The 68,759-nt window shown below is 52.8% G+C and overlaps 4 protein-coding genes and 1 long non-coding RNA gene across 7 annotated transcripts in view; all 5 read right to left on the bottom strand.

The window, feature by feature from the left end:
- C11H11orf16 (chromosome 11 C11orf16 homolog) overlaps positions 1-4,267 on the bottom strand; it is a 7,069-nt gene extending 2,802 nt beyond the window's left edge. Inside the window, 4 exon segments of the mRNA XM_047753200.1 lie at positions 2,200-2,433; positions 3,474-3,644; positions 3,970-4,107; positions 4,162-4,267. Of these exon segments, the coding sequence (XP_047609156.1) occupies positions 2,200-2,433; positions 3,474-3,644; positions 3,970-4,107; positions 4,162-4,267 (649 nt within the window).
- A 2,228-nt stretch (positions 4,268-6,495) lies between these two features.
- Positions 6,496-7,645, bottom strand: ASCL3 (achaete-scute family bHLH transcription factor 3). Its single transcript, XM_047753067.1, has 2 exons — positions 7,442-7,645; positions 6,496-7,204 (listed from the first exon to the last, which is right to left on the bottom strand). The coding sequence occupies exon 2, from the start codon at positions 7,168-7,170 to the stop codon at positions 6,631-6,633; it is 540 nt and encodes a 179-aa protein (XP_047609023.1). The 5' UTR covers positions 7,171-7,204; positions 7,442-7,645; the 3' UTR covers positions 6,496-6,630.
- Positions 7,646-15,422: 7,777 nt separating this feature from the next.
- TMEM9B (TMEM9 domain family member B) lies at positions 15,423-30,569 on the bottom strand. The gene is made up of 5 exons (XM_047754058.1): positions 30,368-30,569; positions 28,052-28,143; positions 23,902-24,010; positions 21,582-21,716; positions 15,423-16,677 (listed from the first exon to the last, which is right to left on the bottom strand). Exons 1-5 carry the CDS (start codon positions 30,470-30,472, stop codon positions 16,522-16,524), a joined length of 597 nt encoding a protein of 198 aa, XP_047610014.1. The 5' UTR covers positions 30,473-30,569; the 3' UTR covers positions 15,423-16,521.
- Positions 30,570-35,716: 5,147 nt separating this feature from the next.
- On the bottom strand, positions 35,717-64,407 carry NRIP3 (nuclear receptor interacting protein 3). Of its 3 annotated transcripts, none has more exons than XM_047754055.1 (8): positions 64,140-64,407; positions 63,532-63,692; positions 48,361-48,519; positions 47,789-47,871; positions 45,696-45,835; positions 44,995-45,047; positions 44,785-44,879; positions 35,717-36,792 (listed from the first exon to the last, which is right to left on the bottom strand). In XM_047754055.1, exons 1-8 carry the CDS (start codon positions 64,183-64,185, stop codon positions 36,705-36,707), a joined length of 825 nt encoding a protein of 274 aa, XP_047610011.1. In that variant the 5' UTR covers positions 64,186-64,407; the 3' UTR covers positions 35,717-36,704. The 3 variants fall into 3 exon arrangements, with proteins under 3 accessions (XP_047610011.1, XP_047610012.1, XP_047610013.1); XM_047754057.1 differs by lacking the exon at positions 35,717-36,792 and adding an exon at positions 41,639-44,487 and having other exon boundaries at positions 64,140-64,405; XM_047754056.1 differs by lacking the exon at positions 64,140-64,407 and having other exon boundaries at positions 63,532-63,781.
- Positions 64,408-64,890: 483 nt separating this feature from the next.
- LOC125111490 (uncharacterized) lies at positions 64,891-67,534 on the bottom strand. The gene is made up of 2 exons (XR_007130865.1): positions 67,131-67,534; positions 64,891-66,199 (listed from the first exon to the last, which is right to left on the bottom strand). It is a non-coding gene; the product is annotated as an uncharacterized LOC125111490 (long non-coding RNA).
- Between the last annotated feature and the right edge of the window lie 1,225 nt (positions 67,535-68,759).

Raw genomic sequence — 68,759 nt, 5'->3', positions numbered from 1 at the left:
CTGGGCAGGCAGCCCTCGGCACTGCCATCCCCCGTGAGGAGAGGCTGGGCCAGGGCAGCCACCGAGCAGCCCACAGAGGGCAGGGCAAGTAATAAGTGGATTAAAAGAACACACTGGCTTGATGCTCGTGGCTGCTAATTATGAGAGAGATGCCAGTCAGAACTGCAAGGAGGTTCCGCAGCACCCAACCAGGATGGTGTCATCAAAATTCTGCACACAGTAAACGCTGCGGAGGGCGGAGGAGAGGAAGCCCTTCTGCCCAGTCGGCGGGGATGTGAACTTCCATACAGCAGCTCTGGAGAGGGATGCAGGTTCCTGGAAAAACTAAAAACGAAACTACCCTGGGACCCAACACTCCCACTCCTGGGGATACACCAGACAAAACCACAGCTGGAGACGTATACATGCGGCCTTATGTTCACAGAAGCACTGCTCACAAGAGCCAAGACAGGAAACAAGCTCAGTGTCCATCAGCAGAGGAGATGAAGAAAAGGAGCACAGACGCAGGGGAAGACGACTCCTCCATAGGAAAGACGAGATAATGCCACTTGCGGCAAGTGGGTGCAACCAGAGATGATCGTCCAAAGTCCCGCAGGCCAGAAAGAGAAAGACAAGTGCCGTGTGATGTCACCTGTAATGTGGCATCTAAAGTACGGCGCAGGAGTTCCCGTCGCGGCGCAGTGGTTGACGAATCCAACTAGGAACCATGAGGTTGCGGTTCGGTCCCTGCCCTTGCTCAGTGGGTTAACGATCCAGCGTTGCCGTGAGCTGTGGTGTCGGTTGCAGACGCGGCTCGGATCCCGCGTTGCTGTGGCTCTGGCGTAGGCTGGGGGCTACAGCTCTGATTGGACACCTAGCCTGGGAACCTCCACATGCCGCGGGAGCGGCCCAAAGAAATGGCAAAAAGACAAAAAAAATAAAAATAAAGTACGTCGCAAAGGAGCCTGCCTACCAGACAGAGACAGACGTGCAGACATGAGAACAGACTTGTGGTCGCCAAGGGAGACGTGGGAGTGGGAGGGACAGGGACGGGCGGGGAGGTTCGGGTTAGAAGATGCAGACTCCTGCATTTAGAAGGGGTAAGAAGTGGGGGCCCGGGGAGCAGCACCGGGACCTGTGCTGTCCAGGCTCTAGGGACAGACGATGATGGCAGATAGAAAGGGAAAGCGTATGTATACACACACACATGGGTCCCTCTGCTGTACAGCGGAAATTGGCATAACATCGTAAATCAACTGTGGTTAAAGAAATTTTAAGAAAGAACAAGCCCTCTTGAGAATTCAGTATGATTTTGAAGAGAAAGTGTGGTTACAAATTAACTTTTATCACTGGACAGAGCCTGTATTTGAGCAAAAACTCCACTAATATTTCATTTGAAAGCACATAGTAGTTACTTGAAAGTGACAAAATGACTTCTGATCGGAAAGTCCACAGTTAGTGTATTTTTTAGAATTCCTACTAGTTTTCCCCCCATGGATCCACATTCGCCAAGTCTGACTCTGAAGAGAAGGAAAAATCGCAAAGAAGCAGAAGTAGCCGCTGAAGTGAAGCCCAGGCTTGGTCCCAGGACGCAGGAACCGCGCTGCTCCATAGAGGGACACAGGCGTCCCTGGGGTTCACGTTTGCTTCCTCTGCCCTCAGGCTGGGCCCGTAGCTCAGCACGCTGAATTTTCCCGAACAAAGTGCTTTTAGTGTGCACTTTCTTCGGTGTGATGGGTTAAATTGCGTCCCCCCGAAACGCACACGCCCCGGATGGCCTGGCCTGTCACACCTCGGATGTGACCTCATTTGGGGATGGGGTGACTGAAGAGGAGGTAACACCGAGCAGGTGGGCCCCTAATGCAGTGAGCAACGTCCTTATGAAAGGGGAGATTTGGACACAGACGTGCACCCGGCGAGAACAGCGTGTGAAGATGAAGACAGAGACGGGGGCGCGTCCATCAGCCAGAGAGCACCAGGGGTCGCCGGCAAACACCAGAAGGAGCCGCCCCTCCCGCCCAGCCTCAGCCCCGCCAGCCCCGCCAGCCCCTGCACCTGCGGCCTCCGGAACCAACCCGTGCCTGCTGTTGAAGCCACTCGGTTTGCCCCATTTGTTACCTGATGCAGCCCTAGCAAATTCATGAACCTGACGTTGCCTTTTCACTTCCACCCCCTGCCCACGGGAGATGTGTGCTCATCCGGGATGCCGAACTGCTGGGCACCCACCACCGAGGCCTGCCAGGTGTGACAGGGCCACCCAGAGGAGCACGTGGGAGGCGTGGGGAGCAGCCTTTATCCGAGCCCTGTCGTAAAAGCCATCTGGTCCCCTTCTCGCCAGGACCCATGTGTCAGCAGTGTCTCCACCTCTTCCCTGCGAGCCAGGCCCCCGCCGTGCCCGGGCCTCATCGCAGAGACACGGGTGGTAAGGGGCACCTCTGGGACAAAGCAGACGGGATTAGGGAGGAGAGAAGAGCAAGCCCTGAAAGCAGTCACAGCGGAGCAGTGCCGTGGTGCGTGCGTGACAGATTTCTCCTCCAGGCGACGCGGAGGAGAAATCTGTCTGAAAAGTGGCACTCTGCCTTCCGCTGAGATCAGGTGAACTGTCGCACGGGGCCGAGGAGAGGAGGGCAAGGCAGCCATGGTCTGGGGACTGGGATGCGTTTCAAGGTCGTCAGAGTGCGATTAGCCTCGGTATGTTGAGGTTAACAAGCGCTGGTTCTGAGATTAGACGGCAGCCAGAAAGAGCTCCAGGAAAGAAAACCCTAAAGCGGCGTGGGGGACTCCAGGACGAGGCGGCGCTGGGAGCTCAGAGGGAGGAGGAAGCGACCAGCAGCGGAAGCACTCGGGAGCCCACTAAGGGGCTGCGGGACAGAAAAAAGGAGAGGCCAGCTCTGGGAAGTTCTGCGGACAGGACGGAGCTGGACAGAACTGCGGCGTCAGGGGCTGGGTTTCTGAAGAGGCCTGTTTGCTTTGTGGACAGGCCAGGATACAGGGCTTTTGAACCCTGGCTCTGGCGGAGCTGGCCCACCCATGAATCACCAAAGGGGCGGGAGGCGTTGCAGCTGAGCCGCAGTGGGTTAACAACCCGGCCTTGCGTCTGCGGCGGTGCAGGTTCAATTCCCCACCAGCGCAGTGGGGTGAAGACTGGGCGTTGCCACAGCTGTGGCACAGGTTGAGTGGCGGCTCAGGTTCGATCCCTGGGAACTTCCGTGTGCTGCGGTTGTGGGAAGAAAGAAAGGGAGGGAGGGAGGAAGGAAAAGGCAAGAAGAGGCTACACGTTAGAGCTGGCATGTCTCTAGCCTGGGCAGCGGGAACTGAGTGGCACCGACGTGAATCCCTCGGATTTGCACCCATCGCAGGGGCTTGCGGGCCACACTGTGGACACAGCCGACTAAGGAGACCCCTGACAAAAAGCCAGGACAACTGCGGGCCAGTCTCAGGGTTGGTGGTGCCATGGTTTACAACCAGGGTGACGCCTGGCGGGCTTCTCTCACAGATTCCGATGCTGACAGCCGCCCCCGGGCTGGAGGGCAGGATGAGGCCAGGGCTGCCCCTGCACTGGCGGGGCGGGCAGTGTGGACTGGGGTCATACAGCACCCCACGCAAATCTCGGCCCACCCGCGAGGAAGGCTTTCGGCCTTTGCAGGAAGCAAGGTCTCTCCCTCCTACGCGTGGAGCCAGGAACAGAGGAAAAAGGAAGCCAGGGGCCCCCCCGCTCGCGCCCGAGGCGTGGAGATCTGAACCCGGCCAGGGCGCCGTGCGGGGGAGCCGGGTGCCCGGCGCTCGGAGGGCCGGGTCCGAGAGGGGCAGGGCCGGCCCAGGGTCGCGGGCGAAGGGATCCCGGCCCCGGAGCAAAGCTCTGCTCCCGAGTCACCTGCAGGGGCCGAGGCTCAGGGAGGAGGGGGCGTGGGCCTCGGAAGAGCCGGCGCCGCGGTTTGGGAGATGCCCAGCTGTAGCCCCTTGTCGGCCCGCGGGCCGCCTGCCCTTCACCTGCCGGCTCCCGTCCCGCCGAGTCGGTACATGGGCGGCACGTGGCCCGGACGCCGCTCCGTTGCTTGTGGGCTCGCTCCACCGCCGCCGTGTTGCAGGGACTCCGGGCAAGACCGTCCGTCCCTCCACAGGCCGACCCTGTGGCCAGACGGCCCTCCCAACCCGGTCACCTGCGGGGCCAACCAGACCGACTGGGAGCCCAGGGCGGCCTCCGCGGGGCAGCTGCCGCCTGGGCCCAGGACCACAGTCCGCGGCCCCGCCCGCTCGGCCCTGTGCCGTCTGCTCCTGCCAGGTCCATAGTTCTGAGCCGGAACTCCTGCACCTCAGCCTTGGCCCCTGGGAGCAGTTGGGGTTCACTGCCCCCCCCAGCGCCCCACGGATTCCTGGTTGCCAAGCAGGTTGCCATGGATGCGAGCCAGCGGGGGGTGGGGGTGTGAGTGCACTGAGCAGGTGCAGAGGGGCAACCCGGGTTTGGGGAGGCTTGGGGGGGGGAGAGGATAGGGGGTTCTCCTTTTTCTCGTTGGAGAAGGGGAGGGGGCGATGGAAAGGCCTCAGTTCCCAAAAGCTCCGGCTTCCTGCTGCTGGAAGCCCGCGTGGATCCCGCGAGAGCCTTGCGAGGAAGGGCGCCGACGCCTCTGAGCCTCAAGGTGACTGATCTGCCGCCATCCAGTGCAGGTGGGAGGCTGGGGTGGTCGTGGGGGGACCACCGGCGGGCCTAGGGACCCTGAAGATTTATCTGTCATTTACGACCAAATAACCAAAAGCTGGGCACGTTTGCCCGTAACAGGACTGCTGAGGAGTGGAGGCGTGGTGATCGCGCGGGGCGTGGGAGTGGACAGCAGTGACCAAAGGGACAGAGTCAGGGTGCTGCCCTCATTTGAACACCCAGAGGCCTCTGACGGTCTGTGTGCATCAGTTGTGTGCACGGCGCCGTGTTCAGCAGAGAACGCCAAAAGAGTGAGTAGGGACCATTGGGCCTACCGCGTCCTTTCCTGCCTCTCACCAGTCCCTGCTCCTGTGTGTGGGTCCTGCAGCCCTCAGCCCACTCCATGCCCTGGCCGCGTGCGTCTCCTCTCCAAATGAACCTCAAGGCTTCTGCTGGAAATGCTGGGCTGTGTAGATTGTTCTCTTTCCTCCTCTACATAGATAAGAACGCTTGTAGTTCTGGGAGCTTCTGAGAATCTTTTTGGGGGGCATTGAAGCTGTTCCTAGAGAGGCTGGACCTGAAGAAAACAGGATGTCGGTGGCGAGGATGGAACTAGGAGAATAACACCCCCAGACGTTTCCCTGATTGAAGCTCTTTGCCGGGTGCTGGGAGTGTGGGATGAGTAAGACTGGGCCCCAGCTTCAAGAGCTTACAGTCCAGACAGAGACAGGTGTGCCAATCAGGGAACAAGTGACGGGAAGCGTTCGCGGAGAGGTGGCGGCGGAGACGCGTGTGACAGTGTGTGGGAAGTCCTGCCTGGGCTCGGTGGCAGAGAGCCTCCGGGCGTTAAGAGAAGAGCGGAAGCTCATCGTGGGAACAGAGATAGAGCTGTGTGGGAGGCAGACGGCACGACCGGGGCCTCGCTGTCCTTTCCTCGTTTTTTTGGCCTGGAGAACCCGGAAAGTGGCGATGCTATGGGTGAAAAAAATAATAGTCTTACAAAGTAATGGTGATGAAAACGTATCAGGTGTCAGGCACTGCCAGTCCTCATGATAAACATACAGAGTAGCTGCTGTTACTATTCCTCTCCTCCTGCGGATGGAGAACCGGGAAGACACGAGGGGGGCGGGGGAGGCGGAGGGTGGACGGGGTGGTGAGACCGCAGAGCCTGCCCCGTGGGCCCTGAGCTCCGGCCCCTGGGGACGTCTGCGGCGGGCGGGAAACGACGGCTCCGCCGCAATATCAGATGACAACAGGTCTGCGAAGTACTTTTGCTCTGCTCCAAGCTACCTCCCCCTCCATGTATGGGTAAGGTGTAGATTTCTTGCCAACCCGGAATAATACAAACCACCAAACTGTGACAGTCAAGGGGGCTTCCTCGTGACTGCTTAGCACCAAGCGTCTGCAAGGGGCATCACAGGCGGTGACTAGTTCTTAGTCCACTTTACTTTTGTGAGAGTTTCTGACAGCTGAGCCTGGCCCAGTGTGTGAGAAGGACAGGCCAGAGGCATGCAGAATGCTGGGGACTCTTAAAGTTCCTGAAGGAAATCACCAAAGCCTAAGAAGCATTTTTCAGTCTACGTAAGATAAAGTTTAGTACAGCTGAAACCCCGGTAAGAAATATCCAGCAGCGTAGGGAGTTCTCACTGTGCCTCAGCAGAAACGAATCTGACTAGCATCCACGAGGATGCAGGTTCCATCTCTGGCCCCCGCTCAGTGGGTTAGGGATCTGGCGTTGCCATGAGCTATGGTGTAGGTCACAGACGTGGCTCGGATCTGGCGTGGCTGTGGCTGTGGCTGGCAGCTGTAGCTCCGATTTGACCCCTAGCCTGGGAACCTCCATATGTGGCAGGTGCAGCGCTAAAAAGCAAAAAAAAAAAGGGGGGGGGGGGAATATCCAGCATAGGTTAGCATTTGAACTCTGATCTGCCCACACAGCATTTGCATGAGGAGAACTATTGAATGACGTCAGGACCACGTTGTGTGAAATTATTTGGGTCTGTTTGGAAACAGAATCAGATGACTGTAAAAATGGGGTCAGGGTGGCAGCTGGTGGCTGCCGTTCCCGAGGGACGTTTCCTGGGGTGATTCTTGGTCTCAGCCTCCTCGGGATCCAGAAGGGCCTGCAGGTAATTAATGTACTTGATGGCGGCTCTGAGGGTTTCCACTTTGCTGAGTCGCTTGTCCAGGTACTGCTCCGGCAGGTGGTGGCGGAGCTGCGCGTAGCCGTCATTGACGCCCTTCACCCGCTGCCTTTCTCGCTCATTCCTCTTCCGGATAAAGGCCGGCCCGTAGGCATCGTCGCACCTCCTGTAGTTTGGATGAGGCAGTGAGAAGGTGCGGGGTTCACCACGGTTTTCCACGATCAGGGAGTCACTGGAGAAAGGCAGCAGTGGCAGGTCTTGAGAGTAAGGGGCTGGCACGGGGCCCTCGGGGTACAGGTGGACCGTGACCGCGGGGTCCAGATAGAAGGACCTGGGCAGTGGCAAGTGGGCAGAATCAGCGCAGACAGGCGGTTTATCTGGCAGGTTGGAGTGGTTTCTGTGGCCCATCATTTCCTCTCGAGCCTGTAACAACCAAGTTGGTGAACTTGGCCAGATCAAAAGAGAACAGGTATCATGCATTTCCTCAGAGATCAGAGACTGTTCTGCTGTGACGAGCCGTCTGAGCGCCTTCTGACAACTAGGTGGGGTTACAGTATCGTGTGGGTGTAGAGAGGATGTTGCTGATACCCGGAACCAGCACGGGGGAGCCCTGTCTTGCTGCCCTTGTGAGAAAGTTACTCCCTTTCGGTCCCCTTCCGTCCTCGCGATTAGAAGGACTTACCTTCCGTCTGGTCAGAGCGCCTCTTCCACGCTGCCTTCTGATCCTGCTCAGGTGGGAGCCTTCAATAGGCAGTAGTGTCGAGCCAGAACCTAGTGATATTTTACTATGAATTTCTATTTACTTTGAATTATACTGGTCTCACATTTACAATGGGGATATAAAGTCCCTTTTAAAAATAAATCTGGGAGTTCCCGTCGTGGCGCAGTGGTTAATGAATCCGACTAGGAACCACCAGGTTGCGGGTTCGGTCCCCGCCCTTGCTCAGTGGGTTAACGATCCGGCGTTGCCGTGAGCTGTGGTGTCGGTTGCAGACGCGGCTCGGATCCCGCGTTGCTGTGGCTCTGGCGTAGGCCGGTGGCTACAGCTCCGATTCAACCCCTAGCTGGGGAACCTCCATGTGCCTCGGGAGCGGCCCAAGAAATAGCTAAAAAGACCAAAAATAAATAAATAAATAAATCTACTTGAGTAGAGAATGTGAATGGATTTAAAGCAGAGGGCTGAGTAAATGGCCGCACAGGTGCAGCTGGGACACGGACAAAGGCAAGGCGGTGGGGTGTGTGCAAACGCTGACGCCTGGGAAATACTGGGACACCTGGCCACTTGCTCACACGGTGGAGCGACTACAAACCAGTTAAGGATCATGCAGCCTCACAGCCTCATAGGCATAGCGTCCTTTTCTTTCTTTCTTTCTTTCTTTTGGCTGCACCCACGGCCTATGGAAGCTCCCAGGCCAGGGATCAAAACTGTGCCACAGCAGTGACCCAAACCGCTGCAGTGGCCACACCGATGTGTAACCCGCTGTGCCACAAGGGGGCCCCCGCACGGCCTTCTTAAAGGACTCCTGCCATGCCAGGGGCAAAACTAAAAGTGACAATAAGGAAACGCTCATGTGCTCTTAGCGCGAATGTCCCCAGCACTTTTAAAACATAGTCAATGCGCATATCTTCCTTAGAATTTTAAATATATTGAGTAAAGTGCATCTGCTGGGGGTTTCTCTTTTCATGGAAATTAGAAATAAAGTAGCATTCACCGTAAGAGGCCCCGCGCCAACGCGTTCCCTCTCCTGGGGAGGTCTGGCCCAGCTCAAGGACGACACCAGCAGGACCCTGGGCCTGTGACCGCAGCAGTGCGGTCACAGCGCATCTCACAGGGACTCAGCTCAGCCACTGAACCGGGGGGCGGGGAAGCGCTGGAGGAAAAGAGCCTTTTCCTTCCCGTTCTTAACGTTGGCGCGTTTCCATCGTGGCCTCGCCTCTTCTTAGCTGTGTGTCCTTAGGTAGGTTCCTTAGCCTTTCTGAGCTCTAGCTTGTTCCTTTGTCCAGCTGAGATGTGGGCTATTGTACAGGGTGGCTGCGAGGATTAAAAGACGGCAAATTCGCCCTTCGTCCCCCTTCCTGTCTGAACAGCTGAACGCGCCCGCGCAGCCTCTTTCTCAAACACACGCTCTGGAAAACCCAGCTTTTATTTCCTCTAACGCTGGAAAGTCAAGCATTGATTTGAGAGGTGAAGAAATACCCAGGGTGGAAACGGAAACGCAGCGTGACGTCTAGGTGCGGCTTTCGGAAAAGAAAGCGAGGCGGCTGCTCTTCCCACAAGCAAGCAGCCCGACTGAGTGCGGGCAGGATTCGGTGGCACGGGCGCCGGCTTCTCTGCCCGAGACAGTGCAGCTCTGCAGGCTGCACCGGGCAATGCCAGGGGCCGTTTCTAAGCACCAGGATTCAAGTGCAATAAAGCGCCTTCCAATTCTTGTGAAAAAGCCAGTCCTGCCTGTCATGTCTGGCCACTGGCCTGGAACCAGAGGCGCGCGCAGGGGCCGGTGGGGGGGGGGAGGTGATGGGGGGAGTGATGGGGGGGGTAAGTCACGGTGAGACAGGCTGGAAAAGGAGAAATGCCAGCAAAAGCCCTTCCCGGCGGCGGGGGAGGGTGCGGTCCATGCGGCAGGTCCAGTTAAACATCCAAACGGAGGAACGGGAACTCGGGTTCCAAAGACTGACCAAATGGCCCAAAGCAACTGACGTAAAGTGCAAATCTCTGGGTTACAAACGAGCCAAGAGTCTGTCAAAAGGGGAAGGCTGCTGAGAGAGAAAGAGTTGGACATCCCCAAGCCGGGAGTTCTAGAGGCTCGGAGCGGAAGGACGGGAGCGGCAGGGCTGTGAAGTGACAGCACCGCGGCTTCAGGGCCCAGGTGACAACACCTCTGAGAAGAGCAGGGCCTTGCTTATGCCCACAGGTACCCAGCCAGGATGATGCAGCAGGGTTCCAGAAAGCAGGCAGATGTCACCAAAGCCAACTACACCCAAGAACTCTGTGAGGCTGCTTCATCCTGACAGATACATTTCATAAGACTGTGAGCCTCGACCCAGATGACACCCACGTCGTTTGTATACACACAGGGAAGCAGCAGAAGTTTCTAGGTTTTAACCATAGACTTTGCATAATTCTTGGGAAAAGAGCCTGCTGCCTTTAGAGACTCCCTGAGAAGCATTTTCTACTGAGTATTTCCAAAAAGCTCACCAATCAATGTAGTAAACATTTAAATGCCACTATTTTTTTTAATTCAAAGAAGCAAATTTAACAACAGAGATAGAATGAAAAATGCAGTTATGAAAAGAACCGAGGTAGGAAGCCTCGTGGAAGCTGGTTGTGTTTATAGAAATTGAGCAAACTCTTTATAAGGGAGCAGCACATTACTGTTAAGTGCTAAGCCTCCAAAGCCAGATGCACCTGCAGCTTACACATGCACCCCTCTTGGAGCGAAAATCTCAGGTTTCTGTCTTAGAACTCTTCTGGGGAACCGGGGACTCTTAATGACAAAGCCTTAAGGGGTTCTGGAGGCTCTGCTGAGCATAAAAGCTTCAACCGTCAGAGACATTAAAAATACCTAGCATGTAAACAACAAAACTACAACTGCACATATAATGGAATTATGGAGCGTTAGGGCTGGAGACAGCTTAGAAATCCTCTTACTCAATCCCTCAGCAATTGTCACAGAGCGAAGAGCAGAGCAGAGGCCAGAAACAAGCGTCCCGACGTCCAGACCCAAAGTCCCGTGTGCTCCCCCAGGGAGGTACCCGTCTGCAAGCCTGAATATTTCAGCATTTAGGGACGGTTGGTCATTTAGGATCGTGGAATAATCAGCTAGCTGAAAAAATTCCTCATTCATAAACTGTGCCTCGGGGTTTTACCCTCCCTACAGGCCTCTCCGAGAAGAGTCTCTTACCTGAGTTTTGTTGCCAAGATGCTGTATTTGGGGCTGAGTCAGACTCAACCTGATTTATAGGTGATCTTTTAGTAACAACATGCAAAATAGCTTACAGTCAAACAGAACTGCTCCTTCTGGTTTAGCTGTTTTTTTCTACTTAATATGTAGATATGACAACACACAATACTAAATGGAAAGGTTTGCTTACAAAATGGGACTCTTGTAACAAATCCTTTTGTAAAGAGAATGCCTGTCCATTCATCTGGGTTATGTAATTTTTTAATTTTATTTTTTAATTGTTATTTCCCCAATACAATTTTTTTTCTACCGTACAGCAAGGTGACCCAGTTACACATACATGTACACATTCTTTTTTCTCACATTCTCATGCTCCATCATAAGCGACTAGACAGGAGTTCCCATCGTGGTGCAGCAGAAACGAATCCGACTAGGAGCCATGAGGTTGCGGGTTTGATCCCTGGCCTTGCTCAGTGGGTTAAGGATCTGGCATTGCCGTGAGCTGTGGTGTGGGTGGCAGACGCGGTTTGGATCACGCGTTGCTGTGGCTGTGGTGTAGGCTGGCAGCTGTAGCTCCGATTTGACCCCTGGCCTGGGAACCTCCATATGCCTTGGGTGCGGCCCTAAAACGACAAAAAGACAAAAAAAAAAGTGACTAGACACAGTTCCCAGTGCTACACAGCAGGATCTCATTGCTAATCCATTCCAAAGGCAATAGTTTGCATCTGTTAACCCCGAGCTCCCCATCCATCCCACTCTCTCCCCCTCCCCCTTGGCAACCACGAGTCTGTTCTCCAAGTCCACGACTGTCTTTTCTGTGGAAAGGTTCCTTTGTGCCGTATATTAGATTCCAGATGTAAGTGATATCATGTGGTGTTGGTCTTTCTGACGTACTTCACTCAGTATGAGTCTCTAGTTCCATCCATGTTGCTGCAAACATTTTAAAATTATTATTGATTTATTTATTTGGCCTCGCCCATGGCATGCAGAAGTTTCTGGGCCTGGGGTTGAACTTGAGCCACAGCAGAGACAACACTGAATCCTTAACTGCTAGGCCACAAAGGAACTACAAGGGTTAGATAATTTTATATCCAGAGTTGCTGCAACTGCAGCGTGGGTCACAGCTCTGGTTTGGATTCCACCCTGGCCTGGGAACTTCCATATCCTGTGGGGCCCTCTGAAAGCGAAACAAAACAAAGCAAAATTTTATCTCAAAACTATTCGTGGAAAAATCTTTCAGTAATAGTCTCATAAAGGGCAAATGTTGTCAATACTCTTTTATATAGAGATGAAGGCCATAGCCAGGAGGGTCACTGTGAATGTGCATTTTATTATTTGCCTGTTAAATTTTTTTCCCTTCCTAATAGACTTTATTTTTCAGAGCAATTTTAGATGCATAGCGAAGCCGAGCCACTGAATCAGCACGGCGCATCCTTCTCACTCAAAGCCCACAGCTGATGTCAGGGCTTCCTCTTGGTATCGCACATTCTGTGGATTTTTACGAACGTGTGAGACACACAGCCACCGTTAGAGCATCATACTGAATAGTTTCGCTGCCTTGAGAAGCCTCTGTGTTCCAGCTGTTCACCCCTCCTGCGCCCCCAAACCACTGGTTTTTTTCCTTCGTAGTTTTGCCTTTTTCAGAATGTCAGAGAGTTGGAATTAGGTAGCCTTTTCAGATTGATTTCTTAGTAATATGCATTTAAGCTCTCCTGCATGTTTTTGACGCTTGATAGCTCATTCCTTTTTAGCACCGAATAACGTTCTTGTCTGGATGTACCGCAGTTTACTTACCTACGAAAGGACTGCTGAGGGGCTTTTTGATTGCTTCCAGATTTTGGCAGTTGTGAAGAAAGCTGCTATAAACACCTATGTGCAAGGTTTTTGTGTGGACCTAAGATTTCAACTAACTTAGGTATGAAATACCAAGGAGTGCAATTGCTGGATCACACAGGAAGTGTATGTTTAGTTTTCTAAGAAACCACCGGCCTGTTTTCCAGTGGCCGGGCCGTCTTTGTATCCTCCCCGAGATGCATGAGGGTTCCTCTTGCTCCACACCAGGTCAGCGCTTGGCGGTGTAAGTGTTCTGGATTTTGGCTGCTCTAACGGGTGTATAGCAGTATCTCATTTTAATTTGCATTTCCCTGTGGGCATTCGATGTGGGGCATCTTTTCACATGCTTATCTGCCATCTGTATGTCTTCTTTGGTGAGGTGTCTGTTCTGGTCTTTGGCCTTTTTTTTTTTTTTTTCCCGGCTTTTAGGGCTGCACCTGCGGCACATGGAGGTTCCCAGGCTAGGGGTCTCATCAGAGCTGTGGCTGCCGGCCTGCCCCACCGCCATAGCAATGCGGGACCCAAGCTGTGTCTGTGACCTACACCTCACTCAAGGCAAACACTGGATCCTTAACCCACTGAGCAAGGCCAGGGATCAAACCTGCAACCTCATGGTTCCTAGTTGGATTTGTTCCCATTGTACCACGATGGGAACTCCTTTGGCCCATTTTAAAATCAATTTAGGGAGTGTCCGTTGTGGTGCAGCTGTAGCTCCAATTTGAGCCCTAGTCTGGTGACTTCCATGCCAAGGGTAAGACCCTAAAAAGCAAAAAAGAGAGAAAAAGAAATTTGTCTTATTGTTGAGTTTTAACGGCTCTTTGCATGTGGGGTGGTGGTACTTTATTAGACTCTCCTGTACAAGGATTTTCTCCCAGTCTAGGACCTTTGTGTTCTCTTGACAGAGTCTTTGGTAGAACTGTGTTTTTTAATTTTCATGAAGTCCAGCCTATCAATGATGTCTTTCTTGATTCGTGTTTTTGGTGTTGTGTCTAAAAAGCCATCACCAACCAAAGGTAACCTAGACGTCGTTTTCCATGTTTCATATGGATCCTATGTTTTCTTCTAGGAGTTTGGCAGTTTTCTGTTTTGCATTTAGATCTGTGATCCATTTTGAGTTTTTTGAAGGGTGAGGGCTGCGTCTCATTTATTTATTTCTGCACGTGGATAATGTCCAGTTGTTCAGCACCATTCGTTGAAAGACTTTTCTCCACTGTGTTCTCTTTGTTCCTTTGGCAGAGATCAGTTATGGCCATTTTTGGGTGGGTCTGTTTCTGGGCTCTCTGTTCTGTTCCGTTGGTCCGCTTGTTCTTTTGCCAGCGCCACACTGCCTTCGTCACGGTAGCCGTACAGTGAGCCTCGAGAGCGGGTGGTGTCAGTCTTGCTGTCGTGCTGGCTTCCTGGCTCTTTTGCAAACGCTCCGTATAAGCTTTAGAATCAGTTTGTTGAGAGGCACAAAATAACTTGCTGGGACTTTGATTGCGATGGTGTTGGATTATGGATCAAGTTGAGAAGAATTGGCATCTTGATAATACCGTCTCCCTATCCATGGATATGGACTGTCTCTCTTATTTAGTTCTGTGAGTTCTTTTCTGAGTTTTATAGTTTTCCTTATATCTATTTTGTACATATTTTGCTAGATTTGCAGCTGTTTCATTTGGGTGGATCCTTATGTAAAGAGTCATTGTGGGTTTTGCTTTGTTTTGTTTGGGCTGCATCCATGGCATGTCGAAGGTCCCAGGCCAGGGATCAAACCAAGCCACAGGAGCGATCTGGGCTGCTGCACTGACAACACTGGGTCCTTAACCCTCTGTGCCACAAGGGAACGCCTGGTAATTGTGTTTTTAATTTCACTTGTTTATCGTTAGTATACAGGATAGCAACTGGCTTTGATATAGTAACCTTCTATCCTGCAACCTTGTTATAATCAAATCCCTTTTCCCAGTTCTTTTGGGTTCGCCTCGCAGATACTCAGGTCGTGTGCACACAAAGATGGTCTTTTCTTTCCCCACCTGTGTGCCTTTCCCTTTCTCTTCTTGTCTTAGTGCATTAGCTACGACCTACAGCGTGATGTTGCGAAGGAGCGGTAAGAAAAAGAGCAGCCTGTCTTGCTTTCCTCTATTCCTAGTTCGCTGAGCACTTTTGTATGAATGGGTGTTGGATTTTGTGAAGTGCTTTTTCTGCAGCTATATCGGTAAGATCACGTCTTTTTTTTTTTACCCTGATGATGTGATGAATTTAATTAATTTTCAAACGTTCAAACAGCCTTGCATACCTGGCATAAATTCCACTTGGTTGTAGTTGAACTTCTATCTTTTAACACTAACATAAAACCAATAATTTTAGGTTAGATTTGGGGGGTTTAAAAAATTGTTTTTCACGAACCAAAACCCATCAACAGCTCCTAAAAATCTAACCTTGTGAATTGAATGTAATTTAGTTTTAATATAAGTTTTGCCAAGAATTTCTTAGAACGAGCACTCCTTCATGCTTTTTCAAATCTCTCAATTTATCAAAACATTAGTATTCTTTCAGAGACCTAAGTACCAATACATTTTCTCCCCCTCCCTTTCTTTCTTCCTTCCCACCCAATGCAGATGTAATTTAGCACCAATGTTTTATGACTAGACTAGTATAAAATAATGGTAGTCCTGGACTTCCCGTCGTGGCGCAGTGGTTAACGAATCCGACTAGGAACCATGAGGTTGCGGGTTCGGTCCCTGCCCTTGCTCAGTGGGTTAAGGATCCGGCGTTGCTGTGAGCTGTGGTATAGGTTGCAGACGCGGCTCGGATCTTGCGTTGCTGTGGCTCTGGCGTAGGCCGGCGGCTGCAGCTCCGATTGGACCCCTGGCCTGGGAACCTCCATGTGCCACAGGAGCGGCCCTAGAAAAGGCAAAAAGACAAAAAAAAAATAGTCTTACAATAGGGTGCTAATTGTCCTTGCATCTTCGAGTTCATTATACAGCCAGAGAGGGAGGAGAGAAAAGCTAGAGGACACAGATACATTGATATAGGCGTTTCAAAAATCATTTTCACTGTTACATTTCAAAGAGGACATGGGGAGAGAAAGCCAGTTATTCACTAACTGTTACACCTTTTCCCCGAGGGGGCAGCCAGGACTCCAGTTCTCCATCAGAGCTGCACACACTGGGGCTCAAGGAGCCGCCTCCCAGCCTGACTGGGATGCTGACAAGTAGGCGTGTGTCTTCAATTCGGAGAGGCTCGGGCTTAAAGGAACATGTCTTTATTGCAAGCGTCCAAGTCCCTGGGATTCACCCTTAAAGATACCAGAGGAAGACGAGACCGATCACAACCGAGACTGGTCATTAAAGTAAACCAGCAAACGGCCAGTTTGTCCCAGGATGCACTGCATCAGACACCGCAGTCTAAAGAAAATCTGCATCTTGCGAAAAGCCACCAGGCATTTCAGATCCAGTTTAGCATGCGGTGCAGCCCAGCCAACCAGACGTCCAGCTAGCACAGCGCACAACTCCGACGGGTGAGTTGGGGCTTGGAGCAGGCTCGCTCCGCCGCGAGATGCAGGCGAAACTTGGAAACAAAGGCAACGTCTACTTACAAAAGTTTGTTCAGTAAAGCGTCTTGAGAAAAGTTACGGTCAGCATGTCCCACACACCCCTCCCTCCCCTGCCAAAAACCAAACCCAGAGACACCGCACAAAGACTCCGCCTGAAAATTATCTTGAAAACCAAGTTAAAACTTTGTGGTCAAAAAGAGAGTGCTTTTTCCAGGTTAAGGGCGTCAAGATGATTTGCAGGCAGATTATGAGAAGGAGTCACGGATGCGAAAGGCCTGTTGGCCGACTCTGTCTGAGGTGTGTGCTTTTCAAATGTCTCCAGCAATACATGAACGAGAAAAGAAATGACCACGCATGGTTTTGTTTCCAGTTTTGAATTTTCCAGCAAGAGCTGGTGAAATCAATAGGGTATGAAAACGAAAGCCCGGGAAACGCAGTCAGCTTTTCCCCACCGTCTGCCGCATTTCTTCCAGTCGCCTTGAACGCGGTTCCCACTTAGCTGAGGACAACGTGACGGTCGAAGACGGATTTTCGCTGCTCTTGAACCTGAAGCTTCCAGCGCTGCTGGGCGTACTCCACCTTGTTCAGCACGTTGGCTCGGCTGCGGGAGCGGGCCAGCACGTCGTGGGCATTTGCAAAAGGCTGGTGATCCTGAAAGTCCAGCAGGGGAGAACATCAGACGGTATGGTCCATGTAAAACACACACAGACAGACAGACAGACAGACAGACACGAGGATCCGGCGTGGAGGGGGGACTCGCCAAACAACAGACCGTCTCATTGGCCCAAACACTCGCAGGCACTCGACTGCCAAAAGCAGGGGGACGCAACTACTGAAACAGGTGGTTCAGGGGAACTAAGTGCCATCTCCCAAGACACGTCCCTCAAGGAGCAGGGCCCCAGACAGAGCCCGTGGTCAGTTACGTTAAATGGAAGCCCTTCTTGATGCGTCAGGTAAGAAAATCCACGTGCATGTATGGTCATATCTCCATGTTAGAGACACAGAGAGGAGGCTTCTCCTTGCTTTATTCAGTCCACGCAGCTAAGCCGTGGCAGAGGCAAGACCTGTCTTTTGATTTTCTGACTCCCATTATGCTAGAACTGTTCCTTGCCAGCTTGGGGCCACATTCATCTCGGGAGAGACGTTGACTGGGTCCTGCCCTGGTTGGTTTTAACCTCTTCCTGTGCCTCCCACACTTAAACCAAACCTGTCTTGCTTCCCTAGTCTGTACTGAAAAGAGAAGGCGCAGGTGCTTCAGCCCCCACGACCAAGGGGGTCAGGAGTCACTGCTTCTGCGTTTCCACTTGGTGGAACCTGGCGCCCCGGGGCCGAGCACACGGTGGCTTCCGTGTGAGCTGCCACCTCAGCAAAGAGGCAGCTGAAGGGCCACCGGGGCGTCTGTGTAGAAAGCCAGCCTCTCCTGGTCAGAGTAAACCGATGCCCCGCTGTTTGTAGTCAACACAGAGGACACGACTGGGCTGACCTCTCTGTGAGGAAGAGAGAAACACAGCTGCCTAAAGGACAAAAGGCAGCTCAATACCGATTTGCTGCTCGTGTTGGCCTTTTCCTTGCCCTCTTTTTCCTGAACCTCGTAACCGCAAAGCTGCTGAATGTTCCAACATGGGATACAAGTCACCAGTCGGACCTCGTACCAAACTTCGCCTCTTGGAAAGAACACCACGGCCTTGCCGGGCACGTCTGCGAGCTGTTACACCCAGGGCGGGAGGCGGCATGTCCGCAGAAAGCTACACGTGGAACCATAAACAGCGTGAGGACACCTGGTCTTTTCACAGCAGCGTCTTCATGCGGCATCACCATGTCAACGACATCAAGGAGTTCTCCGCGAGGACTCTGTCCCTGCCTTCTTTGCCAGAAGTGCTTCATCTTTTCGCTTAATTTAGGTAACGTCTCACTCAAACCTCACTCATTTTTTTAACTGCAAGTGGAATAACAAACTATTCCACGAAGTTCAAAGGGTTTCAAAGATGTGAGAGATGAGGAAAGAGGAGGGTGGCTGCTGTCGCCGGATGACTGCGTTCCCCACGCGGAGAGACACTCATCCAAGGTCACCCGATGGATGAGGACGAACACAAGTCTCTGCTCCCCTCACCTTGACCTGGTGTCACATCTTCTCAACACACCGATTTCGCTCGGGTGGATCACGATGACACTTACACGCACAGGGCTTCAGTGAACTTGTGTATAAAACATTATCACCATTGGTTTGTTTTGACATAAACAAGACTGGGGAGAAGGAGCGCTGCATCAGCAGAGTGCGGCTCAACGGCATGGTCCTGTCAGCTACTCTTCGGGGGGGGGGGGGACCTCTTCTTAGGGAGCAGATTTAAAGGCCAAACAAACCAGCCAATCCTTTTGGTCTCGCCTCCATCTATCAGAACAAGACTGAACTAGCTGCTCGTGGTCCTGGATGCTGAGACGCAAGTCGAGATTTACCCTTTATATAAAACCTGACTCTTGTCTTTGTCTAAGGGGTTTGTTCTTTTTATACCTGATAAAACTACAATAAATACACATGTTTTAATGCAATGCTTTGGTAACAGCAATGACGTGTCATGGATACACGAGAGAGTAAACATGGTGACTAGTTGCGGTAATAAGCTCCTTAACTATTTGTGCTGCTAACTATCATTTGGTTTAAAATGCTCCCCACCAAGCACACTAACTAACATTCTAGGGGCCCCAGGAGGAGGAGAGAGAGAGGAAGAGAAAGTATCTGAAGAGGTAACAGCTGACGACTTCCCTACCCTGGGAAAAGGAAGCACAGACAAGTGCAGAAGAGCAGAAAGTTCCAGGAGGATGACGCCACAGAGGAGCACACCCAGACCCACTGCAGTCAAAACGACAACAGGTAAAGATGGAAATCGGAAAAGCAACAAGTGACGCACAAGGGGCTCGCATAACGTCATCAGCTGCTCTTTGAGGAGAAACTGTACAGGCCAGACGCGAGGCACAGCATATTTAAAGTGATGAGAGGGAAGGCCCTACAACCAAGAATCTTCTCCCAGCCAGGCTCTCGTTCAGACTTGAAGGAGAAATCAAAAGCTTTACAGACAAGCAAAAGCTAAAAAGTCAGCACTGCCAGACCAGCTTTACAAAAAACGCTAAAGAAATTTCTTTAGGCTGAAAAGAAACAGGAGAAAGCTCACTGGGAAAATGCTTTTCATCAAACAAAAGTGGAAAGACATCAAAACAGAATTCAACTGAGAGTTTAACAAAAGCCCGTGTTTCACAGCGCTTAAAGAGTAAAGCACTCTCATCTCAGATGAGAACAATTGTAGGAATTTAAATTTAACTTCTTTTTGTACAGAGCTGTTACCATAAATTCGCTGCCTGGTCAGAAAGCCCCTCTTTGCTCAGAATCAACTGAACGGACAGCCCAGAGCCAGCCCGGCCATTCGGAGAGGATGCTCTCCCGCGGTCCGTGTACACACGGCCTCCGTCCCGGGGAACAAAGTGGTGACTGAGCAGTGACCCTACCATCAGAGGCCTTCCTACACGTCTTCATCGACACATGTGTGCATCCTCTTCTTTCATGCTCGGGGTACTACGTTAATATTGTCTGTTCCAAAAATCGGGAACCAGATATTTAAGGCTATAAGGAAGGCAGGTTAAGTGAGACTGTCTATGTGCCCATAATGAAATGGTTTACGTGGCTTTTGATACTTGGCATTTTCATATGTTAGTAGTTCTCAACTAGGTTTTTCTTCTTTTTTATGGCCCACACCTGCAGCAGAAGGACGCTCCCGCGTCAGGGGTTGACGCTGAGCTGCAGCTGTGGCCACGCCAGATCCTAACGCACTGAGTGGGGCCAGGGGTCAAACCCGCATCCTCCCAGAGACAACATCACCTTCTTAACCCGCTGAGCCTCAGTGGGAACTCCTCCGCCGAGGGGGACTCTGGCCCCCAGGTGCGTTTGGCAGTGTGTGTGGACACCTCTGACCGTCGTGACTGCAATGCAGTGTGACCCTGGCATCCGGGAGGGAGAGGGCAGGGGTGCTACTGCATATCATAGGTGACCAGGACACCCTCACAGAGAAGCATCTGACCCAAAGGGCAACAGAAAATGTCACATGGGCGTGAAAACCCAGATGGGACAGCACTCGAGACGCTTCTGCTTCCAGCGCACAGGCTTCCGGTCCTCCCGCCCCATCAGCCCCCCTGGGCCTGGTCTGGGGTCTCATCCGAGCTCCAGTCTTGACCCTTCTCTCCCAGCCTATCCCTTCTCTCCCGGCATCTTCACAATCAAATCAGCATTTCTCGTATGATTAAACATAAAAGGTGGAAACACTATCAGGCACCTCCTTCACACGTCTCTTTCCCCCGGGACTCAGCACAGGGCCTGACGCGGCAAAGCCACTGCTCACACTCAGCACAGGGCCTGACGCGGCAAAGCCACTGCTCACACTCAGCACAGGGCCTGACGCGGCAAAGCCACTGCTCACACTCAGCACAGGGCCTGACTCGGCAAAGCCACTGCTCACACTCAGCACAGGGCCTGACGCGGCAAAGCCACTGCTCAGGTGCTGGCTGACGTGGCAAAGGACGCAAGGGGAAAAGAGCAGACAGGTGCTTCTGTGAAAGTTCTCGACCAAACAGAAACGAAATCTTGCTCGAGTGAGTATTCACAGGAGACAGGCAGACTCTGTTGGTGGCTAAGACTTAGCTATCCAGGCACGGGCCCTTTCTCATCCTTTACCAGCAGGTCCCCCTGCCATCCCAGAGTGAAACGACTTCGGACTGCGTTGGCAAGGGTTCACCCTGGACTTGGCTTTTGGAATTGATTCTTGAAAAGCTACTGAATTTTATCTCTTTTAAAGAACACAGTCCAACAAATGAATCCAAAATAAAAACTAATTTCTAAAAAGAGTATGTATACAATAATGAAATAGTGGAAAATCTGGAAACAAAGCCAAACAGGATCATGATAAAACAGTATAATCGCCAAGCCACATGGAATCATAAATTTGAGGACTCTGTTGATTTCTAGACATTTTTGAATGAAGTAATATTCACACAAAAATGGAGGCCCCGAATCAGTTTATACTCTGATTATCCCAACTATATGTACAATAGGAATGTGTTTTAAAGAAGAGAAGCAGGAGTGCTGCTTTCGTTTTTCTCTAGTGTTAAGGATCACAGGCTTTTTTTTTTTTTTTAAAGGGGAAACAAGGAAATACAAAATTTCAGCAGGTTATCAAGCTGCATTTCGTTAAGTAAAACCATCATGGTTTTCATGCTTCCCTTCACTAAAGCCTCTGCCTTTGAACATACTGGGTGATGCTTTTCAGCGTAAACAGAAAAGGCCATGAAAACTGCACCCTTGGTCCTGGAAGGCTAAGCTGTGTGCAGCTGGCTCCCCAAGGACCCGTTTAAACCACCGTGTGTACAGCTTTACAGAGCAATTTCCTCATAGAGAGACACACGCTGATACCGGAACTGCCTTTAGCTCCTCTCGCTGAGGATGCTTCACCTGCACTGTACATCATGGGATCAAAAGACTGGCCCTGAGCGGCTAGGGTGTGCTGGGAACTCACCCCAACGTCGTCGTCGCTCTGCATCAGCTGAGAGTGGCCAAACAGACGCCTCTTCAGTATGGGCTCCACCAGAGTAAGATACACCATGTACAGAAGCAGAAGGCCCAGAATGGAGAGGTAAATTATAATGGTAACCTGGAGGAAATTGCAAACAAGTTACGTCTCTTTCAAGCCAAGAACTTGGAAGTTTGTGTGATGACACTGGAGCCGCAGCGAAGGCTGACCTGTGTGTTAAGTAGGCAGGATTTCAGTACAACCCGGATTCCAACGTAAGCAACCAACGCAACTCTTCACCCAAGTATTATGTACAGAAAAGGAGGAAAGAAGGCATTTTGTCTTCGGGATCTTTTCACGAGGCTTCAGAATTCCAGCTTCACCTACTGCTCGTCATTTGCCACCACTGCTAGTAGAGCAGTTTCCTTTCCCACCGGAATACAGTGTCCCGGGGTCAGCAATGCTGATGTCAAGCCCACTTTCGTGACGAACCCAAACAGACAATGCCGTTCAGGTGAATTTCAAGAGAGGTCTGTTTCAGATCAATTTATACATAAAAGTACATTTTAGGCAAATGCTTTTCTTGAGATCTTAATTCACGTGGCGTCAGGCAGTGCAGCGCGACACCCACTGCAACGCCCGCGAGTGAAGACAGGCAGCACCACACGTTAGCGAGGGTGTGGCGAGACGGAGCCCCATCTGCTGCTGGCGAGGATGTAAAAGGCGCAGCTACTTTAGAAAACAGTCTGGCAGCCTCTCAACAAGTAAACACACTCACCTCTCTGCGGAATCTGCCCCAGAGAAAGGAAAACATATCCACACAAAGACATGCACGCAGATACTCATGACAGCATGGCTCATGAGAGTGAAAATCTGGAAAAAATCCAAACATCCATCCACCGATGAATGGACAAACAAAAGCTGCTCGGGAATAAGAAAACATGGGGGGAGTTCCCGTGGTGGCGCAGTGGTTAACGAATCCGACTAGGAACCACCAGGTTGCGGGTTCGGTCCCCGCCCTTGCTCAGTGGGTTAAGGATCCGGCGTTGCCGTGAGCTGTGGTGTAGGTTGCAGACGCGGCTCGGATCCCGCGTTGCTGTGGCTCTGGCGTAGGCCGGTGGCTGCAGCTCCGATTGGACCCCTAGCCTGGGAACCTCCATATGCCGCGGGAGCGGCCCAAGAAATAGCAACAACAACAACAACAAAAGACAAAAAGACAAAAAAAAAAGAAAAAGAAAACATGGGGTACGGACACCTGCTACAGCAGGAGGAGACCTCAAAACCGTGAAGCTCCGTGAAAGAAACCAGCCAGGGAAGACCACGCGCCGCGTGAGTCTGCTTACGCGAAGCGTCCAGATCTGCGACACACACAGCATGAGGGTCGGTCAAGAGCTGGGGCAGAGAAGGGAGCCTTACAAACAGGCTTGAGGGGTCTCTGGGGGATAACAGGGATGTCCTAAAAGATAATTTTTACAAGGCTTAAAATCTGCTAAATTTTATAGAGCTGTACACTTACAATGAGTCACATTTGGGGTGTGTACATTATACATGAAATGTGCTTAAAAATTCAACGGTAGAGTGATGCTTTCTCCCAGGAGAACACCGCGCTGGAGCAGGCGCCCCTGCGGGCTCTGTCACAACAGCAACCCTGGTAACCGGTGCGGCTCCCCACCCCAGAGAGGCCTTTGGGGGGGCCAGGAATGGGAGGCTCCATGTGAAAAAGACTGGGGAGAGGGAGTTCCCTTGTGGTACAGTGGTTGGGATCTGGCGTCGTCACTGCAGCAGCTCAGGTCACTGCTGCGGCATGTGGGTTTGATCCCTGGCTGGGAACTTCCTCGTGCCACTGGCGCAGCCAAAACAAATGAAGGAGAAGAACTGTCCGCCCCCACCTAAAAGTAAGCGGACTCATCAGACGGCCCAGGTGCCGTGACGGTGGTCGCCACTCCATCTGCAACAGGAGGGAGAAGGTCGCCAGAGGGAGCCCTTTGTGTGGAGGTGGAGGGGCTGGAAGAGAGGTCAGGTCACTCAGCTCTGGCCCGCGTGGCCCTCAGAGAAGCCGGACTAGCTTTCTGGGAAACGCTCAGCACACGCAGCGCGTTCTCAGGCCGTGTCACTTGTCACGCCTGTGCGAGGCAGCCTCACAAACCCGCAGAGCATCTCGGGGAGGCCGACAGAGAGCGGGCCGTGATCCTTTTGGGGGGGGGGGCTGGGGACGAGGGAGGAGATGGGGGATGGTGGTGGGGAAGAAGGCGGAAGAGCCCCAAATTTTCCTCCTGTCTAGACACCATCAAGATCTGTTCCAGAAGCAGATGGAATATCTTTTTACCTTGATGGTAACGGAGCTTCTCTCCTCGTACTTGCACTCGCAGCGTAGACAGTATGCTTCTACGTCTGGCCCCCGCACAGGCATGGGATCCACGACATGAAGGCAGTCACTGAAACGAGACAGAACATTCCGCCTAAACCCAGGTGGACTTTCTACCTACACTGACAGAGCCTGTCCTGAAATCCAGAATACGCCTGAAATCACCCAGTGAAAGAATACACAGAACACACAATGAGTAGGGGACTGAAGTCATTTCCTCTCAGTAATCAGCAACTGGGTGAGATTTACTGGTCTAAGAAACCATAAAGACCCGTGTCCAGCAAACTGTTTACAAAAGTGCTGTACTTAGGAGTTCCCTTGTGGTACCATGGACTAAGTATCCAGTGTTGTCACTGCACTGATCCGGGTTGCTGCTGTGATAGAGGTTCAGTCCCTGGCCTGGGAACATCCATGTGCTGGGGGGTAGGCAGCCAAAAAAAAAAAAAAAGTGCTACATTTATAGTTAAAAATGTACCTGAAAGATCCCAGACGGGATTGAAAACTACTTAGCAGAAGATCAGTCATATTCAGACCTGTTCATTTAGCAGTAACACTGCTTCAAATGACGGACCTGGAGCATTGTTCAAACATGAGAGCACCTCTCCTGTCGACTGACTGACACTGTCCCCCCGCCATGGCGTGGTAGGCGGATGGCTAATCACACCTCCCGGCCAGTAAATCATGAAACTCTGAAAACCGAACACCAGAGTAAGAAACAATCACTTTTTTTTTTCTTTGGCTTTTTGCTATTTCTTGGGCCACTCCCACGGCATATGGAGGTTCCCAGGCTAGGGGTTGAATCGGAGCTACAGCTTCCAGCCTACACCAGAGCCACAGCAACGCGGGATCCGAGCCGCGTCTGCAACCTACACCACAGCTCACGGCAACGCCGGATCCTTAACCCACTGAGCAAGGGCGGGGACCGAACCCGCAACCTGGTGGTTCCTAGTCGGATTCGTTAACCACTGCGCCACCACGGGAACTCCACAATCACTTTTTTAATGAGCAAAAGCCTATTTAAAAAACATGGAGAAGTAGGGTTCAGACAACAAAACTATTTTAAAATGAAGACTGATTAACTGCAAACAGTACATAAAAAATAATAAAAGGCTGAAAGTTCTTGTCGTTGGATGTTTATTTTCCCCCCACTTTTCAGGCCATGTATTTGCGATTTATGAAAAAGCAATTCTATCGAAAAAAGATCTGTCAATTCGAGGACATTAAATTCTATTGCATTTGGAGTGGATAAGCAACGGGATTCTGTTGTAGAGCCCAAGAAACTGAGTCTGATCACTCGTGATGGAACAGGATGGAGGAATAATGTGAGAAAACATGTGTACCGTGTATGTATAACTGGGTTACTATGCTGTACAGCAGACGCTGGCACAACATTGTAAATCAACTGTAACAAAAAATTTAAAATAAATAAACTCTTACTCTCCCAGCTGTTAAGAGCCCACTACTCTGACCACCTTCGGCAAAGCAGGCAAAGCTTTCCTGTCCTCCCGCAGCTGCTGGGCAACTTTCTTCCCTTCTGCCCGGTCTCCTTCGGCATTTCTGGCTGCCTGAAGAGCTCTGCTAGAGCCAATCCCGCCTCACGCCACCCGCCTCCTGGCGGCACCCAACACTCCAGCTGGTCCTCTCCCTTTGCCCTGTTCTTGCTCTGTTCCCTCTGAGCTGTGGCAGAGGAAAGAACACCCAACACGGCATGAATGATAAAAGTTCAGTTTTCCTTCATGGGTGATTTAATTTTAACAAAGGTAGTAATGAAAAAGCAAGTCGGGCAGAATTTCAAACAAGAGTACGTTCCCACAGCTCACACAATCCAAGTGTGTGACATTTGTGCCAAACACAGAGAAGATCAGGAGTACATCCAGCCGGATGCAGGCGTAACACGGGCATTGCAGGGGCATCCAGCCCTGCCGTCTCCTGCGCAAGGTCACAGAGCACACAACAGCCAGAAGGACCGGAATCCAGGGCTCCTGCTTCCGAGGATGGCCCCCCTCTTTCTCTCTGGAACCTCAGAAAAACGAGGCTCATCGCCTACGTAACTCCAGCATCAGAAGCCCTAGTGACAATACGTAGCAATGACTTGGGACTCTACGTGCGAGTGTGTTAGCATCGAGGGTTCTCCTGAGGCGCAAACATCGCGTCCCAACCAGGCGACCCTGCGAGCCGTCAGGTAGAGGAGAGGCAGGAAGGGTGGCTCCGCTGGCGGGTCACGGTAAACACAGAACCGACCGGACGCCACCCTCCAGGAGCCGGGCAACACCGCCCCCTAGCGCCGAGGGAGGACGTGAGCCGCCCTCAATCCCACCCACCGGCAGCCAGAGAAGCCCAAGTTTTCTCTGGTTACTCAGCGAAAGTCAGTGAGGAACGAAAGCGCATCACCGAACAGAATGGAGAAGGGGAAAGCACCCCAGCGGCTCCGAGTCGCAACTTGCCCCGCCTCCTAAAGGCGGTGAGGAACCCTCGGCTACGTCTGGGAAACTCCCCCAAACCTAAAAGGCGCATCTGCAGGAGGGAGGCGCGGAGAGCGCGAGGAAGAACCCCAGAGCAAGCCTTGTTCCAGCTGCTGACTCTCGAAGCTCCCTGTTCTCACCAGGAACCAGGAACAAATGACACATGGGTATCTGTGCACCGGAACAACAAAAACTCAGTGGAAAGACGAGTGCTGAGAGCTGGAACACAGAGGTCACTTGCCGTTCAGGTGAAGAAACGGATCGTCAGTGCTCAAGACACTTGAGAAATTTACAGGAATACCTCATTTGAGCTTTCTTTTCACATAAAGTAACTTGCTGAAACAAAACCTCTAAGAATAGCTAAATCACTTTGTAATAAGAGACAATTTAAAGGGCAACACAGATGCTCAGAAGAGGGTCTGAAGCGCCCGCTTATCAAATATCGGATTGAACCCGGATGCCTATCGGGGGGAGGGCAGCAGCAGCATCGGACAAGCTACACACGCTCAAAGGCTGCCTTTTCTTTTTCCGTCAGCTTGGGATATTGTAACTGAATGAATTTAATTCTGCTTTCAAACATCCAGGGCCACTCGGCTGTGAAATCGGGTGTATCGCGATGGCACGTTTGGAGCTCTTTTTCGTCCATGCCAATCCCGGCGACCTTCCATTACAAACCATAAAGCGTCCCAGTCCAGGGGAAGGAACCCATCTGTCCTGCTACAGAACGGCTTCTCGACTGTTTCACGGCACGTGTAGAAAAAGGCCTCATTTGTAAAGCCCACTGGGATCAACGGAGAAGGCTGCCGGTGGTTGTGCAGCCAGTCGGGAGCCCGTTGCCTCCCTGATTATGCGCCAAGGCCTCAAGGGAACAGTGACTTGGCACACCTAGAACCTATTCTTGGCACACCAAGTGGTAAACTCCGATACACATGGCGCATTCCCGCTCCTTCCTGAGTCTTTTAACAGTTTTAAACATAGTCTCCTATGTTGACAACACATCATCGAGGCCTACAAGCTGTAAAAATCATAACCCAGATAAATGAGGCTTGCTTACCTGCCACGGAGAAGCAGGAGGGAGGACCACCATTTAAGGGGACACAGAAGGGTAGCTATTGGTAGTTCAGGTGCCACAAACTCAGCCCCATCCTAAGGTAGAAAGCCTGCCTGCCTGGGGCTTGGAATTTTGGCTACATTTGTTTAGGCTTACTTTCTGCACTCGGGGCCTCACTCCCACTTTGTCAAACAGGAACATAATTCATGGAGTTCCTGTTGTGGCTCAGAGGGTTACGAACCTGCCTAGTATCCATGAGGACGTGGGTTCAATCCCTGGCCTTGCTGATCTGGCATTGCCCTGGGCTGTGGTGTAGGTAGCAGATGCAGCTGGGATCTGGCATGGATGTGGCTGTGGTGTAGGTTGGCAGCTGCAGCTCAGTTTCAACCCCTAGCCTGGAAACTTCCATATGCCCGGGTGCGGAGAAAGAAAGAAAAGAAAGGGAGGGAGGAAGAAAGAAAGAAATGGAATTCAACACATTTGCTTAAAAAGAAATACTTCAAAAAGAAAACAATACAGTGGGTGAACAGCCAGGACTAACAGTGACGACCACTGTTAAGGAAATGTGACAGGTGATTCCGTAATCCAGAATACTTACCAGTCCTTCTGGGATATGTTCTTATTATAAATATAACCAGAATTCTCTTTATAGGGAGGACAGATACATTTGCATCGGACATCTTCGGAGTTCTGTAACCAAAATGGAAACTTAATATAGCTTGTTGACGGTATATCATCAGTATTTTTAAAAACTGCAACATAAACGTTTTGCTAAGCATCCCCTGCCATGTGTTCTAAAACCATTCGCTTAAAATTTTAAATAACTTTGAGAGATACAAGTTTTTAAAGACCATCAATAATGCTAATAATGATCATTATATATTACATAAAATTAAACTTGAAATACATAGTAGATGATCTGCGACTTATTAATCACACCTTTTGTCCAAGACTATCAAATTGTGCTAACACTATCACCATGTACCGGCCAGAGAAGGACGCTGTACCCTGACAGCTGTGCCTTCCGCTAGGAATGCTGACCACAGAAGGATGGGGAAACGGCAAACTAAAAACTACTCACGAGACAAAGTCACAGCTCTTCCGCCCCCGCCCTTCCACCCTTTGGTAGAAAGGCACTGATGTGGCTAAGACGGGGTGAGCCAGGGGCCTCCAGAGGGAGGAGGTTTTCGAGGGCTCTCTCTGCTACGGTCGGAAAGGAAGTACGTGTGGAAGAGCAGCTGGAACCTGGCTTCCAGCCCTGGGGTCAGAGAGGACAACGTCCGAGACAGCAGTTTCCCGAGGTGGAGGAAGCGGTCACTAAACCTGTGAGTAGCGGGAGGCGGAGGTGCCTCCTCAGCAAAGGGGCATCCGTCTGGGAAGGCGGTGGCTCCTGAGTCTCCAGAGGACCAGGCCCAAGCGCCCCATACGGCCTTAGCCTGGCAGAGGTGTTGATAACTCATTCACTCATTCAGCCACTAGCAGTGAGCATCTGTCCTGTGCCAGAGGGCGCTCAATGAGCTGGATTCTGATAAGCCCAAGATGTGGTTCCTGCGGGTCATTAGGACACGCCCGGGAAAGGAGACTGACCAATACCTGGTTACAATACACCGCTTAAAAGGGACCGGGGATCTCTGCCGAGGGGGCCAGCAATGGTTTGCAAGTCAGGAGACTTGCTGCTGCCTTTGTTTCTGGTGGGAGGTAGGGAAGATTTCGAAAGTGCTGAACTAAACAGCAAGGCAACTAACTACACTCCGTATCTTGTAATAATCCGTAAAAGAAAATAATCTGAAAAAGAACACACATATCTAACTGAGTCACTCTGCCGTACCCTTGACACTGACCCGGCACTTCAACTACACGTCAGTGAAAAAGAACCCTAACCACCCTTCCCTAAGCCGCGGCCATCTCTCCCAGCCCCGACACAGAAGCATGTCACCCATTTAACAAGCGCTGACGTTTTAAAAATGCAAATGTCATTGTTTGCCCAGCAAGGAGCTAGCTCTTCGAGGGGGCGGGCAGGGCTCGGGTGGGTGTGGGCCTGGAAATGGAGCAGGTGGGGGAGCCACGAACCGCTTCCCTCCTGATTGTGGCTCCTCCTTTCCCCACTAAATTATCCCGAAGAGAGACGGCAAGAAAGGGGCCAGGCTCCCCGGCGGCGGCGGCGGGTGAGAGACGCCACAGGTCCTGCTGAGAAAGCCCGGCTGCCGCGGCTGAAGCGGGAAGGGCACCTGCTCAGGGTTGACTTGAGAGGCGGTGGCGCCTAAGCGGGGAGGCACCTGTGTGTGTGTGTGGGGGGGCTGTCATTCTGAGTCGGGGAAGGGGCAGGGGAGGCAGCAGGGGGGGCCGCGGCAGCCTGGCAGCCTGCGGGAGCTGGGCCGGGGCCGGTGAAAGGCTCTCGGACTGGGAGGCTGGAGGCTTCGCAGTGTTGCTGGCGGCCGGGAAGGGCGCGGCTGCCAAAGGTGTGCGGGCGGAGCGGGGGCGGCGTCAGACAGGCGGGTGGGACCGCGGGGGTTATGGGGGGGCTGTCAGGGCCGCGAAGGGGCGTCAAAGCTGTCAAGGCGGCGGGGGGGGCTGTCAGGGCGGCGAGGCTGGGAGGTGCTGTCAGGGCGGCGAAGGGGGTGCTGTCAGGGCGGCAGGGGGGGCTGTCAGGGCGGTGAAGGGGGGGCTGTCAGGGCGGCGAGGCTGGGAGGTGCTGTCAGGGCGGCGGGGGGGGGGCTGTCAGGGCGGGAGTGGGGGGGGCAAGGCTGTCAGGCGGATGGGGGGCCGGGCTGCCAGGCCGGGAGGCCGGGGGAGGGGGCCGCGGTCAGGGCGGCGAGGCTGGGCGGGGCGGGGGGGGCGCTCAGGCCCGGGGCGCAGGCGGACGAGGCCGCAGGCAGGAGGCGCTGGGTCGGGGCGGCGCCCGCGCGGGACTCACCTTGGCGGCGTCTGACAGCTGCAGGGGCAGCAGCACGGAGAGCGCCAGGCAGGACAGGCCGAGCGTGGAGCCGAGACGGAGCAGGCCGGCCCGCAGGGGCGCCATCGCGGCCGGGCCCGGCCGTCCCCGCAGCCCGGAGCCCCCGAGCCCTGCTCCCGGTCGGGCTCCGGCTCGGGCTCCTCCGCCCGCACTTCCGTCGGGGCCCTGGCGTCACGGGCCGCGCCGGGTCAGCCGCCAGAAGCCTTCACCCCGGAAACGGTTCCCGGGGCGGAGGCCGGGCGGCTGCGCGGTGGCGGCGCCGGCCGGGCCTGCGCTCGGGCCCGGGAGCCGAGGCGGCGTCTCTGCGGGCGGCCGGGCCCCGCGGCGCTCTGAGGCCCTCGGGCTTCTTCGCCGGCGCAGAAGCAGCGCGGCCGCGGCCCGCCGGCGCCGGGGAGACCCCCCAGCAAGCCCGGGGTGCCAGACAAGGGCCCCAGCGCCCCCGGGAGGCGCCGGCGCCCCAGCAAACGCGCGCCGTCAGATAAGCCCCCGGGAGGCCCGAGCGCTGGGCTTCCGCCCCGGAGGCCGGCGGGAGCCGAGGCAGGAACCGCTGAGAGGCGGCTCGTCCGGCCCGCGGGGGCGGGCGGGCGCGGGACTGGCCGAGCCGTCCCTTCCCGCAAGCGCCCCCCGCCCTGACGGGGGGCGTCCTCTACGGCGCTTTGGGCACCGACCCGCCGCCTGCCCGCCCCTCGGACACTGCTCCCCCCAGGCGTCTAACAATTTGGGCGCTGCCTTGGCGGCTGCGGCCTCGGTTGGGGCTCCCCGCTCGCCTTCCGCTGGGGGCTGACCGTCTAGGCCGAGCCGGCCGCCAAGATGCGGGTGACGGCGGAGAGGCTGGGCCGAGGCAGGCCGGGATGCGGGAGGTGTGGAGCCGGCCCAAGAACCCCCAGTAGCCCCCTCCGCCCAGGGTTCCAGGAGGTGGGGGTCGCTGCCCTCCAAGCCTCTTCTGGGCGGCTGGCCCCTAAGTCCGAACTGAGGGCTCGCTGACCTGGTCTTTCCCAGAGCAGGTAACTTAGGAGAACCCTGGGGATGGCACCGTGGCTCCAATTAAAATAGTTGCCGTTAGCAGAGACAGTGTGGGTGGCGACAGGACGCAGGGGCTTATCACAGCCCGTGAGGGTTCGGCGAGTGACCTTGGTCCAAGCACTTTCCATTTCTGGGTTCCTGATTCTTGACTTAACATGAGAGGATTGAACGCTTGTCTATGGATTTCAAATTCTGCTTTCATGAAATACCCGTATTTCTTTCTCTAAACAGAACTTAAAAGTGGTCTTTTCTTAATTTGTGGAAGTGTTTTAATTAACAGAATTTTCTCAGTACTTTTCTCCTACGGGATTCCTGCTGACGCCAGACTCCAACACAAGAAGACATCTGATGTGACGCCACGTACATTGAGCCCCTTTTACCCCCAAATGGCAGGGGCCCCCGGTCCCAAGCAGAACCGAAGTGGCAGGGCTAGATGACCTCTCACCAAGGCCCCTCCTGGAAGATGCTGCACAGGAATTACCGAGCTTTCTTAGGGGGTGTCCTGCTGGCCAGAGGACAATCTGGAGACACCGGGGTCCCATGTGCCTGACCAGGATGCCCTTGTGCCTTAGTGGCTGCTAAAAGCTGTCTCATCAGCAAGTCTGGGAGGATTGTGGGAGAGCTGTCCAGGTCTGGCCTCTGAAGAGAGCACTGCCTCTTGGGCAGAAATCTCCTCAGCCATCCCTTCCTTTTCAACATTGTTCTCGGGGCCTTGGCTGGGGTTCAGCGACCTGGAGCAGAGGGATAGCAATGCCTCCCCAAGTGCACTCAGTCCGGGCAGAGTTTTAGGGGTACGCTCTCTGACACTGGAGCCACTAGGCACATGTGGCAGCTGAGCACTTGAAGTGTGACTGGTCTAAGTGGAGATAAGCTATAAGAATAAAATATACATTGGATTTCAAGATTTACTATGAAAAACAAAATATCTCAATATTTTTATATTAAGGTTGAAATATTTTGGATACTTTGGGTTAAAATGTTATTAAAATAATTTCACTTGTTTCTTTTTACTCCTGAAATGTACCTACTAGAAAATGTATCTGTATTAGGCACAGATATTCTGGAATACAGGGTATGGCTGCCACGAGTGAATGTGACTGTGAGATGGCTGGCAGCCCGGCCTGGGTGAGAAGGGTGGCAGGGATGAAATGGCAGAACTAGAGCCAAGGGTTTGGAGCGTGGGGGGATAGGGCACCAAACAATGCATGTAATTCCAGGTGACACGTGGGACTGGAGGGGCCAGTTCTTGTTCTGCCTGCCCGTGCCCTGGTAATTCCTCCTTCTCCTCTTGGGTCAGGGGACCCTAAACCAGCAGCCTTCCTGTGTCTGGGCATATTTCTTTCCTAACGTAACCCAGTATGATAAAATTATGTGTTCACATCTGCCTCTAGATTCCTAACCTCTACCAAAATTGCGGCAACTCTTTGAGGGCAGGGGTGTTATTAGCTCCTTACCTGGAGACTGCGATAGAGTAAAAACTAATTAATGTTGGCGGGGACCCAGAAAAGAGAAAAGGAACGGGAGAGGCTCCTCTGGTCAGTCCCCAAGAATCAGGTACCTGCTTGGATGCCTACTTCATTTCTTTTTGACCATCAGAGGGCGATGCTGAGATGCCCAAAGAAACGCAAATAGGACGTTCCTATTGTGGCTTAGTGGGTTAACGACCTGCCATAGTCTTCGTGAGGCTTCAAGTTCAATCCCGGGCCTCACTGAGTGACTAAGGATCCAGTGTTTCTGTGGCTGTGGTGTAGGCTGGCAGCTGGAGCTCCAATCCAGCCGCTAGCCTGGGAACGTCCATGTGCCTCAGGTGAAGCTATAAAAAGAAAAAAAAGTGTAGACGGGATTTGAGCACCGTAGAAGGCAAGAGAGGAGAGGTTTCTGACCTGAGTCTTCCTAGACTTTCGGGTCACACCAGCGTTCTGTGTACAGGCGAGAATGGCACAGAGTGACCTCCTCTTTCCCCGGCTTCCTTGTGACTGAGCGTCCCTCCTCCATTCCACGTACGGAGCGACAGGTCCAGGTACACCTGCCCACCTCTCACTTTTCTGTAAGGCCTGAAAAGCTCCCTGGTGGGGGACGGTCCGGAGAATAAGAAGCGTCTTCTCTAAATTTAAGTGTGTGTGGAAGTCAGAAGGTGAGGAAACAGAAGTGACAATGTATGCATCTGGGACAAACGTGTCCAGGGCGGGGTTCTGCCAGCTCCGTCTGCAGTCCCCTCACCCCCGTGCCGCTCCAGGGCCCAGACATCAAACAGTTCCCTGGATGCTCCTACCGTAGTTCGCCGCGTCCTCCCCTCCGACCTGCTCAGCACGTTCCCAGGCCACACATGGACTCGTGGACGCCTCGGGGACGGTCTCCTTGGACTGTGTCCCCAGATGGTCCTCCAGTTCTTTCTGAGCACACCCTGGAAATGTCTCCTACAAGCCTTCTCCCTTCCCGTGGGCATCGCCAAGGGGCTCCCTCCTACTCAGCCCTGTCAGTGAGACTTTCCGCCCCCACCGTCTGGAAAGCCACGCAGGACAGGCCGTCGTGCGCTGGCTCCCGCCGTGGTAAGAATGATGTATGAGGCCGGAACACGATCTTTCTGTTCCTAGAGATTCTGGTTGTCAGCAACAGCTGCCAAGTTACCAGAGTCCAGGAAAACAACAAAGCAGCACAAGGGTTAGTGCCAAAGCAGCGAGAATTTTAAAAGTTTTCTTCAGAGGGGTGCAAAATCAGTATTCTTGATTTCCCAGTGTCTGGTATCTTGCAATACCCAAGTTCCTCCTCTCTGGTTGCTAAGGTTTTCAAATAAACATATTACTTGTATTTTTATTTTTGCCAATACAGTACATTTTAAAGTCAAATGGTATTTCCCAGCAGACCCTAGCCCAGCCCCCATCCTCTGTGGATTTCTACTCCCCAGAAACGACTTTTTTCTTATCTTGTAGCTATATCTTTTCAGGGATTTATCTCTATATTTCCAAATAGCATGCTTCTATTACTAGTTTTTGAATTTCAATTTGGGCTATTATTTTACTTCTTGCTACAGTAAATAAACTATGCATCTATACTCCAATGGCCTCTCCTAAACAAACGTACTTCTTCTCCATTCTCTATCCCTCAATCTAGCTATATCATCTTGCATAAATCACTATTCCTTATATTGTAATGACTGTGTACATATTACTCACAGTTGATCCAATTAGCATAATATGATTTCATTTCTTTTGATTGAACTTAGCCATTGCCTCTTTTCCCATGTTTTTTTTAAACTATTTAGCATTCAAGTATCTATAATTAATTTATCTGAAACTGTCCTCTTAGTACATTCAAATACATCAGGTAGCCTATCTGTTTCTTTCTCTAACTAAATGCAACCCTCCAGGGGCCACCACCCTCCTTCACGGGCCCTGGTTATTCTTTAAGCCCACCACACAGGTTTTAACCTAGAATTTCATCATTTCCTCCCCACTTCTACCTCTTTTGTTTTTGGGAAAGAGTTCTATCTTTCAACTCTTTTCTTTTTTTTTTAGGGCCACATCTGAGCTGCGTCTGCAACCTACACCACAGCTCATGGCAATGGTGGATCCTTAGCCCACTGAGTGAGGCCAGGGATCGAATCTGCAATCTCATGGATACTAGTCAGATTCACTCCCGCTGAGCCACGACAGGAACTCCCCCCCCACACCTTTAAATAGCAATCTGCTCCATCTGGAAATACAGTATCTTATTTCTCTGAGGATATTTTTCATGTTTTGTGTCTTGAATTGTCTACATTGAGTTTTTCAGTCTTTGCTCCCACTTTTTTGTGTCAGAAGCTCTTAAGTGTCTGGAGATCCTTGGCTGTCCATTCATATGTAAGAGTGAGGCACTGGAAAATAATTAAAAGCTCAGTGTACACAGAGACGGCTTGTAATAAGTATTTTTCAAACTTCTGGTTGCAAATGCATTAGTGGTTTGTGAAATCGATTTAATCGCTCGCAACCAACTCTTCTCCCACAATGACAGAATGGGAAATACTGTGTCATGGAGCTCCCGTCTTGGCTCGGGGTTAATAAACCTCACCCGGATCCATGAGGATACGGGTTCGATCCCTGGCCTCGCTCAGCGGGTTAAGCATCCAGCATTGCCCTGAGCTGTGGTGTAGGTCGCAGACAAGGCTCAGATCTGTGTTGCTGTGGTTGTGGTGTAGGCTGGCAGCTGCAGCTCCGATTCCAGCCCTAGCCTGGGAACTTCCACACGCTGTGAGTGTGGCCCTAAAAAAAAAAAAGCAAAAAAAGAAATAAAACACTATGTCAGAATATGTCACACATAAAAAGGAAATGGTTTTGCTAAACTTTGGTGTCTCTCAAACACACACACGCATATGCATCACATACACATGTCACGTGCTGGGTCAATTCCATAACATGGGATTTTTACTGGAGGGGTTTTCTCTACGAAGTTTGAAGAAAACACCACTTAGAGTGCTCAAGGAGATCTCCAACCGCCAAGACACGTAGCTTCTTTCTCTTGGAAGGAGTGGTTAGTTTCTCCAGAGAAAATTCTTTCAACTCCTGCCTGCTGGAATCTGGTAGCCAGTGTTCAGTCAGCCGAGCACTTACTGTGTGTGAGGCGCTCACTGTGCACTAAGCACTCTTCCAGTACTTGGTGCCTGTCGATGAGAAGAACAGACGGAAACCTCCGCCCTCCTGGAAACGAGCGTTCTCGTCTGGGGGACGAAGCACGAACCCCATGCCTGACACGGCGCGGGGTGCTGCTGCGCAACACAGGAACAGCACAGAGAGCCGACTGTGCAGAGACGCCGGCGAGACGGCAGGTGCGGTAGGAGCGGTGAATGTTCGGCTGCTTCACGAACGGAGCGGAAGCAAGGCCGTGGTCTGAAGGTGAGGCTGAGGAGGGCTGCGTGAGACACTTGAGAAGCCAAGACAAGGCCGTGCAGGGACTTGGGGGTGGAGTCCGGCCAACGGCCGCCCACGGCCCGATCCTGTTTGGTACAGTCTGTGAGCTCAGGACACGTTTTACACGTTCAAGTGGTGGGGGAGAACCCCTGAAGATGAATACTCAATTGTGGCATGGAGCAACTACACAATTCACATTTCACTCACTTGCTCTTGGCTACCTTCCTGCTACAGCGCAGGCTGGAGGAGCTGTGAAAGAGGCTGTGTGACCGGAAAGGCCTACAGACTTCCTATCTGGCCCTTTGTAAGACAGAGTTTGCCGTCCGCTGACCTGAAACAAGAAGGCGAGTGACTAGGGCTCTATGGCTGCCGGGCGGTGTGAGGGCCTGAGGTCATGGACGTGACCTCGAAGCGAGACTGGTCAGCCCGGTGGCTGCACAGGCAGAGGGCAGAGAGCGGGCGCAGGCCAGCGCTGTGATTCTGCAAAGCAAATGTGACAAAAAGAGGGGGAATGTGAGTCAAAGCACACGTTCACTACACCCACCGCCCGGGGACTGGGGTGGTTACGCAGGGAGGAGACGCTCAGGAAGGTCAGGGCCGTGAACAGTGATGACCAAGGCGTGCGGCAGTCACGGCTCTCGGAGACGCCTGGACGATGGAGCTGGTGGTCAGGCAGGTGCCAGAGCCTGGGATCACGGAGGAGCCCCAGCTTGGGGTCGTGAACTCCGAGATGGAGGACATAAGCGCAGGAGGGAGGGCAGGAGACAGAATCAGCGGAAGACTGCTTCGTGGCGGAACCAACATGCCAGGTGGTAAAAGGGTCAAGGGTCCCCCTGCCCCCGCGTGTAACTGGATCACAAGACTGAATCTGGAGTAGTGCTGGGTGGGGGGGTCTGAAATGAGCCAAGAGCCAACGTTACTGAGAAATGAGGGGCAATGGCTTGTAGATTTTGCAGATGACAGCAACAACGCAGGGACGTAACCCATATAACTCGATGGCACGAGACTCAAGCTGGGGGTCGGGGCCGGGTTAAGGAGGCAGAAGGAGGGTGTCTGCAAGCAGCCATCAGGAACAAGGAGACCACCTGCCCGCCCCTAGGACGTAAGAGAACTGGGGGGGAAAGTGCCACCTCGACGGGGCTGCCATGAAACCCCCGTCCTGCGAGCCCGGCCACAGCCCCGGGTTCTGGGATCCAAGTCAGGGCACGCACTATGGAGGCGCGGCGCGCCAAACCGGAAAGCCTCGTGTCAGTGGGACGGGTGCCTGCTCGCAGCTGCCAGCTGTTCTTGGTGGCTCCAGCTAATCCAGCTTCTCCAGGGAGAAACAAATGGACAAATGGACAAATAAGGGTGAGGATCCCAGGTCTGACTTACATTCAAATAATCGCCGTGTGCTTGGCCTCTGCCCCCATCAGCCAGCTTTTCAGGGAACTGCTGTCTCCAGCTCCTCCATCCTTCCCGGGGTCACGTGTCACCCATTTGCTGATCACTCCTACTGCCTCCCCAACCCCTGCCGCCTGGCTTAGGCTTCTGCTTTTCCTGGTCTGCTCCATCAGTTGTTACTTCTTTTACTTCCTAGATTGAAAGACTCTGTTGCATTGCGTGGGTGCTGCTGTGTTTTTCCCCATTTTCTTTGTGCGCATTGGTCTGTGTCATTCAACATCACTTGGCTGTCATTTTCGTGGGGGTGCGGTAAAAGGAGCAGCGTTTACGGTCCCCCATTTTCAACAAGATGTTGACAACTAGAGTTTTGTCGCGGCTCAGAGGCATCTGACTGGCCTGCTCGTCCCAGGATGCTTTTCAGTCTCTCAAACACAAAGGCTCCCACCGGCCACTCTCCTGGCTCCTGGTACCTGAGAGATCTGAATCCCAGGGGTGGGGTCGACTTAGGCTAATGCTGGGATTCCCACGCATTTTCCCTTCCCTTTAATCGTCACTCTTTTAAATTCCTAGCCCACCCCTGACCTGCCAAAGCTGAGCCTTTCTATAGGATGCTCCCCCCACCCCCCGACAGGGTGCACCCAGCCGGGCCCTCCTCTCTGGCTGCCCCCCCCCCCCACTTACCCCTGTGACTGCCCTGGTCTTTCGGAGACCTGGTCACTTAATGGCCTTGCTAGTCCTCGACTGGCTCCAACATGCTCTGAGAAACCGTGTGAACTTGGACACAGGGGACAGTTTCTGCAGAACTTTTCACACTGATTCCTCATACGGTCGGCCCCAGAAACAATCAAATTCTCATGTCCTTACTCATTGTCAAGATAAGTAAGAAGAGAGCCCCCCAAGCACGAGGTCATCCAGCATTTCAGGATGGGCTCCCCAGACATCCCTTGCTGGTTCTCCGCAGGATGAAAGCAGGGCCACCGTCCCACTGTCCAGGCTGACAGCACAGACGACCATCGGTTTCCACGCCCTTCAATCCCAAAGCCTCTTCTGACAAACACAAGCTGTCCCTTCTGGATCAGCCCAGTCCCTCCTCCTGACCTGTCTTTCCTGCCAAGGCAGCTGTGGGTTTGCTGTGTCAACCCCGCAACGTGCGGGCTCGCGGAGGCCTTCAGTTTCCTAACTCATTACGCATGGGGAGGCTACTCTGGCTCCAGTAAAAACAATGCCAGGGCTGAATTCTCCTCTGATTTTGGCGGCTAGGATTTGTTGTTAGGGGCACAGGTCCAGGAAAGAACAGTGATAAAGGAGCCGCGGAGAGACAGGGCTTGGGGTCATCAGGCTGCAAGAATTCCTGAGACACGTCACTTCCTAAAAGCAGGTAAAGACCCCGCACCAGACTCCCCCACTCTGGTCAGGCGTGTGGCACCCCCGTCTTCTGGGACATACCCCAATCCTTGAATGCAAAGAAAGCAGCTGTCACAACGCTTACCTGCTTGACACCATGTGAAAAACAGCCAGTAGGCCACTGGCCAAGACAAGTGAGCATGAAACAAGAGAGCTGCACAGCTCAGGATGCGCCACAACGGAAAGAAGCAGCAGCAGCGGATGGGGCGTCCCAGCTACGACACACACGATAGTCTTTCTCTGCTTTCGGCTTCTTGGCAATTCTCCAAAGCTGGGTAAAAAGCTCATAACCTCAGCCTAAATCAATGCGTCAAAAGGAAACCGCATTTGACTCATGACGCCATTTCATAACGACGCCCTGGGATCGAAAACTTTGGCGTCAGAAAGGACTTTGGAAGCCTTAGCCAACCTCCCCCCAACGCGGAAATATGGCTGCGACACTGCCAGGGACGAGCACGCCACCTTTCACCTCCCAGGAACGAGGCTTTAGAGCTGGAGACAGTCCACTTAATTGCACTGAAGAGCTGTATCCAGACGCCACTCGGAGGCTTAGCTTTTCTTTCTGCGACATCGTGAGCAGTACCACCTTCTTTGCAGGAGTCAGTAGAGCCCCTGGTTGAAAGCAGAGCCTTCTCTCCAACTGAGTCAGGATACGCCTCTCGGCACACTCTGCCCATTGCAAACGCCTGCCTTCTGCTGCCGGAAGGAACGCTTTGCCATGGCCCTCAGAGGACAGTGACCAGGTTACACCGCCATCGTTCTGGATGCGTCACAAGCCGTTCGCACATCCCTGTCCTACAGATGACATCTGCACACTGAGCCCTTGAAACCTCTACACACACACAGACTCCGCAACCGACTCAACACCAACACCACCTGCACATGAACTTCCGTCAATTCAAGTTCTCCCCCACTGTGCAAATGCAACAGACTTTTTAAAACTGAAAGTTGGGATGTATTTTTTGTTGTTGTTGTCTTTTTAGGGCCGCACCCGCGGCATATGGAGGTTCCCAGGCTAGGGGTCCAATCAGAGCTGTAGCCGCCGGCCTACACCAGAGCCATAGCAACGCGGGATCCAAGCCACATCTTCGACCTACACGACAGCTCACGGCAACACCAGATCCTTAACCCACTGAGCGAGACCAGGGATTGAACCCAAAACCTCATGGTTACTAGTTGGGTTCATTAACCACTGAGCCATGATGGGAACTCTGGGATGTATTTTTAAAACTTTGTTAGAACTTAATTTTGTTGGTTTCATTCTAAGACGATTACAAATCTTGATTCTGTTGCTTATTATTTAAGAACCAGATTGGTTAAGTCGTTTCGCATTTTTTTTTTGCTTTGCTTTTTTTGGAGGGTCAAGGGTGAACCCGAGACGTATGGAGGTTCCCAGGCTAGGGGTCTAATCAGAGCTGTAGAGACTGGCCTACACCACAGCCACAGCAACGCCGATCCGAGCTGCGTCTGTGACCTACACCACAGCTCAGGGCAATGCTGGATGCTTAATCCGCTGAGCGAGGCCAGGGATCGAACCCGTATCCTCGTGGATCCGGGTGAGGTTTGCTAACCCTGAGCCACGACGGGAGCTCCGTGACACAGTATTTCCCATTCTGTCATTTTGGGAGAAAAGTTGGTTGCGAGCGATTAAATAGATTTCACAAACCACTAATGCATTTGCAACCAGAAGTTTGAAAAATACCCTCCTGTGTCCTACTAATTACAAGATGTCTCTGTGTACAAAGAGCTTTTAGTTAGTTTTCTGATGCCTCGCTCTTACATATGAATGGACAGCCAAGGATCTCCAGACACTTAAGAGCTGCTGAGCCCTGAAGCGAACGCCTGAATTTTTTAGATTTAGAATAAATGGACAAAAGACAGACAGAAAACCTGTTGAAACAGCATGGTAGTACCATCTGAGTGTTAGAACTGTAACTCTAGACCGTGACACCCTGTCACAGGCAGACTGTTTCTTGGTGACTATTTAATAACCACCCCGTTTAAATACTAAACATACTGACACTTAAAGGGTAAGTTTCCGTCATCTGCAAAGTGCAGACCCACCCTCTTCACTCTACGTTAAGGCACCTTCGTCCCTCCCCTCTCCATACTTACTCGCTTGAACTAAATAAATAGTTCCTTGCTAAATAAACACATTTATCGGCAGAAAGTAAACGCCTTAATAGACGTCTGGAAGCGTTCTCTCACACTGTGGGCCCGCCACACGAAGACTGTTCCCACGCACGGCCAGGTCTCGGGGGCCGGCCAGACGCCAGCCCCTTCACACGGCTCTCTCATTTGATGCTGTGCAGTAAGTACCAGCATCTCTTCCGTTTTACAGACCACAAAGCCGAGCTCACAGAGGTTCACCCACTTGCCCAAGGACCCTCCGCCGGCCAGAGGGAGCTGAAGGGCGAGTGGCAGTGGGGGGACATGAGAACCACGAAGCCGTGGAGAGAATCCCTATGCAGTTAGGCTGTGCCCGGGCTCCCCATCTTCCAGGGGCCCTGACACAGAGACTTCGTCAGACAAGCACACGGAGTGGAAGAGTTAACTTTATTAGCACATTAATCTCACAAATAAACCCAACACAGCCAGAAACACTGAGCAGGTAAAGTGCTAACGCAGAGCCTGGCAACAGGAGGAGAAGCCAGTGCGTCTCCTCCACGTTCCCGGCCTGGGAAGAGGTTTCTATGACACGAGCGTGAAGGCAGCCGACCAGCCTTGCAGTCCATTTACAGACCCTCTGAGCTGAGGATCAGAAATCCTACCAGGTGGGATCGGTGCAGGGCACGGAAAGAGAAACGTCAGAAAACGCTTGCTCCTCGAATGAGTCAGGCATAGAAACACCAAACACCCAAAACGACGTTTCTCAGACCCCCCGTGTTTGAGAGGGACACCTGATAAGGTGAGGAAGGGGCAGTTGTAGAGACTTGCGCCTTGCCACTGCCTCTCCTGCCGAGCTGCGACCTGGGTAGACACCCAGCCCACGTCCTCAATCAGAGGCGCCGGGGAGAGCGGCCCTACCTGCTTATCCAGAAGCAGACCAGCGCTTCCTCCCGAACATTGAGGAGCCACGGGCTCCCAGAGTCACCAACCTGGCAGCATTTCAAGAAGATTGATGAAGCTCAGATGTTTTTAGGTACCTCTATCAGGGCTGAGGTTTAAAGCACAATTATTTGGTTGGTGAATTCAAATGATTTGACTAAATTGAGAGAGACTATGATACCCTAAGCTCAGACCACCCCAACTGCCTCTATTCCAAAACTGGAAAATCGCTGACTCATTTTCAGAGGCCAAGAAGACCACTAGAGGCCATCTCATCATCCCCCAGACACCACACAATCCTGAACGCTAAGGGCCAGAACCAGTGCCATCTTCCTAGCACCTGAGAATTCCCGGCCTCGTGTGGTCCATAAGGAACCCAGATAAGAATAAACCGGGCCAAGGAACTTCCAACATGCCTCAGTCGTGGCCAAGAATCAAGGCTCAGCGTGGAACTTTCAACGAGGGAAGGAATGGGTGACATGTTCCAGCTGGGCCCCAGGAGAAGAAGCGGGCCAAAGTGCCCAGGGAGGAGAGCCGAGAGGTCTCAGCGGAAAGGCGCACGTGCCCCTTTGCTAAAAAATGGGGGTACTTTGAGGGCACCCTGCAGGCCAGTAACATGGCCTCCCTACTGTGGCTGGGCTTAGGTTTCTCTGTAGAGTCTGATGAGGCGGGGGCCTGGGGATGACCCAGTGACAATTGGCTGCGGTACGGCTGCCCAGCTGTACAAATGGGGGTCGCCAACTTCCTAGTCTTTAGGGAGCTTCTGTAAAGCTAAACGTACTCAGAGCTCCAAAGAGTCGTTTGGTAGGAAAGCACGTGGACACTAGGCGAGATGGCTGGTGGGCCCCGGCCAAGCTCAGAGTGGGATCAGTAAACACTCGGGGAACCACTGCTCTGAACCAAGGTGACCTTGGAATCTCTTAAAGGGACACCCAGAGATGGCTGTTTTTCTGACTTCTCTGAGCACATGCCTGACCCAAGTGAAGGGGAGAGTCCATTACAGGGGCCTATGTGCCCAACTGACACTGCAACAGAAAGCTTCGAGAAACCCTGCGATCTCCAACCCTATGAGGGGGTCAGGAAATAGGGGGCAGTCAGAAAGAGTTCTTAACACTGCCAGCTTCTGCCTGCCTCTTTCCTTGTACCAGGACGAGCTTCCCAGCCCTCAATTCCCTGCCAGGAAGTTTCGTCTCTCACTTCCATCCCAGAAAGGTTTCCCTAAATGGGCCTCCCCACCAGCTGAGTCTGCCCTTCTCCTTTAGACCTGCTTGGGGTTTTTTCATCTTTCCCTACTCCTGCGCCCAGCTACCCGAGTCCAAGGCAGACAAACGACAGGCTAAGCAGAAGTGCTGACCGCATCTCAGGGGTAACAAGGTCTGACAATGAGGCCCAGACCGTTAACTGAAGCCTTCAATTCCATCTCAGAGAGTGGCGGATGTGCTTCTGTCTGCGCTCCCTTCTTCCTCCTCCCTCCAAGAAATTCAAGCTGAGAGGCCGTCCCTTATACCCATGTCTCTTAGGCACCAAGGTAAGCACCTAAATGGGACGGTCTGGGTCGGGGACTTTAGTGGGCTTAGCGCGCAGGAGGGAGGGCTACATCAGCTCCTCCCGGCGTCCGTCTCCAGAGCCCCACCTTGTCTTTTCACAACCCCCACCTCTTCCATCTCCTCTCGAGGCCTGACAACAAATGGAGCACGTGGGAGAGCGGGCTTTGTCAGGTCTGAGATCCAGGTCCCCTCTGCCACTGACTCAATGCGTAAGCTCGGACAATTCGCTTTGCCTCTCGGACCTTCAAGAGGAAGGGCTGGACCCGATGATCTCTCTGGGCTCTTTCAGACCAACTCGTACTTGAGAAATCAGTGAACGACTTAGAAGAAGTTCTAATGCTGAGACATCTCAGGTATCCTGCATCTCTGTGAGATAGCTCAGGGGCAGCCAAGGTCGGGTCCCTGGTCATCAACACGAGCTGGAGGAAAAGATGCAAGTGCCATCTATGGAGAAACAGAACCTGGCAGCCCCTAAGCTTGACTAATAAAAGCAAATTCCTGGAAGAAGCAGAGAAATAGGCCACAACTGAGACCTGGCAGTGTCATAAATGTCTATACGGTAAGTGATCAAAGGAGTAAAAAATAACGGCTACAACCAGACAAGATCTCGAAGCACAGACTACAGTCTAGGGGTTTGGGTGGGAAGGAGCCCCTGGAGCTTCTACCAGAGGGAGAGCTTGGTCCACAGCAGGTGCTACTGCATTTGGTTCAAACCCAGTTTTCTCATTCTGTCACCCTGGTGTGTGTGCACACGTGCAGACACGCTGCAGGCTCTAGTTATGCTTCTGAAGTGCTGAAATGAGAAAGAAATAGAAGAGATGATACCAAATTCAAGAAAATCAGGCTGAAGGCAAGTATAATTTTAGTTTAAAAGCTACCCATTTCCCCCGCTACTCTGTACGCCCTATCACTGCTGCCCATTCTGACATGCGGGCCAGCGGGTTTTGTGGGACTGTGAACTCGGGGGTGGGAGGGTGTGGTGCGCTGCGACCGAAGGCCAAAGGCAGGACCCGACCCGGGACCCCGCGTGAGGACCGCTCCGGTTGGTGACCCATGGGTTCGGCCTGCCCTGACCCGGCCCGGCACTCACTTGTCTTCACTCACGGCAACCGTCTCCACAAAAGGGATCCCTTCCTTGTCTGTCTTCCCCACGATCAGCCGGTGCTTGTCCAAGTTTATGACACACTGAAAACGAAGGAGGCTCACTGGTCACTGGGAATGGTCCCACTGCGGGGTCTCCATGTCAGAGGACCCCTGCCTCAGAGAGGAAGTGCCAAGGGGAAAGCAGAATCAGTCTTACCTTCAGAGATCGGAGAGTCTGGAGACCAAGAGACAAGGTTTTCTCATTGTCCTCTAAGAAAAAAATTAAGATTTAACCATTTTCGTGTTGGTTTAGAAGTCGGCCTCATCATCATTAGGTTCTATCCAGCCTACCATCCATCTATCCACCCATCTACCCATCCACCTATCCTTCCTTCCGTCCAACAAACATCTGCTGAGTGTTTATCACATTAAGCAATTTCTCCAGGTGACTGTAGTTAAAAGGTGACAGAGTCAAGATTCAAACCCAGTTCTTTTTAACTCTAAAGGACAAAGGCCCTTGGACGAAACGCAGGAACGCAGAGTAGTCTAGACTAGAGAGCGTGTGGGAAGCACAGGAGGTGGAGGGACCCGTCGGGGGTTTAGGGCAAAGGAGGAAGAGCACCTCGCCGTCTCCCGCCGACTAGCCCAGGGAACCTCTTCAGGGCTGTTTTTACTGGCACAAAGAAATGTCTATTCTCATACCCCTTGAATTTTTTAATTTTCTGGGTGATTCTCCACATGTCTTAAATGTAGCTCAGGGCCCATCTGGTACTTTGGAAGGAAAAATTGGGAGGAGATTTATAGCACAAAAAAGCGGAAACCTCGGATTTTGAAGAAGTCCGTCTTCACAGCCACGCGAGCCCCCCGAGGGTTCGGTGGAAGGAGGGGTGCCCAGGTCCAGGCCGCAGCTCTACTCACCAACCACGGCTGCTGGGCAGTCCAGGCGGAGGGAGCCCAGGGTGATCACCAGGTGCTCAATCTGCCCCATCACTTTCAGATGCCGGGGGAGACAGAGCTGCTCTCCCTCGTGCCTGTGAGATCTGACGTGCTCCTTGAGTCTGCACGGAGAGAAAATGCCAGAATCCCCTGGGCACCAGGTTTCTGGGGAAATCTGGCAACGCCTACTTTTTGACGGACAGCTGGAATTTTCCAGGAATTTCCTCGGTTTAATTTTACCAAAGAATTGCTAGCTTACACTTCGTGTTTTATCATTTTATCCTAAACATGCCAGGGAACATACAAAAGTAGACTCAGCTCCTGTTCTCAAAAACTCTGTCACTATCTGCATTGGTGAAAGAGGAGAGCTGACACACTCGGAGGACCCTTTTCGGCACCCCAGCATTCGCCCCCGCCACGGCCCCCACCCTCGCCTTTTACCCATCTGGGGTAGCGGATCTAGAGAGGCAGGTGAATCCTAACGTGAGAAGATGCTTTGTCCCCAGTCCTCTCTTTGTCTATTTCGGTCTATCCTCCTCAGTGAGTCTCAGGCCACAAGGTTGGTGCGGCAGGTACCTGTCTGTTACGGGCATTGATGCTGGCATCAGCAAGGACTGTTGTGGAGAAAGTCTGCCCAGGGGAGGAGGGGAAAACAGCACCAACACTTCACACAGTGGCGTAAGCTGACTGGGACAGCTGGCACCCAAGCTATCCGGGCTGGAGCCAGCCCTCCCGCCTCACTCCACCCCCTCTCTCTGGGTGTTACAGCCCATCTGAAAGAAGGGCTGCGGTTTTGCAGATGGTGATTAATCCCTCGGGAATCACGGCAGTCTGCTGCCTAACTGTGCACCAGGACAGTACGAGTCTTTCTGGAAGCATCATGGTGCACAGTATCTGGCCTCTTTAGCACATAAGAGAGCTCAGGATTCTTCCCACAGGAGCGCTTGTGTCCTGGACGCCCTCCACCACCCTCAACAGCAATGCACAAACCCAGAGAAGACAGAGACGAGAGGAAACAGACCATGTGGCAGAGGTCGCTGAAGAGACAAACCGGACTTGTGCAGGCCCTTCCCGAGGACGGGGCCGGGCCCTTCCTGAGGACAGGCCCTTCCTGAGGAGGGGGACAGGCCCTTCCTGGGGACAGGCCCTTCCTTAGGACAGGCCCTTCCTGAGGATGGGGACAGGCCCTTCCTGAGGACAGGCCCTTCCCGAGGACGGGGACAGGCCCTTCCTGAGGACAGGCCCTTCCTGAGGATGGGGACAGGCCCTTCCTGAGGACAGGCCCTTCCTGAGGACGGGGACAGGCCCTTCCCGAGGACGGGGGCGGGCCCTTCCCGAGGACAGGGACAGGCCTTTCCTGAGGACAGGGGTACCTTGAAAGGAGCTTCAAACGGGCCATGCCATCTTCCCTAGGGATGGCTGCAGCACACGGACGTGGGCTGGGAAAGGGCTGGGGGTGGGAAGGGATGCGGTTGACCCTCCCAGTCTGGCCGGACCCCAGGGCCTCTCTGGTACTTTGGAGGGAAGAGAAGGAAGAGAAGAAAAGGACACACCGAGTGAAAAGGAAGAAAGGCACAAAATGGCCTCCTCCGACAAAACAGAGGGAGAACTCAACCCCGTCCGCCGAGAGGACTGAAGACATTCAACGTGAGAGGGTCCGCGCCACACCCCGTCCCAGCGGGGCAGTGGGGCCTGAGTTTGCGTGTTGTCTGCAGGGAGGAAAGGCACCGGCCACCTCCGCGCAGGTCCGGCCAACAGCGCCAGCGCCCTGCTCCTCGGTCTGACTGATGCTTCCCGGCCTGGCAGTGTGGCCTCCAGGAACAGGACCCCACGTAAGCGACGGCCAGACACACTCTGCTTTCGCCTCTCCAGGGCAAACCCCCAGGGAAGCTCCCCCCGACGTGCGGTCTGGGGTACCAGTCAGGACGCAGGCATGGCACACGCTCTCTCTTTCCAGAGTCCAAAGTCTCTGCTCAAAACTTAACTAGTGCGCGTTAATGGAAAGCCTGAACCTCGAAATCAGTTCAAGCCAAGAGTGGATGAGCATCTGACTTCCAACGCAAGTGGCTACTTACCCCAGGCGGTCCACACAGGCTGAAGAGATGAGATTGTACTGGCAGCCCGTGTCAACCAAGGCTTTCACATCCTTTCCAGCACACTGTGAGAGGAAAGAGACTTTCAGCAGATGCCAGAGGAGCAGGAGGGAAGGAAGATCCAAAGAGCAAGAAACAGATGTCGCGGGAAAGGCAGGGCTGGCGAGCACCCTCACAATTACCAGTCGGCGTGTCCCAGCTCCACCACCGCAGAGGCCCTGGAGGGTTCCTCCTGCTGGCCCAGCGCCGACAGAGGGTCCCCAAAGGGGACCTTCATTCTATCCACCAAGCAGCCCTTGATGTGTGTGTGTGTGTGTGAGTGAGTGCATATCCCACACCCCTGTGCAAAACTGATGAGACCCCTGGTCCTCCTCCCCAGTGACACACATGTGAACAAAATACGCAGAGACGTCCCATGGTGCACGGCGTGTCCTTGGGGCTCGATGGTGAATATTCTGCCATTAGACGGACATTCTGCACAATTGGGAGGCGAGGCCCCAGGACAGGGATCACGACGGGACCAAACCTTGGGAAAGCTGTCCTCAGTACATTACCTGGCAAGAAACCCAGATCATGTCCTCCTCAGACTTCCTGAGCCCCTCCGACTTGGCCTGACTGAGTCTGCTGGACTTGGAGGCCCAAGGGACACGACTGCTTCGCAGCTTAGACAGGTTGGTTTCCAGGAGCCGTCTCTGCAGAATGTTGTGAGGTTGCTGGGGGGACAGAAGCGGAGGCTTCTGAGCCGAGGGCATTCCCTGCTCCCGCTGCCCCCCAGGTGCCCAAGAAACAGTGAAGGACCTCAGCTAACTGAGCTCCACCTGGGCTGCTTCTTTATTCTTCCTTCAGCAGGGACTTGGCTGGCCTGTCAGAGCAGGCACTGTACCCCGGCTAGCAGCAGGCCGCCCGGACGGAGCGGAAGAGCAGTGGGGACCCTGGAAACGTGGACGGGGCTGACGGCCTGGGGCTAAAGAGAACTGGGGCCCTCGTGATCTGAACTTCCCTCCCTGACAAGGCTTCTCAGGGGAAGGCCTGTGGAGCAAACGTCTCTCCCCAGGGGACTCAGAGAGAGGGCGGCGCATTCTCACGGCGGAACAAACCTTGGCACTGGTTTCGGAAGTTCTGCGTTCTTCTATCTCAAGCCTCACTCCCTCATCGTCTTACGATTTGGACCCAAATGAGTCACAAGGCACTTGCCCTGGAGACCTGGCTCCCCCGCGGGCTGCGCCATCCACGGAGAGGGTGAGGCGGGAAGGCAGGAGTTGACGCCTGCGGAGTAACTCTCGCAGGAAACGCGCTTTAGAGCCTGGTGGAACCCACGGGAATCATCCTTACTGTTATCCTCTGGACCTCAAGGAGCACACGGCTCGTCACGGATTCCAAAGCTCTTCAGCGGTCCAGGATCAAGAAGCAGGGCCTTAATCAGACCTTATACCATGTGGGGCGCCCAATGTCGGGAAGCAGCATGAGGCATGCCAACCCAAGTCTGCTCTTTGACAGAGCTAAGGAGGGCTTTTGGGCAGACTCAGCCATGCTCTACTGTTGCTACCCAAAGAGGCCTCCACAAAGTGTGAGTCACCTCTTGAAAAAGTGTCATTTGACCTGAGAGATTCCTACACCGAAGCATTATAGTCCCAGGTTACGGTAATTTTTAAAATCCCTCCAAGAACAGAGTCTAACCCCAAGTGTCTGTGTAATACACACCAGACGGTGTTCTAATTCGAGGGAGAAGAGAGTCACTCCAAGAAGCCTGGAGCCTGGAACCCTCCCAGGAAAGGACAGAAGGAGAAAAGGCCTTCGTTATCCTGCGCCTTCCAGAGTCCTCAGAAGAACAGAGTCAGAGCCATGACTCACTGTAACCCTGGTGAGGCAGTGACAGGGATGCCCAAAATATACTGATCTTTGGCAAGGCAGATTCTAAGTTAGCATCCTTGGGAAAGGAGGGCGGGCACTTAAAAGAAATGAGAGCATCTTAACTTGATCAGGAAGCACTAACTCTATCGCACCTGCCGGTCTGACCCTGGAGAAGGCTTGGTCCTCAAAGAACAGAAATTCTCCACTCTTAGCTCTCTTACTGACAAGCCTGGACTCACACCAAAGCGGGGCGTTCATTTCTTCAAGTCCGTGCTCGGCAGGACCAACTCAGATAAGCTGGATGTGTAGACGTGAGACTGGAAGGGCTTCGAAGGCCAGGTACACAAAGCCCTTCTAAGCGAAAGTTTGAGGCTTCCTGTCTCCACTGGGCTTGCTGAACACCACTTTACCCGGTTACTCTCAATCTTGAGAGGGTCTAATTGTCACTGGACCGATGAGGCAAAGGGGGAAAGTTCTGCAATATTTTCCTTGAAGTCATCTCTCTCCTGAATCTTCCTACGAGACCCCTTCTCCACCGGCTGTATACACACTCAAAGTTCTCATCTATTGGAGAGAAAACTCCTAGACAAAACCTCAGACCCTGCCTCAGCTCTACATCCTAATCTAATCCTGTCCTAAACGGTCTTTAAAAAAGTTGAAATGACTAGCCTATTTCCTGATAGCCTATATTTTCTTCATTGAAGTCACGTGGGATCCCACAACACCCATAAGGATCCCCAATTTCCAAACCTGACAGACACTTCCGGCCTTCATTTTACTTGACTTCTCCAGGGCATGTGGTCCTGCTGACTGTTCTGTTATTTGGTGACCCCAAATGGTTCAAATGCAATACATGCTCAGTGTAAAATGTTCGAATATCACTGAACACATGCAATTGAAAGGCAGAGCCTACCCAACCCTCCACCCTTCTCAGTTTCATGTTCTACAAATAACAACCATTACCTTTAGAAGTATATCCTTGCAAAATTTTAATACATTTACAAACATAAATAAAAATAGAATCATACTATAACAGTCTTCCAAATTCTTCTGTTTTTGTTTATAGAAAGGCATTTTTCTATATCAGTACATCTAATTCTCTTCATTTTTGTAACTAAAAGTATTCACAGGAGTTGAAAAATCACAGCCAATTAACTCATAAGAACCTCAGAAATGCTCTTCTGAGGTCATTTAATTTTGCCCTCATGTTTTCAGTGACTGTAACTATACATTTACCTCTGCTCTCAACCAAAATGTCACCGACAGTCAAGAAATAAGAATACAGAGAACAGTAAACAACAACAACGACAGCAAAAGAAGAATGCTGGCAAAATTCTGGAATCTAAAAAGCAGACCAAAAACTAGTAACTGATCTAGTCTAGAGAAAGCTAAATGCTTCACGCCTTCCACCAGAGTGGCAAAGACTTCCCTTGCGAAAGAAAATCCAGGGCCTCCTCTTCTTTCCGGACACACCTGGATTGTTTCCCAGGCTTCCCCGCAGTGAGGCAAGGCCACATGCCTGAGGCTGGCAAACAAGATGTGGGCGGAAGTGACCTGCACCAGTCGCAGGCCCGGCCCCCGAAACGCCCCTGAGCGCCCTCCTCCGTGTGCTAGTCCTCCCCCCGCGGCCTGGAGCGGCAGCCTTTCTGGAGACAACAGGTTGAAGGCAGAAGAGTCACTGTCAGCGCGGGCCCCACATGACTACATGGAGAGGGCTGTCTAACTGACCTTCCCCTAGAACGAGTACTTAAGGAAAAAAACAAACCATTACATATATATATATATATATATACACACACACACACATATTTTTTATTTGAACTATTTTATACGTGGGGATCTGGCTGTAGAAACATTGCCTACTGAAACTAAAACCTTGGAAAAGTTTAGGAATTATAGGTATTGTATCTCTACAGTTGGAAAGTACAATTAGGGTTGGAAAGAGATCAGTATAAAGCCTGCATAAGACTCCTACTTGACCCAGACAACTGGTAAGAATGCCAAAAGTTTATTCCTTCTGTAAGGGTAAATCAAAAGTCTGGTTGGTCGAGTTTGGCTGGGTTCAGAATACATTCCCACAACAGCTCAGCATGAGGGTGGAGTGGCACACCACATCAGAACTGAAGGATGCACAAGACTGAAAGGGCCCACCTGGAGTCTTGCACAATGAAAGATAAAAGACTTCACCTCATTAAGAATTCTTGGAATTTCGTGCATGACAAAGATTCCCAAGGCTTCCAAAGAGAAAAAGATGATTCAAATACAAAGGATTAGGAACCAGAATTACACAGGACTACTCAATGGCAATAATGGAAGTTAAAAGACAGTGGGATTCTACTTTTAAAAAACCTGACAGCACGTAATTTCTAAACCTAGTCAAGCTATCAATTAAAAACCAGGAAAGTTATTTTCCACACATCGTCAAGCAGCTATTGAGGGACAGGCCCTACCAAAGTGAGGGAAGTCCCCAAACAAAGAGAAAAGCATAGGATCCAGGAAATAAAGCTCCAACAGAGAAGAGAAATATCAAAACCACTAATGAGGTACCAACTTACACTGGCCAGAATGGCCATCATCAAAAAGTCTACAAACAAGAAGTGCTAGAGAGGGTGTGGAGAAAAAGGAACCCTAGTACACTGTTAGTGGGATTGTAAATTGGTGCAGCCACTGTGGAAAACAGTATGGAGATGCCTCAGAAAACTAAACATAGAACTACCATTTGATCCAGCAATCCCATTCCTGGGCATCTATCCAGAGAAAACCATGACTCGCAAAGACACATGTACTCCAGTGTTCATTGCAGCACTATTTTCAATAGCCAAGACATGGAAACAACCTAAATGTCCATCAACAGAGGAGTGGATCAAGAAGATGTGGTACATAGACACAATGGAATATTACTCAGCCATTAAAAGGAACGAAATACCGGCATTTTTAGCAACATGGATGGACCCAGAAATTATCATGCTAAGTGAAGTCAGCCAGACAATGAGACACCAACATCAAATGCTTTCACTGACATGTCGAATCTGAAAAAAGGACGCAACGAACTTCTTTACAGAATAGATACTGACTCGCAGACTTTGAAAAACTTATGGTTTCCGAAGTAGACAGTTCGGGGGTGGGGGGGGGAAATGCGCTGGGGGTGTGGGATGGAAATCCTATCAAACTGGATTATGATGATCACTGTACAACTACAAATGTAATAAATTCATTGAGTCATAAAAAAAGAGAGAGAGGAGAAATAAAGGCAATCCTGAGAACGGTACTGAAGGAAAAGCCCGGATGTTAGCTGTGGGGCGGCCTTGAGAGCAACCAGTCCAAGAGGAAATGGGGGAGAGAGCACGTCAGAAAGGATGACGTCCCAAAAAAAGAACTTCTGGATCATGTAGAGTTTTAAGTTTCTTGTGAGAGATTTCAATTGTACACAGAAAATTAAATAAAGGGGAAAATAGGCAATTATTAATTTTGATAGAAATATTTGTATGAGAAAGGAGACACAATTAAGGTATAGTATTTGACTCAGCTGTGAGTAAGATGAATATAGTTATAATAATGTAAGCAGTAAATGCTGATTTGACCCAAAGTAGCCATTTAACTATAATTAACATGTTATAATATTAGCATAGTAGGAGGGGGAACATGGGGTGGAGGTAAAATCAAATTAAGGAACAGTTTAAATTTTCTTAAGTTTTAAATTATATACCTGCAGGTTTTCTATAAAAAGTAAATTTTAAAAATACACCCCAGGAGTTCCCATCGTGGCACAGCAGAAACAAATCCGACTAAGAACCATGAGGTTGCGGGTTCGATCCTTGGCCTCACTCAGTGGATTAAGGATCTGGCGTTGCTGTGAGCTGTGGCGTAGGCCGGTGGCTACAGCTCCGATTCGACCCCTAGCCTGGGAACCTCCATATGCTGCCCCAGTGCAGCAGTGCCCTAAGACAAAAAAATAAATAAACAAATAAAAATAAATAAAAATATACCCCCATACAGTAGGAAAGCATACAGCCACAAGAAAAGCCAGCTTACGGTGGCCTATAGGGAGGTGTATTTTTTCTCACATAACAAGAAGACAGGGGTAGGCAGCTGCTGGCATCAATTCAGCAGCTCAGCAATGTCAGGGTCACTGCTCCTGCACTTCTCTTGGCCATTCCCTCACGGCCATAGGATGGGTGCCCCAGCCCCAGGCATTACACCCACATTCAAGGAATGAGGAGGGAGGAAGGGGCTCTGTGCCATCTATTCTCTTTCTCAGGAAAGCAAAAGCCTTCTCAGAATCCCAACAGTCTTCTGCCTTCATCTTCTTAGAGTTCATGTGGCCACTTCTAACTACAAGGGGGTCTGGATGAATTTAGCTTTTCTAACCTCCGTACAGGAGTCAGGCAGATAGCAAAGGGGTGAAAATAGGTGATAACTTGGCCAACTAATGATGTCTGCCGAATTGTGCAAAAACGAAATGGGGTGTACATGCGTGCACACCAACAACGTAACTTAAGCAGATGTAATCCCAGTTACCCTCTAACCAACCACCTTACCATCTATTTCCTTACATCTGGCCTGTTTTCCGCATGTTAAAATAGCACATCATCTGTACACACAGGCGATCAAGGTATAAACATGCCTCAATTCACTTAACTGCTTCTGAGTTTGCCATGAGGAACAGTGCTTTCATAAACCTAGCATTCCACGTTTCTTGAAACTCTCCTCGAGAAAACCACTGGCTTCTAACACCACTTTTCTGTCTACTCTGCTTCTGTCTCATCGATTGGTCCCTTTGCCTCTGCTCATCTCCTAAACGTGCCTCGTCGGTCTATCTTTGGTCCTTTCCCACTCTACAGATCCTTTCAGGGCAGGCTCAGCTGCTGAGGCTCAGCTGCTGAGCCTGCCCGCAGCCTTAGCTGCTTTCACCGCCTGTGCAAACCTCTGCCGTTCTGGCGCGGACTCTACCTGGTCCCCGGCCTCACCCCGGAGTTTTACACCCGCGCGCCAGCCGCCTGTGAATCCCCACTCAGACGTCCTGCCGGAGCCCGTCCCGCCCGCCTTTCCCGCAAAGCCCGTACCTTCTCGGCGTTCTTCACCTTTTGGGGAGTGAAACTCTGCCTCTTCGACACCTCGGTGTCCCCCGCACGCCTGCCCTTATTACTAAGCCCACGTTAGCTCTGAAAACAGGACTTGGACGGCCTCCTCCCCATGGTGGCTCCCCCGCCAGCTTGATCATCACAAAACGCGCAGGCCAGCACTTCAGAGCTCTCGCCACCGCGTCCCCCTGCCCGGTCTCGTCTTCCGGCCTCCGTGAGGGCTTTTTCTCCCTGAGCAAAACGACCGCTTGTCCCCTACGAGCTTGGGCAAAGCGCTCGTGCCGCTCAGCACGCCTCTCCCTCAGTCCTAAGAGAGGCCTGCGCTCCCAGGTCCTGGCCTGCTCGCCGCTCTGGATCACTCCTTCCCCACCAGCCTGGCGACACGGCGCCCCCCTTCCTGACTCTTGTCTTTCCCTGACCCCCCCCCCCCCCGCCCCCACCACCCCGTTCCGAGCGCAGGTGGTGCCCAGCTGAGAACAGCTCAGCTGCGATGTCTACAGCAACACGCCTCCAGCAGGAACCGTGCTGTGGATCCCGTCTTCTCCCGCCAGGGGCACTCCGCAGAATCCCCTCTGGGGAGGCCGGGCGGGCGGCAGCAGCTCCCGGTCAGCCTCAGGATCAGCAGGGCAAACACGTGGCCCACTTGCTACGCCGTACATACAACCATTCTGTCTTTCCCTCTCTGGACGACATTCGATACCGTACATGAGCGACTCGCTACTTCACACAACAGAGGCTTCGTGTTAGGTGATCCCCCCCCCCCCCGCAGGGAGGTGCAAGCGTGCTGAGCCTGCGCGAACCGGGCTAGGCTAAAACGCAATGTTCGGCAGGTTGGGTATATCACACGTATTTTCGACCTACAATATGTTCATTTTACAATGAGTGCCTCAGGTCGTAACCCCACGGTTAAGCTGAGGAAGATCCATGCCGTTGCCACTTCTTCCAAAACGCATCTGGCAGCCATCTCCTTCTACCTGCTTTAGTGCCTCCAATAAAAGCCAAGTCACCGCCACCTCCAACTGCGCTACGGCCGTCTCCCACCCCGACGTCCGCCTCCTCCTTCACCTTGCGGCCGTTCCTGCTCTACACGGCCAGCAGAGCAGGCTTTTAAAAGTACCAGAGAGATGATACATTCCTTTACTCAAACCCCTTGGATGGCTTCAGACAAAACTCAAAACTTCGTTCCACGGTCTACAGGGGACTGCACCATCCAGGCCCTGCCTAGCTCCCCGACTCTGCAGACGCACCACACACACCGCTCTCTGGTTTTGGTTTGTTTGGTCTTTTAAGGGCCACACCAGAAGCACATGGAGACTCTTGGGTTAGGGGTCAAATCAGAACTGTAGCGGCCAGCCTACACCACAGCCACAGCAACGCAGGATTCTTAACCCACTGAGGGAGGCCAGGGATCGAACCCAGTCTGCATGGATACTAGTCGGGTTCATTAGCCACTGAGCCATGACGGGAACTCCTGCTCTCCGGTTTTGCCTCATGGCTCAGAAACGCCCTCTCATTCTAATGCTCTGCACCTGCCATTCCCTCTGCCTGAAATGTTCTCCGCCTAATACTTCAAATACTTAGCTTTCTCTCATCTTTCATGTCTCAGCTCAAACATCACTTCCTCACAACATCTTCCCTCACCCTATCGTTTAAAGTAGGTACCCCCACCTCGTTAGTTACTAGCACATCCTACTATTTCTTTTATTGCAATTATAAATCCAGAATGACCTTGCTTATTCACTTGTGTACTATTTCACTCCCTCGCTAGAGTGCTGATTTCACAGGGGCAAGGACCTTGGTGTCGTGACCACAACTGTATCCCCAGCTCCTGACAGAACACTGAATGCACACGTCTCTGATTTTCACTTCTTCAAAGAGCCTTCCTGAGTCACCATCCAGGGCTGTCTTTCGGAAGCCCCTCTCTACCCTACTTACACGGTCTGCGTTCCCTGCACTCCCCTCCTTGGCTGTTGCTTTGTAAATTGGCGTAAGTGATTTATGTTTATGTTTGTTGAAAGGGCTAGCTTCTATTTTCCGGCTCATGATACACAGGGCTAGAAAGACAGGAGCTGCAGGCACTTTGGTGGCTTCTGGACAGAGCTGGCAAGTCATCTTCCTGACAGGGGTCCTGCTTTATGCTTTGGCTCAACAAGGCAACTACTCACCGAAGCAGTCCCTGGTTCTCTACTGTACCTGCAACGTGGCTGCTAAACCCTAACCAGGGTTCAGGATCTAGATCTTGGGCAGGTAAGCTCGGACGTGTCGCCTGAGTCACCAGCAGGAGCAGCGGAAGGAAATGGGCACTGTGGGAGGGCGGCACTCTGGGTAGACAGAGCTTAAGCTCCTCAGCCTGGCATCAGGTCTGACTAAACGTCTCTTCTAACCAAGCTGCACAGTGGGAAGAAAAGTGAGGGAAGACAAAAGAGGCTACAGCAGGTAGCAGAGAAACGTGATCTGAGGACGAACTTCCAAGCTCACTTTCTCAGTCCCTCTACTGATGCTGCGCTGAATCCAGGCAGAATCAAACTAAGGGATTTCTGGGGTCCACAGAATGGGCCAGACTGGAAAACAGGAGAAATGTCATAAGTCTGCCTTCTTTGTAGCAGTGACTCTCAGAGGAGAAACCCAAAGTTTCTAGCCTGCAGTAGAACCACAACTAGAACCAGTTAGAAACAGGGGTCAGCAAACAGCCCACAGCCCACAAGCCAAATCCAGCTTACTGCCCAGTTTTTTGCTTTTGTTTTTTAGGGCCACACCTGCAGCATATGGAAGTTCCAGGCTAGGGGTCCAAAAGGAGCTGTGGCTGCCGGCCTACACCACAGACGCAGCCACTCGAGATCTGAGCCACGTCTGTGATCTACACCACGGCTCGCGGCAACACCAGACCTGTAACCCACTCAGCGAGGCCAGGATGAAACCCACATCCTCATGGACACTAGTCAGGTGCGTTACCGCTGAGCCACACCGGGAGCTCCCTGGTGCCCATTTTTGTAAGTGAAGTTTTCTCAGAGCCACTCAACACCGCTTGTTCACTGTCTACGGCTGCTTCTGCACTGCGGCAGCGGAGCTGAGCAGTCGAGACGGACCGGCCTGCGAAGCCAATCTGGTCCTTATAGAAGACGTTTGCTAACCCTTGACTTGGCGGATCATTTAAAATATACATGCTCTGGAGTCAGACAGAGCTGAGTTCGAGTCAGTCGTTACCTTGCAGAGTTTCGTGCGGATGGAGTGAGACGGTCCCTACGGAGCCAGCTACGTACGGCCCGAGTGCGCAAATGTTAATGATTACATGCATGTGGACCCATCTACTTTAAATTCTCCTGCTCGGCTTCAAGTTGAAGCGGATGAGCATTCGCTTTTCTCTCCTTCAAAGGGCATGACATTCTCCTCCCCATTTCTGTGTAGACAACCTGGACCCCGCCTGTCCTTCCCTTCAAGCCCAGCACACACGCCTCCATCTGGCCTTGGAATCTAAAAGGCACCAGTACCCGTGCTTTCTCTTGCTTGTTTCCTAGCGGAATATACAACATGCGGCCCATCCTACGCCACAGTCACACAGACAGACTGTCCTCGGGTTTACAGCTGCTCAGGACCCCACGGGAAGCTGCCTAAGGTCTACCACAGGCCCCGGGCCTCTGCGTTCTCTTTGCCTTGAGGCCCAGCAGACGTGCGATTTCAGAGACGAAGCCTTATTCTTTTTTTTTTTTTTTTTGCTTTTTAGGGCTGCCACCGTGGCATATGCAGGTTCCCAGGCTAGGGTGGAACCGGAGCTGTAGTCACTGGCCTACGGCACAGCCACAGCACCGCCAGATACGAGCCGCGTCCGTGACCTACACCACAGCTCACGGCAACACCGGATCCTTAGCCCACTGAGCGAGGCCAGGGTTCGAACCTTCGTCCTCACGGATGCCAGTCAGATTCGTTAACCACTGAGCCACGACGGGAACTGGGACAGCCTTCGTCTTGACTGTCACCTGCTGGTGTGAGATGGTGGTTTCTAGCTGCCCACAGCAGTCTGCATTTCTGTCAGAAAGGATTCACCCACAAGCAGGGAATCTGACCAGAGAACCTGCACAGTTCTCACTCTGAGGTGCGTACTCTGGAAGCAGCTTCCTCTCCGCATAACCTCCTAGTCGGCTGCCTCGCCAGGGAACGGCGAGACTTTCATCGGGACGCCAGGCTCCATCTCAACTGTCCCGCCAGGCCAGAGTAACCGCTTCTGCCACTGAACTCCTCCAGTGCGGACGGACTGTCACATCTGACAACTAGCATGGGCTTCCTGGGGGTTATTCGTCTTCTCCTGGAACCACGCACTTGATACCTACACTCGAATAACTACTAGCCACCTCAGACTCAGCCTGTTCAGAATCGAATTCCTGATTCTTAGTCCCTGTCCCAGTCTTGCAGTCTCTTCCCTCTCCTGTGCACTTAGCCACTTCAGTAAATGACAAACCATTCTTCCAACTGCTAGATCAAAACCCTGAGATCATTCTTGGGAATTCCCTGGTGTGGCTTTGTCCCTGCTGTGGCATAAATTCAATCCCTGACCCGGGAACCTCTGCATACTGCAGGCGGGGCCAAAAGCAAACAAACAAAACGAAAAAACAAAAAACTCTGAAGTCATTCTTGACTCTTTCTTTCAGACCCTTAATCCAACCGCTGGATTAAACTGCCAGCTCTGGCTTCAAAGCACCCCGGCACCTGCCGCTTTCTTTCGCCTTCACTGCCAGCACCGCTGGGCCACCACCGCCTCACCCGGATGACCAGCCGCTTCCTAATCGTCTCCCTGCTTCGACCCCTGCCCTCTGCGGCCTGACCCGCCCAGTGGTCTGCTTTAAGAAACAGGCCACGTGCCGGGCCACACTCTGCATGGTTCTCCACCGGTTCCCGCGTCGGACTAAAAGCCACATGGCTGTACGATGACCTGTGCGGCCCTGAGCTGTCTGGCCTCCCCCTGTCTCTCTGAAGTCACCTCCTCTCGCTCGTCTCGCTCTGGCACAAGGGCCTTCTCAGAGCTCTTTGATCACAGCAAGCACACTAACAATTCGGGGCTTTGCGATGACTGTTCCTTTTGCCCAGAACATTCTTCCCAAAGACATTTTGCTCTCTCCTGTGCTTCCATATCCCCTAAAATGTAATCTTAGCAAGAGGCCTTTCCTGACCCCCTACCCACAGCAGCAAGGCTCTACTCCGCCCTGCCAGGGCCACATGCTCCCTATTCCCTTATGCTAGAGTGTTTTCTCCAGAGCACGGATGACACGTCATATGCTGTGTATTTACTCGACTGACTTCTGCTCTCTCCCCTACAAGAACACAAGTGCTATGAGGCTAGGATCTCCATTTGGTTACTATTATATCTTCAATCTCTAGATTATGCCTGATATGTCATAAACGTTCAATAAATTGGGGAGTAAATTAATATGTTCTATCCTTTCTCCTAACCTATAAACAGCTTGTGCAGGGAGACCTTGCTATCTTCTTCCTGTGGTCCTAGAACCTAGCACTGTGTCCTGAACACAGCAGGTGTTCAAATAGTTTGTTAGAATTAGGATTCAATCACAGCTCTGGAAATCTGGAGTTTGCATCAGATCCTGATGCTATACTGGTATTTCATGCTCCTCTTCTAGGACTCCAAAATTCTCCGGTCCAAAATCTATAGCATTATGGATGTCTGTGACATTATGAATAACTAATCTACAGGGTACCACTGAGAGCTGCCCTCAGTGACAGAGATTCTGATCAAGTAGCTCAGATACTCAGATTACAGGGCTACTCATTTCATGGCCAGCTGGCTCTGCTGTGTGCCACCAGCCTTCCCCCAGCCTTCTCTCATATCTAGTGCATTTTGTGAAAGTATTTGGCTATAAACAGAATCAGTCATAGACAGGAAACCAAAACTCTCTTTCTATTGCTGGATAAGTAAGGATATAGCCTGATGGTCAATAATACTATCATATAGGAGAGACACTGTATTACCTCAGGACATGGCTGTTTTTAAAAATGACAAAGTCTACCTCAATGAGAAGAACATTTACGAACCTGGTAGCTAAAACAAAGAAATTAGAATAGGCAAAGCTCCTAGAGTGACTTTTCTTCTCTAGCTTCATTAACTTGAAAAATAATAATAGATCAATTAAATATGACTCATATCTCTGATTTTGGTTCTGAATTTAATACAGAAAAAAAGCCAGCACAAGATGAAAGAATAAACAAGATAAGAGAGCCAGACATAAGAAATAAGATTAATTTCGACATCAGACTTTGCAGCAGCCGGCTACACACAAACAGGAGTGGGGCAAAGGCAGGTCCCTGGGCCAAGAGAGCAAGACGGCGTCTGACTGCCTGTGGATGCCCTTTGCTGATCCAAAAACAGCTGGCAGGCTGGGTTCAAACCGTGAACGTTACTAAAGGGCAAGGTAAAAGGCAGATGACTCAGACAACTCAGCAGTCTAATTCAAACACAGGTCACTAGCACGAGGAAAACAACCCGCCGTGTCTCACTAGGACAAACCCCAGCATCAGATGACACCGAGCTGTGCTTTTCCTCAGCTCCCTCTGCGCCCCCGCATTCTTTCCTGCCCCTCTTCTACTGAGTCTGTGCTGCACCAGCCACTTTGTTTTGGAATCCTCAAAACTCCCCTTCAGAGAGAGAACGCAAGCCAACACTGCTCTATACTTACTACCAGGTGGGTCAATAAAGAGAAGCAAAACGGTCCCTCCACAGTCATTTCTAAGACTGTCCTGAGGCAGCAGCATAAGGTCCAAGAGAGCTTAAGCAGCCACCTCACCCAGCGCTCAGGCTCTCCAGCCCCGTCCCAGTCTGCCTGGCACCTGCGACCTCTTCCAGCTCTTCAGAGCACTGGCTGCACACCGCGGGTGTGAGGACAGGGAGGGAGGGACATCAATGCCACAGCAGTGGGGAGCAGGATTTGAACCCTGTTCAGGGTCTCCCAGGAAACCGCTGTGTGTCGCATCCATGGCAAGAAGCTGCTTCTCCTCCCAGCCTGCTTCTACCTTCCATGCTACCAGCTCCCATGTGGCTCAACTGACACAGCCTGGAGTCAGAAAAGCAGATGGAACTCTTCCTGCACAGGATGAAGCAGAATCAAGAACGCTAAGGAAGAACGGAGAGGCAGTTCCTCAGGTTGGGGAACTCCCTGACACCCCAGGACAACCAAAGGTCAGTCATATCTTAAATCCAGCATGAAGAGAAGAAAAACATGCCAATTTTTACTTGCGTTCCTATTACTCTTTATTGGTTCCTTAGGCTTCCGGAAGCTAGGATTATCTTGGCCTGAAAACTTGAAACTGATTTGCTAAAGACATCTAAACGGTTGCAAAGTGAAAGGGAAGAGACAGTTACCTGTTTTTCTAGGACTACATTTCGGTCACTCACCACTGAGTCAGCATTAATCAGATTAACTATCCTGTGGCTTGAGTAGGTAAAGTATCTTTTAAAAAACAAAGCAGTATAATTGAGAAGACATGCCATGCACATAAATAACTAAAAATAATTCCCTGTCACAATGAGGGGAGGACAATTCTGATCTTGGTATCTGTGTGTCACTAGAGGTGTTGAAAAAGAAAAAATAGAAGTGGATTCAGCAACCCTGCCCTTGATACATCCTGGGGCTGGAAATGGCAATTTCAGTGGTCCCTGAATTTCCTACCCTTTCCCTGACAAATTAAACATTCCGAAAGCTCAGAAAAATTCTGGAAAAAAATATGCAAAGTATCTACTTCATTTAAAAGACGTTTAAGTAGTTATTCATAAATTACTGCCTTATTTAATAAAGTCATCATGAAATTCAAGAAAATAAGTTAAACTACAGGAAAATTCCAGATAAAACTACAAAGCTAAACACCAATTTGGTCCAGCACTACTACAGTGACTTAAGGATGGAGACTCAGATACAGTTCTTTAAACGAGTAGCCCTTAGATCCCTATAGCATCCCTCCTATAGACGGAAGACAGCATGGTCTTTGAACCCAGCCAGCCCTCCGGTCCTGAGTTTCTCCCTCTTAATGCCAAGAACAACCCCGCTAGAAAAACAAGCCTGCGCCAGCCCCAGCCCCAGCCCCAGCCCCGCACACAGCTGGTGGCTGAGAGGCAGCAGCTTCCTCCCTTCATCCACTCTGGGGCTGGAGCAGGAGGAGAGAAAATGTTCAAGAGCGGTTTGGGGCTCAGGAAGCCTCCACGGTCCCACCCTTCTTCTCCTCCCCCACCCCCCAACCCCGTTGGAAGGTCAAAGTCAAAGAAGACAAAAATCGCACGGAGAAGCAGACTTCGCAACGGGGGAAAGGGATTCGACAACAGTCGTCTGGAGCTGGACACGGCGACTGCCCAGAAAGCTCCCCCCGCCACTTGGTCCTCCCCCCTCACACGTTCCGGGTCACCTCTGTGTGGGTCACGGGGCCGGCCAGGCAGCCCGGGAGGCAGCGGGAGCTCCCGGGCCGCGAGGCTCGAGCCGCGCGCGCTCAGGCGACGGTACCGCGAATGCGGGGGAGGAAGGGGCCCGAGGGCGGGAGGCGGGGCAGGAGAGACCCCAGGGGAGGATGCGGAGCAGGAGGGAGGGCGAGCTCGAGAAGCCACGACGGAATCCGAGCGAAACGGAAGCCGGGGGTACTGGATGGAGCGGAGTCCGAAGGACGGCATCCGCACGACAGCGGCCGGCGGGGGCCGGGCCGGTGACTCAGTGAAAGCGGCCAGGGCGGGCCCGGGAGACCTCGCCGCGCGAAGGAGACGGGCCGCGCGCGGGGACCCCGGGGCGAGCGCGGCCGCGGGGGGCTCACCGTGTCCTTGGACGAGCCCAGCTTCTTGAGGCCGTCCAAGGGCAGCAGGTCGGCCGAGTCCTTGTGGATGAACTGCACCGCCTGCTTCATCCGGCGCTGCTGCCGCAGCGACGCCGCCTCCCGCATGTCCGTCTCCTTGCGGCCGCCCTCGGTGAGGAGCCCTGAGTAAAACATCGCTGAGGCGCCCGTGGCCCAGCGTCCCAGCCTCCGCCCGCTCCCCGGCCGCCCGCCGCTTCGAGCCCTCCAGCGCCGCGAACGCCGCGCGCCGCCTTTTTTATAGCCGAGCGTGACGTCACGGGGAACAGCCAGTGCGCGCGCAGGGGGCGGGGCCGGCACAGCGCCCCCCCGGGGGGCGGGCCGGCACTGCGACCCCGGCCGGCGCGCGGCTTCCCGGCGTCTGCTGCCCACCTGCGCACGCACCTGCTGCGGGGCTGGAACTGGCGAGGAGGGACGGCGCTGGTCAGACTGACTCCGAGCGCGGAGGCTCCCCCGCGGCCCAACCAGTCCCTCCCGTTGTAGGTGCCCCGCATCCCCAGGGATGAGATATAGGGGACCCGATGCCGGAGCAGCTTCTCCCATTCCAGCCGCCGCCACTCCCTGGCCCCTACCTGACCACGCCGTGGCTGACCCCGGAATCACCGACAGCTGGGCCATGCCCCGATTCCCGCCGTCCGCGCTGCTTCTCGGCTTCACCAGTTCCCTCTTCCGCGCCCCTCCTGGAGCCCCAGAGCCCTAAGCCCCAGCTCGGGAGGACGGGCGTTGCACTCTAAAGTTGGGATCGCTCGGGATTTCTCCAACTTCACATCGGTCCCCACCCACCAGGCCACGTGACTGGGGAGGGGGCAGCCCCCGCGGGCCGGCCGGAGTTGTTCTTCCGGGACCCTCCCTCCTCCCAGCAACCCCTGCCCAGGGCCCCCACCCCCACCCCCTGCGCCCGGCACCGCGCCTCCGCGCTGGGGAAGCAGGGCCTGGCGGACGCCTGCGGGTCAGCCTGAGGCTGAGGAGTGGAGAGGGTCCCCGCCTCGACTGCACGCTAGTGTGAGCCCTGCACCTGCTCCTCCGCACACCTAACGGAAAAGCACGTTTTTCTCTGCCAACTCCGGGCTTCTTTCACGGGTCTCAAAAGCGTGCCCCTGGGAGTAACTGGAACCTGGTTTTCTTTGTGAATCTCTTACTTTCAAGCCATTTAATGGGGCCTTCAGGCATCCTGGGTCCGGGCCGCGATGTTGTGACTTTTAGTACAAACTGCGTTTCCACCCAGAAACCACCACCAGTACACTCTCGCACCCCGTCTCACAAAAGCAGGCATGAGGCAGGAAGCTCTGCTCTCTGAAGAGAACCAACCAAAGTGACAATAACAACATTTACTGAGCCTTTACTGTGTGCCAGGCACTGGCATAAATACTTCCTTGAATCCTGGCAACAGCTTATTAGATGGTATTATCATCATCATCCCCATTTTACAGGCAAACATCCGAGACTTCCTAACCAGCCTCCCCGGCGGGCCTTGGTTCCCTTCCGATCCGGCGCTGGCTGCTGCCAGAGGAATCTTTTCAAACCGCACACGTGATCATCTCACCTGCCTGCGTGGAGCCCCACAGAAGGCTTCCCATCGCTCTCAGGTAAAGACCCATACTCTTGCTGGCTCTGCCCTCCACCTGCACCTGCACTTTGGCCATGTCAGCCTTCTTTCTTCCAGGTCCTTGGAACAGCCATTCTCCCTCCCACCAAATGGCCTGCCTTTGACTATCCCGCCGTGCCCTCTGTCTGGAATGACCCTGCTACCCTGTGCAGTGAACAGACCTCGGGTCCCAGGCATTTCTTTAGGAAAGCCCTCTCTGACTTCCCAGAGGGGGTGGGTTCTCCCTAATTATAAACTGTGCCTCTCTCCTGGACATTCCACCTTTTTGGTGGTAGTGGTGGGGGCGTTATTGGTTATTTGGTTTATATTTCTCTCCTTCACTAGCTGTAATCTCCAAGGAAACTGGGTCCATTTTTTGCTTAACATTGAATCCCTAGCACACAGGAGGTGCTCAGTAACTACTAGTATAAGTACGGCAAGAAGTTAGGGTCTTATCCAAGGAAGGCAAATGGTACCCCAGACTGTCTACCTCCGGAACCCAGAAAGCAGAAAGGCTGGGTTTGACCTCCTGAAAGTGCTCTTTTTCCTCTGTTCCTGTCTCCAGCACTTGCCCCAGATTCGGAGCTCACATACTCCTGTGGGAAATACATCCAGAAGGCTGCTTACTTGGCTTCAGGGAAGCCCCCGGTTTCCTGTCCCCCAGGACACTCACGGAGCGCACCGTCTCCCGGAGGGGGGCAGCAAGGGGGGTGGGATGGCAGCTCACCTTCCGGTCCCCTGGCACACCCCCAGCAGTAAACAACAGTGGCTGCCCGGGGCCGTTCTGTCCTGTTGCCTGGATCCCTGCCTGGTCACTCCTCCAGGCCCGAGGCACCCAGGGGACGGTGAAAAACAGCCTTGCCTTGTGTCTCTGGGGTAGGTGCCTCTGAGCTCAGCAAAGCGTCCTGACAGGTCCGACAGTGAGCGCTCCAGGGGATCTGGCCAGGGCAGCCACTTTCCACTGAGAGGAAGCCAGGCAGGCAGATGCCAACTCCCCATGCTCAGGCAGCTCAGCTCAGAACTGCAGCCTTTTTGTTGAGGACTGCCCTGCAGAAGAAAGGGGCTCTTTTCACAGGTAAATTCCCCCACACCCCATCCAGAGCACCGGAAGCTGAATGTCTCCGGTTGAACTGGAATTGGGCCATGTCAGGTGTTACTGAACAATAAATAGGGCCTTGGCTAGAGCTGAATGCAGCGCCCTTTGCTAGAGTGGGACCTGTGTGCTGCAATTGGGCCTGTGGCCCCGACACCGCTGGTCCCGTCATCTCTCAGAGCTCTTCCTCAGCCAGACTGCCCTGGAGCTCGGGTCAAGACAGGGACCGACCCTAAGAGTTTCTGCAGACAGCAGACCTCTGCGCGGTTTAGCCGGTGTGCCCAGACGACTTTGACAATGACCCTTCCTATCTCCAAGCCTTAGGTCCCGCGTCGGTGAAAGCGATGCAGTGGGACTGCATGGAAAACTGGCCTCTGTAAACTCTGGACGGCTCTACCTACACGAAAGTTCTCCACATAGCCAACCTCCCTGCCCCACTGACCCATCTTGGGAGCAGAATAGACGTGTTAAAAGCGCAGGTGCTGGAGTCCAGCACTCTAGACCTGAATCTCTGCTCTGCTGCTTACCAGCTGCACAATGAGTAAGTTACGACACTGTGCTGAGTTCAGCTCCTCCCCTAGAAAATGCCGTTAGGAATACATCGCGGACCTCTCAGCACTGCCGTGAGGGTTAAATGAGATAATAATGCACCCAGCACGTGGAGGCGGGTAGTCCGGGCTCAGCAGAAGGCAGCTACCCCATCACCCGGGACAGCCTCAGGAAAACCAGAGGCTGCCGAGCCTCGGAATGGGCCCTGGCCTGGCCTCCTCTGTGCCCCCCTCCCCCAGGGCTCCAGACCTGAGCCCCCTGCATGGGCTAGGCCTCCCAGGGCAGGGGCTGCCTCCCTCTCTTCCTCTACATGGTGCCTCTGGGTCCTGAATGTACCAGGTGGCTCTGTTCTGAGGTCCTCTATGCCCTGCCGTGGCTGTCAGAGAGGGTCTGCCCTTGAGAATCATGGTAGACAAGCTGATGCTCTTTCAGTTAGAATTTCATTCGTGTTGTCCTCATTCTAAGTGACAGGAAAGCCAGTTGAAGATTTCTTCAGCAACAGTGAAAACTTTTTGCTCCTGAAACTAACACAATATTGTAAGTCAACTATACCTTGATTTTTTAAAAAAGGAAACCCGTGTTGTCCCCTTAATTTAAAAGTGCAGGGACTTCAGGCATGGCTGAATCGGGGTTCAAGCAACACGATCGCCGTGTTTCAGCTCGGAGCCTATGTCGCTGGAGGCAGGCTCCTGGAATCCTCTGGCCATTAGCAGCTCCCAGCTGGCAATCTGGTCCTTTAGCTTCTCTTCTTTCTTTTGAGTCTTCAGGTAACAAGAAAGGCTTTTGTGAACGGGTTACAGATGAGTGCTGGGACTGGCAGCCAGAGAAATAGAGAAGGGCGGAAGAGAAAAAGCAGAGAGCCCAGGAATTGTCACCTGTCTTCCCGCCCATGCGTCCTTGGCTCTGACTTTGCCCTTGGGCCCACGCTGAAGTCATGACCACTGCCTGGTCCCCTCCTCGCCACCCGGTCCTTGTGGCGGCAGGTCTGCTTCCCGCCCTGGGGCCTCCCACAACCGCAAAGCCCTCCGCAGGAAGCGTCTCCAAACTGTCCACGGCAGCCGTCACGTGTACACCAAGGTCTCTGGCAACACAGTGCGCGCAGGTTGGCACCCAGCCCTGAAGACTGTCTGCTCTGGCAGGTTAGTACGGAGGCAAGAGTTAGGCCTATTGCCTTCCTTCAGGGCAATGCCAACATCACGGCCTCATAGAACTGGGCTCACAGCAGCCTCGCCGCTGTTTTCCAAAGTGGCCTCAGTCTTTTGGACCCATTCCTGTCAGCAAAGATTTTGTTTCCTCTCCTGGATAAGGACAGGCTGTGACCTCCAACCGGACAGTAGAAAAGGGGAGGGAGAGGGCCCGGTCTCAGGATCTCAAGCAAGAGCGTCTGGCGGAAAGAGGCTTGCCTGCTGGGAGGCCTCCGCCGAGGTCTCTGCGCCTGCTGGGAGGCCTCTCCGTCTGGCCGTCTGGCCGGGCTTCGTGTGGTTTCAGCGAGAGACAGCGGAGCACAGGCCCCCCGCAGACTGACCCCTGCCCCCTTCCCTTTCCCTGTTCACCCCGAGCAAGGAGCTGGAGAAGGGGCGGCCCTCCAGAGGCCCAGGGAGAGCCCTTCGGTTGGGAGCTGGCCTGAGAGATGCCAAGCTCCTCAGGAGGCAGCACGGCCTCAGCTGTCACACCCAGCCAGAGGTGAGAAGGCTGCCAGGAGCTCAGGGCACCCTGGCCACCTGTCTATCTCAGGAGCACGGAGGCCGCCCCCGCCTCCGTATGCTGGTAACTACCCATGCTGCGTGGGTGTGACAGTGACGCGTCAGTGGCCCTCTCTGAGCAGCTCTGGGCTTGCGGGCCCTGGGCACAGAAAGGCCAGGGACTGTACACTCAAGTGTGCGGGCAGCCACACCCCCCCACCCCCCACCCCGCGCACGGCACTCGCGGGCCTGTTTTCACACAGCTCTGCACCGCCTGAGGAGC

This window comes from Phacochoerus africanus, chromosome 11, assembly GCF_016906955.1.
Source record: "Phacochoerus africanus isolate WHEZ1 chromosome 11, ROS_Pafr_v1, whole genome shotgun sequence".
Taxonomy (NCBI): domain Eukaryota; kingdom Metazoa; phylum Chordata; class Mammalia; order Artiodactyla; family Suidae; genus Phacochoerus; species Phacochoerus africanus.
The sequence above is the reverse complement of the archived record's forward strand: the minus strand, read 5'-3'. Positions and strand labels throughout refer to the sequence as shown.

What these genes read in the sequence shown, in the direction of transcription:
- NRIP3 (XM_047754055.1), bottom strand. Translation starts at nt 64,185, where the DNA reads ATGGCCCAGCTGTCGGTGATTCCGGGGTCAGCCACGGCGTGGTCAG. An exon ending in GTCAGCCACGGCGTGGTCAG is followed by an intron (nt 63,693 to 64,139) that starts GTAGGGGCCAGG and finishes TGTTTTACTCAG; the next exon opens with GGCTCCTCACCGAGGGCGGC. An exon ending in GCCTGTGTGGACCGCCTGGG is followed by an intron (nt 45,836 to 47,788) that starts GTAAGTAGCCAC and finishes CTCTCCGTGCAG; the next exon opens with ACTCAAGGAGCACGTCAGAT.
- ASCL3 (XM_047753067.1), bottom strand. Translation starts at nt 7,170, where the DNA reads ATGATGGGCCACAGAAACCACTCCAACCTGCCAGATAAACCGCCTGTC.
- TMEM9B (XM_047754058.1), bottom strand. Translation starts at nt 30,472, where the DNA reads ATGGCGCCCCTGCGGGCCGGCCTGCTCCGTCTCGGCTCCACGCTCGGC. An exon ending in AACATATCCCAGAAGGACTG is followed by an intron (nt 24,011 to 28,051) that starts GTAAGTATTCTG and finishes GTCTCGTTTCAG; the next exon opens with TGACTGCCTTCATGTCGTGG. An exon ending in GAAGCTCCGTTACCATCAAG is followed by an intron (nt 21,717 to 23,901) that starts GTAAAAAGATAT and finishes AATTTCCTCCAG; the next exon opens with GTTACCATTATAATTTACCT.